The 71,315-nt window shown below is 34.3% G+C and overlaps 7 protein-coding genes and 1 long non-coding RNA gene across 13 annotated transcripts in view; 7 read left to right on the forward strand and 1 right to left on the reverse strand.

Moving 5' to 3' along the window:
- Positions 1-3,639: 3,639 nt before the first annotated feature.
- LOC120332994 (uncharacterized) lies at positions 3,640-4,500 on the forward strand. The gene has a single exon (XM_039400340.2). The coding sequence runs from the start codon at positions 3,640-3,642 to the stop codon at positions 4,498-4,500; it is 861 nt and encodes a 286-aa protein (XP_039256274.2).
- Positions 4,501-5,851: 1,351 nt separating this feature from the next.
- On the forward strand, positions 5,852-6,930 carry LOC120332636 (uncharacterized). Its single transcript, XR_005568125.2, has 2 exons — positions 5,852-5,925; positions 6,321-6,930. It is a non-coding gene; the product is annotated as an uncharacterized LOC120332636 (long non-coding RNA).
- Positions 6,931-13,931: 7,001 nt separating this feature from the next.
- LOC120332611 (growth hormone secretagogue receptor type 1-like) lies at positions 13,932-18,161 on the forward strand. 2 transcript variants are annotated; one of them, XM_078119291.1, is made up of 9 exons: positions 13,932-14,738; positions 15,051-15,182; positions 15,271-15,400; positions 15,492-15,620; positions 15,714-15,850; positions 15,953-16,098; positions 16,622-16,750; positions 16,847-17,013; positions 17,389-18,161. In XM_078119291.1, the coding sequence occupies exons 1-9, from the start codon at positions 14,695-14,697 to the stop codon at positions 17,473-17,475; spliced, it is 1,101 nt and encodes a 366-aa protein (XP_077975417.1). In that variant the 5' UTR covers positions 13,932-14,694; the 3' UTR covers positions 17,476-18,161. The 2 variants fall into 2 exon arrangements, with proteins under 2 accessions (XP_077975417.1, XP_039255825.2); XM_039399891.2 differs by having other exon boundaries at positions 13,935-14,738; positions 16,875-17,013; positions 17,389-18,159.
- A 2,693-nt stretch (positions 18,162-20,854) lies between these two features.
- Positions 20,855-29,028, forward strand: LOC120333215 (growth hormone secretagogue receptor type 1-like). The gene is made up of 10 exons (XM_078119573.1): positions 20,855-20,869; positions 22,801-22,894; positions 23,475-23,609; positions 23,686-23,815; positions 24,247-24,375; positions 24,677-24,816; positions 25,072-25,217; positions 25,314-25,442; positions 25,527-25,665; positions 26,066-29,028. Exons 2-10 carry the CDS (start codon positions 22,854-22,856, stop codon positions 26,205-26,207), a joined length of 1,131 nt encoding a protein of 376 aa, XP_077975699.1. The 5' UTR covers positions 20,855-20,869; positions 22,801-22,853; the 3' UTR covers positions 26,208-29,028.
- A 2,019-nt stretch (positions 29,029-31,047) lies between these two features.
- On the forward strand, positions 31,048-37,604 carry LOC120333253 (growth hormone secretagogue receptor type 1-like). 2 transcript variants are annotated; one of them, XM_039400623.2, is made up of 9 exons: positions 31,053-31,397; positions 33,490-33,621; positions 33,686-33,815; positions 34,213-34,341; positions 34,824-34,963; positions 35,133-35,278; positions 35,404-35,532; positions 35,634-35,772; positions 36,147-37,604. In XM_039400623.2, exons 1-9 carry the CDS (start codon positions 31,378-31,380, stop codon positions 36,301-36,303), a joined length of 1,122 nt encoding a protein of 373 aa, XP_039256557.2. In that variant the 5' UTR covers positions 31,053-31,377; the 3' UTR covers positions 36,304-37,604. The 2 variants fall into 2 exon arrangements, with proteins under 2 accessions (XP_077975410.1, XP_039256557.2); XM_078119284.1 differs by lacking the exon at positions 35,404-35,532 and having other exon boundaries at positions 31,048-31,397.
- Positions 37,605-43,124: 5,520 nt separating this feature from the next.
- LOC120332938 (alpha-1A adrenergic receptor-like) lies at positions 43,125-48,387 on the forward strand. Its single transcript, XM_039400288.2, has 9 exons — positions 43,125-43,612; positions 43,814-43,945; positions 44,682-44,811; positions 45,435-45,563; positions 45,770-45,909; positions 45,992-46,137; positions 46,490-46,606; positions 46,683-46,821; positions 47,239-48,387. The coding sequence occupies exons 1-9, from the start codon at positions 43,575-43,577 to the stop codon at positions 47,366-47,368; spliced, it is 1,101 nt and encodes a 366-aa protein (XP_039256222.2). The 5' UTR covers positions 43,125-43,574; the 3' UTR covers positions 47,369-48,387.
- A 5,714-nt stretch (positions 48,388-54,101) lies between these two features.
- Positions 54,102-59,271, forward strand: LOC120332863 (growth hormone secretagogue receptor type 1-like). Of its 3 annotated transcripts, none has more exons than XM_039400189.2 (9): positions 54,102-54,298; positions 54,581-54,712; positions 55,202-55,331; positions 55,995-56,123; positions 56,329-56,468; positions 56,551-56,696; positions 57,029-57,145; positions 57,213-57,351; positions 58,630-59,271. In XM_039400189.2, the coding sequence occupies exons 1-9, from the start codon at positions 54,261-54,263 to the stop codon at positions 58,757-58,759; spliced, it is 1,101 nt and encodes a 366-aa protein (XP_039256123.2). In that variant the 5' UTR covers positions 54,102-54,260; the 3' UTR covers positions 58,760-59,271. The 3 variants fall into 3 exon arrangements, with proteins under 3 accessions (XP_039256123.2, XP_039256124.2, XP_039256125.2); XM_039400190.2 differs by having other exon boundaries at positions 54,584-54,712; XM_039400191.2 differs by having other exon boundaries at positions 57,245-57,351; positions 58,630-58,761.
- Positions 59,272-65,848: 6,577 nt separating this feature from the next.
- The window catches only part of LOC120332929 (cilia- and flagella-associated protein 337-like), a 17,840-nt gene continuing 12,373 nt past the window's right edge, over positions 65,849-71,315 (reverse strand). The window contains exons 18-24 of one of the 2 annotated variants that reach the window (XM_078119321.1): positions 70,495-70,712; positions 69,827-69,888; positions 69,621-69,716; positions 68,953-69,188; positions 68,595-68,744; positions 68,298-68,358; positions 65,849-66,563 (exon numbers count right to left, since the gene is read on the reverse strand). In XM_078119321.1, coding sequence (XP_077975447.1) covers positions 66,301-66,563; positions 68,298-68,358; positions 68,595-68,744; positions 68,953-69,188; positions 69,621-69,716; positions 69,827-69,888; positions 70,495-70,712 — 1,086 coding nt within the window. In that variant the 3' untranslated portion in view covers positions 65,849-66,300. The remainder of the gene's footprint in view (positions 66,564-68,297; positions 68,359-68,594; positions 68,745-68,952; positions 69,189-69,620; positions 69,717-69,826; positions 69,889-70,494; positions 70,713-71,315) is intronic. The other variant, XM_039400273.2, reaches the window with a different exon arrangement.

The following is a 71,315-nucleotide window of genomic DNA, read 5'->3' on the forward strand; positions in this document are numbered from 1 at the left end:
ACAACAGGAACAACCATTATGATTCATCCAGAATATATAGCTTATCAGCGACATTTGGTGGTTCATATACGCATCACTGAATACAAAACAACAACAAAACAGTACGCAGCGTGCCAAGCAACGGAGTAGTTACCGGTACCTAGAAATAAGTTTTTACTAAAGTAGACGACTTCACCGGCACAAAAACGGAGTACCGTTAGGCAGTATGCAAATTACAAGTGAAAAGTGGGACATGACATGACATGTCATGATAAGTGATCATGTTAGGTCAAAGGTCAAAGATGACCTTCACGCTAGTGATGTTCTCTGTAGACATGCCGTGTACTGGTGTATTCTGTGTTTGTGTTGGGCTGTGTTGGTTGTATGTTAATCTGACTGTTTCTGTTGACTGAGGAGTCATCCGTAATAAATGCTTGCTGAATAATATATGAAGCCTCTTATATATGCCTTATGTGTTTGGCTAGACAACACATGACATGGTGTCAGAAGTGAAAAGTTCTCAGAAAGCCGAGAAAATCTAACGTTGCACAGCGTCAGATTTGACAGGACATTTTTACATTCACGTTTATTGTGCTTCGCCAACACAAGATTGTGTTATTGAGATGAAGTAAAAAGCTTCCCTGATAAATAACTGTTCAACATGGATCATTTCAATGCACCTGGTAATCTTGATATTCACCAAGGTAATTTAGCTGAAAACAGGCGACGATTTAAGCAGAGTTTTGACATATATTTGATTGCTGCAGAGAAGGACAACAAACCTGATGCTGCTAAAGTTGCCATGTTATTAAATTTTGCTGGTGAAGATGCTTTGGAACTATATGAAAATTTTACCTATGCTGAAGATGATGATAAACAGAACCTGAATAAAGTGGTTGAACAATTTGAAAACTATTTAAATCCACAAAAAAATATATTGTTTGAAAGATTTGAATTCTGGGAATACAAGCAAGAAAAGACTGAAACTGTTGATGAATATGCAAAAAGATTGAGAACACAAGTCAAACAATGCTAATTTGTAGCACCACAGAATATGGTGAGAGATAAATTTGTGCTTGGTTTAAGTGACAATTCTGTCAAAGAAAGATTGTTGAGAGAAAAAGATCCAACAATCACGAAAGCTCTTGAAATAGCACGCACAATAGTAACTTCAAGAAAGCAAATCGATCCAATGAAAAATACTTCGAATGCATGCGATACAAATATGTTCAAGAAAGAAGAAAATTCAGAGATCAACAATCTGCAGAAATCAAGAAATATAAAAAAGCAGACACAGAAGTCATGATCTTATGGAACATGTCAGTACTGTGGAAGATTTCATGCTCCAAGATCATGTCCAGCATTTGGCAAAAGATGCAACTATTGCAAGAAAATAGGACATTTTGAGTCTGTATGCAGACTCAAGTCAAGGAGGCCTGGTCGAAATAAAGATGTTGGTACCTTACAAAGACATGCAAAGGCTGACAGAGATGATAATAGTGAAGACAGAACACCAACATTGTACTGCCTGAATGATGTAAATTCATTAAATAATAAAGATAGTTGGCATGTTGATGTCAAAATTCTAGACAAATCAGTCAATTTCAAAATTGACACTGGTGCTGATTGCAATGTTATATCTGAGAAAATTTTTTATGAGTTGAAAGTCAAAAATTTGAAAATACATCCTACAAGCATAATATTGAAAATGTTTGATGGCAGAAAAATCAAACCTAAATGTAAAATATGTGTACCTTGTGAACACAAAGGCTTCACAAAACATATTGATATAATGATAGTCAAACATGATGTACCATCAGTACTTGGTTTGAATGCATGTATAAGTTCGAATCTTATAAAGAGAATTGATAATTTACAAAATTGTAATAAGGTTGAAGATGCATTCTCTGATATTTTGATGGCCTGGGAGTCATTGACAATTTTGTTCATAAAATTCAGCTTAAAACTGATGTAAAACCCATAATAAATCCACCTCGCAGAGTACCTGTTGCTCTAAGAGAGTTGCTCAAAGCTGAATTGAATCGTTTGGAAGATTTGAATGTTATTGAAAAAATTACTGAACCTACAGAATGGGTCAATAGTCTAGTAATTGTAAAAAAGAAGAATAATGCTTTACGAATTTGCCTTGATCCTTTGCATTTGATTCGTGCTATAAAACGGGAACATTTTCCAATGCAAACTATTGAAGATATTATGACTAGAATGTCTAATGCCAAATATTTTTCTGTACTTGATGCTAATCATGGTTTCTGGCAAATTAAGTTAGATGATGACAGTGCAAAATTATGCACATTTAACACAATTTTTGGGAGATATTTTTTCAAACGACTACCCATGGGTATTTCTAGTTCTAGTGAAGTTTTTCAGAGAATTATGACCCAAATATTTGCAAATATTGAAGGTGTTGAAGTAATTATTGATGATATACTAGTGTGGGGCAGTACACTAGAGGAACATGACCAACGGTTGTCTATTGTTCTTGAAAATTTCAGACAAAGCAATTTGAAATTGAATCGTGATAAATGTAAATTTCGTTTGACTGAAGTTAGTTACAATGGTCATTTACTTACTTCTGAGGGTATAAAGCCAGATCCCAAAAAACTGAAAGCTATTTCTGCCATGCCTATCCCTTGTAATGTGAAAGAATTGCAATGTTTTTTGGGTAAGTGTACTTATTTGTCGAAATTTATGAAAAATCTGTCCAATGGTGCTTCACCTTTAAGACAATTGTTAGAAAAAGATATTGAATGGTTCTGGGGTCCTGAGAAAAACAGTGCTTTTGAGAAATTGAAATATGCTATTTCTAATGCTCCTGTGCTAAAATATTTCAATGTTAATGAACCTGTGATTTTATCTGTTGATGCGGGCTCAAAAGGAGTTGGCGCATGTTTAATTCAAAATGGTCGACCAGTGGCATATGCGTCTAAATCGCTTACAGAATGTCAGCAAAATTACGCGCAAATCGAAAAAGAAATGTATGCAATTGTTTTTGGATGTGAACGCTTTCATGACTATCTGTTTGGCCAAGTTCACATCACTGTTCAATCAGACCATAAGCCACTTGAGACAATATTGAAAAAACCATTACATTGTGCTCCGATGCGTTTACAACGCATGATTCTAAGAATACAATCTTACCCGCTGGATGTTAAATATAAAGCTGGTAAAGAACTTTATATTGCTGATGCTTTAAGTCGAGCATATGATTCCTCAGAGTATTCATCTGAGAAGGAAGAAGAACTATATGATGTCAATCTTCTTGAATATGAAGATATGAAAGAATGATTCACAAATGCAATCATTGTATAAAACTGTCCAAAAAGGCTGGCCAGTGAAAAGGTCACAAGTATCTCAAGACGTAGTCGAATATTGGAATTATCGAGATGAGATAACGGTCTGTGAGAATTTACTTCTCAAGGAGAGCGTATAATAATTCTAACAAAACTGAGACCGAATATATTGAAGAGAGTTCATATTGCTCATTTTGGAATCGAAAAGGCAAAGTCACGAGCAAGAGAATCTGTCTTTTGGCCAAATATCAATGCTGATATAGAAGATTATGTTTCCAAGTGTAAAACATGCTTGAAACATAGAAGAAGTAATCAAAAAGAACCTTTGATTCCACATGAGATTCCAAACATGCCTTGGTCTACAGTTGCCTCAGAAATATTTTACTACAAAGGAAAAGATTATCTGTTGGTTGTTGACTACTTTTCAAAATATCCAGAAATTGCGAGATTGCAGAACAAGACAAGTTATTCTGTAATGTCAGCTATGAAAGAAATCTTTGCTCGTCATGGCATACCTGAAAAAATTGTAGCTGACAATATGCCATTTAACAGTTCAAATTTTTTGAAATTCTGCAGAGATTGGGAAATACAAATTGTAACTTCAAGTCCAAATTATCCAAGAAGCAATGGTCTTGCTGAGAGATTTGTACAGTCTAACAAGAATTTGCTGAAAAAGGCTGATGATTCTAATAGAGATATTTATCTGTCGTTACTTGAATTTCGTAATACTCCAATTTCTGATATGTCATATTCACCGTCTGAATTACTGATGAGCAGGAAGCTAAGGTCGAAAATACCTGTTTCAAAGAAACTTTTGAATCCGAAAGTTGCAAAGAATGTTCACTCTCATTTGCATCAAAGACGGATGAAACAGAAGAAATTTCATGATAGATCTGCTAGGCAGATGAAAGAATTACAAAATCAAGATGTTGTAAGAATCAGACGTGATGGTGAATGGATTTCTGCAATTGTGGTTGGTAAACATAATACACCCAGATCATATTATGTTGAGACTCCTGATGGTTCAAGATATAGAAGGAATCGATATCATCTTTTGAAAACAAGAGAAGATATACCTACATATACTGGTCCGATGATTGACTCAACTTATGATTATGAAGAAAATGAGAATGTTCAAGTACCACAAAGACAATTAAGAAGATCTAGGAGGAATAGAAGAAGACCTCGTCGTTTTATTGAAGAATATTAATATGCTTATTATTTGATGATTGTCCCTTTAAAACGCTTTCTGTCATGCTTCATTCTCAACTTTGAATCTAGTTCTGAGTGATGCATGATATGTCTTTAATTTTCATTAACAAGGGGGATGTCATGATAAGTGATCCTGTTAGGTCAAAGGTCACTGAAGATGACCTTCACGCTAGTGATGTTCTCTGTAGACATGCCGTGTACTGGTGTATTCTGTGTTTGTGTTGGGCTGTGTTGGTTGTATGTTAATCTGACTGTTTCTGTTGACTGAGGAGTCATCCGTAATAAATGCTTGCTGAATAATATATAAAGCCTCTTATATATGCCTTATGTGTTTGGCTAGACAACACATGACATGACAAGTGAAGAAAATAATAAACAATGAAATATTCACAAGAGAGATATGCGTATGGGAATTAAAATGGATACAGCTGAGCTGTAGAATAACATGGATCGATGCAGGAGGCAATTTATATTGGAAGCTATGCTAGACACTTCACAGATAACAGTCAAGCTACTGGAAACTATAAGCCTCCAGGTATTGGTTTTTCAATGAATATTTAAAATATTTATAATTTCTGGTCCGAATACTGCCAGGGAGTGAGTTCCATAACTTTACCCCAATAAACTTGATTGAGTGTTGAGTTAGTTTGGTAGAAAAACGGTTCACAAAATACGAGCACTTGCTAGAGGAACGAGTTCCATATGAGTGAACATAACTCTGTTTCAAAAAATAGTTGGTGAATACAGGGGGAAGTTTTTTGTTATGATGTTGGTGCATTATTTTTAAGATTTCTATTTTGTGCAAATCGACCATTTTAATTATACGAAGACTGTAGTAAAAAAGAGTTAAATGGGTGCGAAAACCGACATTGGAAATAGTGCGAATTGCTCGATTCTGGATAATTTTAATGTGATGCAATAAATTTTTATCGGTCGACCCCCACGCAGCAATACCATACTGAATATGGGACTGAACTAAAGAGAAGTAAATCATGCGTAATGTTGTTAATGATACAAAATGCCGAAGTTTATATAATATCCCAACTGATTTAGATAGTTTAACAGCCAGGTTAGAAATTTGAACATCCCACCTCATTTTGTTGTCTAGATATACATCAAGATACTTATAGCTATGGACATTTTCAAGTTCTACATCATCAATTTGGACTACTAAACCCTGTTGAGCTTTATTTTTGTGTGGTGATATTAACATAGTCTTTGATTTATCAATGTTTATTGTGAGTTTTTGGCCTTCATCCAATTAGCTACTTTTGCAATTTCAGTGTTCACTTTAACTTGAAGGGCTGCTGGAGATTTGTTGCTGTCTTGGAAAATAATGAAGAAGAATGTGATATGTCATTGATGAATACTAAAAATAGAAATGGACCCAAACAGCTACCTTGTGGGACCCCGTGGGTCACTGGTAAGACTGGAGAATAATTTGTTCCCACTTGAACATACTGTAACCTTCCGCTTAAGTAACTAGAAATGAGTTTATTTGCAAGCCCTCTAACACCATAATGACTCAACTTGTAAATCAGGATATCATGGTTAACTGTGTCAAAAGCTTTCTTTAAATCTAAAAAAGTGGCACTAACAAACTCTTTTTTTTCTAGTTTATCATAGATAAATGATATAGTATCTAAAATGGCATGAGATGTAGAGTGACTGTTTTGGAAGCCGAATTGAGATTTATTTATGACATCGTATTTTGTAAAAAACTACTAAGTCTTTTATAAATCAAGCGTTCAAAAATTTTATCTATCGATAAAAGGATTGATATCGGTCTATAATTTGAAACGAGTTTTTTGTTTCCAGATTTAAAGAGAGGAATTACACGAGCAATTTTCAGAGATGAGGGGAATATGCCGAGTGACAACGAGAAATTGAAGAACTCTGACACGCATGGAGCAATGAGGTCAGCAACATTCTTTAGGAAACGTGCTGTATTGTCTGGCCCAACGGCTTTCCTCATCTTGAGGTTCCGAATTTCTACCAGCAATTCATTCGGCGTAGCCAAACTCATAAATATGGACTGACTCACACGGTTGCGAAGAAAATGTTTGAAGTTACCCGAATCGTTAGAAAACTTCTCTGAGAGGCTGGCCCCAATAGTTGAGAAGTACTCGTTAAATTCACTCGATATCAAAAAGCCACCCCTGGTGAATATAGGGCAGAGAATATAGGGCAGATTGTAGCGCATATTTCTTGTAGTGAAAGCGTATTTTTTGTAAAACGTGCAACTTTTGGAAATGATAACAATGTATTATTTGGTACTAAATTTCTTAGGAACATTTTAAAATTATTTCCAGGTAATCCTCAAGTGCGCTACGAAACTCATTTTCTAGGCGTTTTTCAGGGACTCGTCTGATGGCCTAAGTGGAATTCTTCACGATACACGTATTTTTAAAAAGTAAATTCTGCAGAAATCGTATGGTAATTAGTTTTGGTGCTAACGTTACGAGTGGTTTCGCGAGGTGGCGCCTAAAAACTGGTTTATATGTTTCAAGCCATCATTATGATTAAAAACAATCAACAACCTATCATAAGTACTATCAGAGGATCAACTGTAGAATCTCCCCTGGAACCGCCTGGGTAGGAAATTCTTCAGTTGGACTCACCTAGGGGGGAGGGGGATCTTCAGTTGGTCCTAGCTGGGGTGGAGATTCTTCAGTTAATCCCGTTTCCCAATTGAAGAATGTCCCTTCCCACAACCCACCTAAGCCGATAATACCAGTTGATCCTTTATTTGAACTAGTAAATACCAGTTGCTCCTTCATTTGACCTGGACTAATTATTTGGTAGGGTTAGAGTTGGTCTTAGTTGGGTGGAGATTCTACAGTTGGTCTTAGTTGGGGTGGAGATTCTACAGTTGGGTACCCTGGAGGGGAGATTTTTCAGTTGATGCACATTAGAAAAGTTCAGCCTAGTTCATCAGAGATATTTCCAGACTAATTCTCCTAACTAAAAACTGACGAATAGCATTCAAAAAACGCGAAAACGAAGTGATTTTTGGGCGCTCCAAAATTATGTGTACGAACATGGAGGTAACTAATTTTGTTCGCCTACTTTACATCAAGTTGTGTAAATGAACGTAAGACTATAGGCAGGGGGTGTAGTCACTTGGCGAACACAGACTATCCCCGAACTCGTGATAGAACTAAAATAAGGAAAATCGGAATAAAATTGTGGCCTAACGCCTAACCTGGTACACATACTACGCGACGGAGAACTAGAATTAAATGCCAAAGCCAGAGGTTAAAATGTGCGACGAATACAAGTTCTGGAACGAGTTCTCAGTCTACTACGCCATCAAAGGCCGTTTCCGAACTGCGGCCGAATTTCGTTGCAGCAGTTTTCAAAACAACCTTATTTCAATTTTTTTCAGTAGAACTAGTGTTATTTCCTAAATATGGCCCAAATATTTTAATCTCCTTTTTTGGACTTTAATACCTTTGTATTCTGGGACCCTATTCCGGTCTATTGCACTTCCGCACAATAAAAGTTTACACTTTTGTTTGTTAATTCTTATTCCTGTCCCCACTTCAAAGCGTTCTAACGATGTAGGATTTTCATCAATAGAGGCCAAATTTATTACTGTCAAAGTTGTGTTCTATGCGTAACCTTCATAAATCTCAATATCCTCACTACGATTCTGTATTCCTAAAATATTTTTATTAGATCCAATATTGGTTGCTAAAAGCTCAGCTTTGAACAGATGTAAATATGTTGTAATGGACATATTTGTCTCACTCCCCTTGTTAACAGAAGCTCCTTTAATAAGTATCCATTCGTGATAATTTTTGAATGGGTGGCAAAGTTTGAATCTGTTTTAAAATATATTTGCCGAAGCCTAATTTTTGCAAAAGCAGAATCACTACTTCGCGATCGACAGTGTTATACGCTTCCTCTTGGTAAATTGAAAATATAAGAAAAGGAATGTTTTGTTGGTTGGCCCAAAAAGACGTAATCTCGAAAACCTAATAAACTTTCATGAATTACCCTTTCAAAAATAAATTCAGTTTGGGCTTGCCCTATTAGTAGTTCAGGTAATACATTTCTCAACCTATTTGCTATAATATAATAATTTTGCTATAAGTTTATATACAAAGTTCAACAAGCAAGCCAGTTTATTAGCTCATTATTGTCTCCACTTTCATATAATGGAGATATGGCATCTAATACTTAACCACGTGGCATTTACCTGTATCACGAAAGCTTTATAAAGAATAAGTTGAATTGGTTTAAGTAACTTTCAAAACTTTTAATTTAAAAATGAATTTCTATTAGAGAGTAAACCAAAGTACCATTTTGCTTTCTCAGAACTGTAAACATACGTGCCTTTTCGTTTGACTTTTCTAATTTAGAATGCACTTGGTTGATTTTGCACCTTCTTCTGCCAACGATATTCGCGACCTTATAATTGTGCTATTGGATTTAGTTCTATAATGCTTTTAAGTTTGTTTCTTTAGATCCGGTACCTTTATCTTCAACCTGCCCTACATTTTATTGTATGCTACCCTTTATTTGGTTAACAGTTCATGCTCTAGTTCATTATTCTATTGGCGCCTCACTTTTGAACAGTGAATTTCCCGTGTTTTATTTTTATTTTTACAAAGATCCTGATAGGAGACTCTTTCTTATATAGTATTTTCCATTCAAATGCCACTTCTTTAAAATTGCTATAATCCTTTGAAAAATTTGTCAAGTTTGTTTAGTTCAAAAATATACTTTTTTCAATAACCAAGGCCATGTTGCATGTTAGTTAAGGCAATGAGCATATATAGAATGAGTGGAAACTTCCAAATATTTGCTCATTAATCCATTGTGACCTGCATTTTTTACGTCGTCCAGCTAAATGGTTCGTTGCATATGGAGAAAGTATATCGCTCGCTGCAATATTCCCTTGCTTCGGCCGCGCCAGTTGCGAAATTGGCCGTATTGAGGCTTTTAATTTTTCGATTCGTGTTCGGTTTTGGGTTTCGAAGTATGGTACGTTAAAAAGCATACTAAGTATAAGCATATGCTTATTGGGAATGCATATCTATTAGGTATAGCACAGAATATGAAGTCAAGTGCGGTTATTTCTGATTATAGCATGGGATTTTGGTACATGTTTATCCATGGGAAAGGAAAGTGATGAGAAGTCCCAAATATATGGCGAACCACAGCTTCTCGCAATCATAGTTTATAAGGCGCTCCATACGAAGCCCCAGGGCTCTCCGATTTCAAATCACTCTGGCAGTCTGGGATATCTTGACAATAAAAACGAAGACAAAAATTAGAAGAATAGCAGGGAATCGCCTTATCGGCTTTCCTCTCCACATGAGTGAATATGTTAACCCCATCCTATATCAATGAATACAAAGCCCCACGTCCCCCTTTACATGGGTCGTAACTCGTAACGAGTGGGGGAAATCAAATTTTTTGTCAGCTGGTTCCATCACAAAAGTCATAGTTTTCGGCCGGTTCTGTTACATGTCTTTTTAGTAATGCTGACCGATTCGCTGATCTCATTAAATTTCGTGAGACGGTTCTATAGATCGGGCTAAATCCCACCACTGGTCTTATCCATCCCCGTGGTTTGAGAAAAAAATTGCGAATTTTTTATTTTGTGTTATTTTTGCGCCATCATATTTTTCAATTTCTAATTTTGCGTAAATCGCGTCAACATCGTTTTTGTAAATTGAGAAACGTTGAAGCAGATAAGCAAGGCATGTGAATAATGTAGGCTATTCTATGCAAATTTTCCGAGATATTGCCAAGAAATAATAGTTTGACCACGTAGAAATGCCATTATTGCTGATTTATTCACGTGTTAAGTATCAGTGTTTTAAGCATCAGTATCTGCACAGACATGCTCATTAAAATAAATGTGTTACTTAATTTTATTGAAGGCACACAGTGTTAAAGAAGTATGGTAAAATTGCCTAACTTCGAGCAAATGACCTTATTCTGTTATAACTGTATCAATACTGTAATACATTTACAGACTCATGTCAGTATGTGGTATTTCTACTAGTTCTGTGTATGTTAAAACAATTTTACCATTACTGTGTACTGTATTATAAGGACAGGATTCACAATCTTGCCTTCGATCGATTTGCACATACTAACATAACACAGTATTAGCATTTGCAAAGTTAAACCGTATGATTTTCATCCTGTTCAAAATTTTGTCAGACAAGGATACCGGTATGCCAATTTTAGTTTTTGTCCGAAGCAGGCAAATCTGGTGAATGAAATTCATTTCACTACCACTACCAGGAATTCTAACATTTGATTCGGTATATTCCAGTGAAAAAAACACTGGTCTACAAGACATACCGGTACCCTACCACAGTCTACAAATATACTGACACCAAGCAAGCAGCCCATGCTTTCAAAAAACAATGACCGTACCGTAACTAAATACTCCCATACCGGTACCCGACATGGAATGGTAGGTGACCGGATGAGTAATATAATATAACACCAAGTACGGAACTATTCGCCATTCACTATTCCTCAAATCTTAGCAAAGCAGGGATTCCATTACGAACCACCGACGTTCGATGGCACGTGATCAGAAGAACAGAAGCGTCCACAGAACGTTCGGTGACGTCATAGCAAACAAAAACAAATCTCACAGAGAAAACAGAAAAATTTGAAATAAATAAAAGTAATAGCCTTCTGGAGAAAAATTTCATCTTTAACCACTAAAAATTTCAAAGCAATTGGTCCAGTAATCAAACAGAAAGGCGACTTTTTAGATTTTCCACTAGGTGTCCAAAAAGTGTCAAAGAACAACAACAACAACAACAAGAGAGCTATGCTCAAATATATGGACACGTAGAGTCACATAATTTTGATGACGTCATAGCGAAAAAAGAAGTGATAGCCTTCTGGAGAAAATTTTTATCTTTAACCACTAAAAATTTCAAAGCAATTGGTCCAGTATTCGAAGAGAAAAGCGACTTTTTAAAAACGTGTCGAGCGGTACTGAGTTAGCAGTCAGGCAGCATCTTACCTGTACACTGTAGGCCATATACGGTAATTGATCACAGAACAGTTGTTCTCTTGCAAATTTTATGTTGTTTACACTTTAGGACAGATAATTGATCACAGAACAATTCTTCCCTTTCAAATTTTATGTTGTTTCCAGTAGACTCTCATCAAAATAAACAAATATAGTAGGCTACAAGTGCTACAACGCTTGCATTACTGCACTGGTAGGACCGTGAAAGAATAAGTTACGGTAATTTCATTGTGGTAAGACACCGGTACCGGCACCAGTACCAGTATCGTACTTACGTACTGAGCTACCAGTACCGGTTAGCAGTCAGCCAGCATCTTACCTGTACACTGTAGGCCATATACGGTAATTGATCACAGAACAGTTGTTCCCTTGCAAATTTTATGTTATTTACACTTTAGGACAGATAATTGATCACAGAACAATTCTTCCCTTTCAAATTTTATGTTGTTTCCAGTAGACTCTCATCAAAATAAACAAATATAGTAGGCTACAAGTGCTACAACGCTTGCATTACTGCACTGGTAGGACCGTGAAAGAATAAGTTACGGTAATTTCATTGTGGTAAGACACCGGTACCGGCACCAGTACCAGTATCGTACTTACGTACTGAGCTACCAGTACCGGTACCGAACCTGTAGGTCTGATATTCCGTTCCGCATACGATAGGCTATAAAACTTGCATTGCAGCATTAGTAATACCGCGGAAGGAATAAGTCAATTTCACTGCGTTACGGCACCGGTATGGCAACTTACCAGTACCGACCTACAGTAGCTGTAGTACTGAGCAAGACAATCGATCGCGAAACCGCTTGAAATAAGTGTAAAACAGTGTTCCCATGAGTAAAAATAAATACCGCGAAATTTTGTATGAAATATCATATCTCATAGGATTCATATAAAATTTAAGAATAAACAAAAGTAATAGCCTTCTAGCGAAAAAATTAATCTTCAACCACTGAAAATTTCAAAGCAATTGGTCCAGTATTCGAAGAGAAAAGCGACTTTTTAAAAACGTGTCAAAGAACAAGAACAACAACAAGAACAAGAACAAGAACAACAACAACATAATATTGAAACGATCGTTATGTCCACTACGTGTCCAACAACATAATATTGAAACGATCGTTATGTCCACTACCGTGTCCAATAACATGATAAAGAACAACAACAACATATTAACAAAACTATCAATAGGTCCACTACGTGTCTAATAATGAGTATCAAAATAAATATGCCGCACATTCGTGTTTTAGGCCAGTATGGTATTGTGCATACATCCCGTCTTCAGTATTTATAATTACTAATTCATTTATATTGCTTTTACGAGACGAATAAACATACATACAAATCAGTTAAATGTTCAAACCAGTGACTATGTCTTGAGCATCGGTCTTTTCTGATACAATAACCAATCAGCAATAAGTCAATAATGACACAATATTTGCAATTGTGGAACCGCTCATGCGGATATCCAAGCATAAGTGCAACCCAAACATTGTTGTTTTTAGTTATGTTTCCAAAAATTAGTTCCATGAAAGAACTAAATTATCAATATGTTTTTCGAGGTGCTTTAGTAAAATTTGGTCTCGAAAGAGCTACGATAGACTAAGCTAAAAATAACCATCAATACCTGTGGGCGAGCAGCACATGGTTGAATACGTTTTATTTTACAAAAAAAAAAAAAACGATGGTGTGAACCGATAAATGAGACAGATTAAGGATCCAACGCAGAATGACAATATACCTTATTATTTATCGAAATTTGTGAAATACATTCAAAAGCATTTTTTTGAATACATAAAATGTACATAAATGCTTTTAGTACGCAGGATTAGCAAATGTCGTAAAGAAAGTCACTCGAAAGTTACTCTTTTACAAAATTCTTTAATATCGATTGCTCGTAATATGACAATTACAAATTTTGGATCTTTATACATTTTATATGCACTTATAGATTTAGAATGAATTTGATTCATTTGACATAAAAATGTGATTAAACATTTTGTGGCACGGCATTTACTGATGAACGACAATTATTCACCCAATTATCAATATTTTTAATTGAGATTGATTATCAAATAAGAACCTTATGGATAAGGTAGTACAAGTGGCCACTTGAATTATTAATTTCTAATTACTCCATTTGATATTACGCAAAATTGAGCGTACGATTGGTATACTTACGAATGAAAAATCACAGTAGTCTTCGGGCCTACAAGTGCTTAACAATTTGTGTTCAAATTTGACATAGCTTTCAATAGTATTGACAAAATGTTCTATATTTTCATTAGTCGACTATCAAATGATCTTCTGCATAATTATGGTTGAGTACCATCAATTAGAATCGGAGTATAAAACATAGGGACAGTTTTCAAAGAAAAATCAGAAGATATAATTCGAATCATAGAACTACTAGTAAGAACAAAGGTATGGCTAAATTAGGTTCAGCGAAAAAATAGTAAATCTCCGAACTAGCTTGAGATTTTATATGAGAATCGTATACGAGTGCTTATTAAATCTACCGAAAATATGCTCATTGCTCACTTTGTAAAATGATTTTTACAAACTTAATAATAAAGAATACACATGAATACTTATATGGATTCTTTTCAATTTGATTATTGCTTCGGTTTTCACTCTATAAAACGATACGACTTATTTCCAATTCAAATATTCAACAAATTTACAATGCGCAACCGTTAAAAAGCCAATTCGTTAATTTTGTCGGTTTTTACTTTTCTATTATACGATAGGACCTATTATACGATCCGACTTATTTTCAATCCTAATATTAAACAAATTTACAAATCCTCCGAAAAAGCGTTTCAGGTATTATAGAAACATCGCAGAAATATTGCTATTTTGAATAAATCTTGTGGAATACTAACACACCGTAGATGAGAGCAGAGAATCCCGTATTGATGAAAATTCTTGCCCCTACTCCGACTTTCGCACACATGAAATCTCGAATTCTATACTATATAGTTCAGAATATTGCTCCAGTTTATGCGTCAACTTCAATAACGATTTTAAACTAAAATATAGTAAATTTAACTGATAAGCGTTTAATACATTTTCACCTAATACGTTTAAAAACGAAATTTAGAAAATTGTGTAATTTGATGCGAAAATTATTGCACTAAGTTCCGCACTAGTTTTTAAGTCTTCAGAAAAATGACGGAATTAGTCACAATAGCACACTTGAACACAAATATCACGTAAGTATTATTTATTTTACAATGATTAATTATGAAATGATTATTAAACCAAGAATATAATCAATGAAATTCAAATTAATTCAAAGAATCTGAATATAAATAGAACAATTGAACACGTGAAATATTATAGATTGAGAAATAATACTAAAAGTCATTTTTATAAGATACCGGTAAGTGATTTTGGCCAAAGGAATTTATGTGCATCGCGGAATGTAAAAGCTGTCCCGCGTGACTTATGTAATGTATTTCTGTCGAACAATATTTTAATATTTTCGTCAGTGTAGTAAGCTAATCTGACTTTTATGTTTTCAGAGACCGAATTAGACCATTCAGCAAAAATGGAGCAATTGCTGCTGCTATATTCATTTTACCAATGGCATTGTTTGGTATTTTTGCAAACGTTGTTACCATTATCGTCATCGTAAGATCGAATAAACTCTCCAAGTAAGACTTATCTTGCTCATTCGTTATTAAAAAAATGTTGTGAATAGGAACTATGATGATACATAATATCGTGATTTATATTTTTTAGATCGGTATTTAATTTCATGATCGTCAGTCTCTGCGTTTCTGATTTATTCTCTGCAATCATCAGCCCTTTGTCTCTTCATCGACGTACATTGGGATATGACGACTGGATGATGCCGGAATTTTTTTGCAAGGTGCACATCGCTGTAAATTTGAAATGATTATCAATTTTCTTCGTGCTCCATAATTGTATTTTCATGAATATTTTCTTTTGTAATTTTTAAGGTATTTTGGTCTTTTGATAATTGGACATCGATCGTAACATCATTCCATATTTTGCTGTTCTCTGGCGTAAGGATGTTTTCCATAAGCGCTCCAACATATTATCAAAGAATGACTCTTTACCACGTGAAAGTAAGTAACATACATTTTTTGGCTTCGAGCCAAATATACATAGAATTTCAAACACTTACTGCAGCTTCTAGTTTTTCCATTTTTTCGTTATAGATCATGGTCTGTATTACATGGTTTATAGCTTTCGGATCTGGATTCATTCCATATTGGTTATGGTTTGGACTCAAAGATGAGGATCGATCCGAAGGAATAGGTTCAAACTGGCCTGACTGTACGTTGAAATACCAATGGTATGTTACTCCAATTATATCTTTGAGCATGAGATAATCTGAGTGCTGTTGTGGCCTTATTTTATTGTGTATGTTGTTCACTTAAATAATTTACTATTCCAGGCTGCAAAGTTTCAAGCTGTATACCAAAGTAGCTTACGGTATATTTTTCTACATGCCCATGATTGTTGTTTCAATTATATCTCCGATAATAGCCAAACTTATTTTGAAGAAAAGAAAAGAAAGGATCCAGAGGAAAAACAATGAAGGTAGGCTTACAAGTTGTGAGAAATAATTTTGGTCCAAAGTTTGTTGTAGAAGAATGAGATTTGTTGATTTATTAAAATATCTAGAAAATATAAAGGTTTACTGTATTAAATTTGATCACTGATTGTTTTATTCCTCATTTAAATATAATCTAACGCTTTGTATATTACTTCACAAAGCACTCAATTTTAATGTTATTCCCGTTTCAATCTCATAATACTGAAATACTGTTTAAACTGTACCTTAACTTAAAAAAGATATTCGCTCATAGCAGACATAAAACGCAGGGTGAGCAAATGAAACAATTATGGATTCAAAAATCTTGCATAAAAACGGTAATCTTCTATTTGATTACATTTAGTGATAAAACAACATCCAATTACTAAATGTACGAGAACTTACTATAACCTATCAATGAAAATCATTTTCAACTCCATAAATCACCTAAACATCCGGGAGTTTGGTAGCAGTGGTCGTCACACTAAATTCTCATCATGCTATCAATTTTAACGGCGACAATTGTAGTTTCAGCAGCAACTGGACAAAATACTTTGAGTGATTTTGAACGAAAACATCAGCGAAGAGAAAATAGTGCTATTTTACAACTCTTCGTAATTGTTGGATCTTTTATGCTGGGATACGTGCCGAGTTCGGGTTTGTAACATTTTAACATGACATAGAATAAATAATTATGGTTGCAAGAATTACTTATTAAAAACCTAAGCTTTTTATTTCTTGCACGGATTACAGTTGGGCTTATTTGTGCATTCATTTGCAGCATATTTTTTGTACTCTCTGGCTGTGCCTCAGACCACATTAGCGGAAGAAATTACTCACTGGAACTTTGGAATGATATCCTACATTCTTCTCCGAGTGTCGGAATGTGTCAACCCAATATTCTACAATATTGCATCAAGGTATATTGAATAAGAAACTTACATTTTAAAAAATGAGCCCCTCGTAAACGAATACCCAATTTATTGGGCACGAAGTATACCTAGGACCGTTTTGTCAAATTTTTGTTGTTGATGGAATTTTTTTTTTCGTTATTGTTTTTGTGAAAAATCGTTTTTCTCTTCAATTACTGAGCCTATTGCTTTTCTGGACCAATTCGGGGGTGAAAGATTGTTGGTGTCACTAGAAAGCTAATTTTTTGCATGACCACACCGTTTTCATTCCTTCGTTTTGATTTTGCGAACAGCTTTATATTCCAATTCCAACATATTTTTGCATTATAATGTACACTAAAATAAGTGTTACTACAATAAATACTTTTTTATTTGAAAATTTAGCAAAATGCGGAAAGAAACAATACTATTCTTCAAAAGTGTACTGCTAAAGTGTTGTCCGTCCCGGTACTCCGAAACCATCGTGAGTGAGGTTCCGACCAGCGCAACAGGTTATACATCACGGGATGGTAACCAGAAAATTGATCTATAGATTGCACATGGTGGAGTTTGTTCTTATCATTCAGAAATAAATCAGAGTTATTTACGTGTTCTACAGCAGGTCGAATTTCGGAATAGGTCCAACTCGACAAATAATTTATGAGATAACATCTGAGAATATAATTTATTTATGGCATTGTATTTAATTAGATTTATAAACAAAACCTGATTTAAAAATTCATGTTCTCAACTGCCAGTGAAGCAGTATTCGATTTACAAATCCGGCTGTGTCCAACAATGAGTGGGATAGTTAAAGTACGGTACTCCGGAAAATAAACAGTTTGTTGTACTAACGTGTGTTTAGCTGTATTTTACCGTTTTTTCATTTATTCTATAGATGTGACAATGTATGGAAAAATTTGACAAAAGGGAAGCAGAATTCAAAATATTTTTGTTATTGATGTAATAAACGATTGCGTAATTATTGCTATGCTCTTTCCAATTCATTAATAAACTGACAGGTATACTGTAAATGTGCCATTACTATATATAACATATACTCTCAGACTTTCGAGTATTGGAATTTATAATCCACGTTGTGATTTATCTTTCCGGCTGTGATTTCCAATAAACGATTGCGTAATTATTGCTATGCTCTTTCCAATTCATTAATAAACTGACAGGTATACTGTAAATGTGCCCATTACTATATATAAAATATACTATCAGACTTTCGAGTATTGGAATTTATAATCCACGTTGTGATTTATCTTTCCGGCTGTGATTTCATTTCCATTGTTTGACGATCTTCCAAAACAACTCAGGTTCTTTCGACTGATTCAACTTAGACGAATTAAGAGTAGCAATAACAGTGACAAGCCGGTAAGCGGCCAGGATCTCCGCTGATACCTAGGCCCGCGGCATACAGTATATCGCGAGGATCCAATTCATTATCCAGCGTTTAGGTGAACCACCCACTAACAGCGAGAAGTACATCAAATCCCAAGCAAATAACACTTCCGTATATCAAGAATACCTGCAACAGCTGCTATCCAGTGGTGAGATTCAAATTTCTTGTCAGCCGGTTCCTTCACAAAAGTCATATTTTTCAGTCGGTTCTGTTACAAACAGAACATTGACAGTAACCAGTAATGGCAACCGGTTCGCTGATCTCATAAAATTCTGCAAGACGGTTTTATAGAACCGGTGCGAACCGGCTGAATCCCACCGCGGCTCCTATCCAATCCTCCCTAAATACTTGATGTGCGATCTGAACTGGCAACTCTCCGTAAATGTTTTGACGGGCAACTTCTTGAAGTTACTGAATAATGTCGGATTACACCCCAGCAATCTTTCACCATCCAAGAAAAATTGTTGACCTTTAACGACAGCGTGCCGCAGTGTCCTCTAACGACATGCAATAACCAGTTACCAGTCCCGCACTCAAGCAACCGGTTACCGCCGGTTTGGCTCGGCGGTGTGGCTCAACGGGCTAAGCGTTAGGAATACGCTCGCCACCGCACTTCTAATTACCCTGCGTGGGTTCGCAGTTTCGAATCCCATGCAGGGATGGTTGTGTGCGAGAGGATTGCTGGACTCCTCGCCGTCGTTGGGTGGTTCACGTAACCGCTGGTCGGTTAGGGCTTCCTCCACCACCAAGTCCATGCTTCCGAAAACAAATAATATTACCTGATCCCATACCCGACTTGAAATGGTAACCGGACGAGAGGCCGTGGTTCGCCATATGGATAAGCCGTCCTATCGGCTTTACTCTCCCCCGGGATAAATATGTAAATCTTATCCTATCCTACCATGCGATTAAGAAAAAGAGCTGGTTACCAAAAATGCTAGTTCATTTAGACTCGTTCCGTTAGCGTGTTCCGTTGAGTTCATTTCAAACGCTGCGCGTTCCGTTGACATACTCGCTTGACTGATATACTATGACTGAAAATAAGGAAAATAATGTTCACTAAAATCCCTAAGGCTTCTCCAGTTTATGGAGTATCGAGACCAAAGACAACTTATTGGAAAGAGTACTTTGCCATGCGGAAGGTAGCGCTCTTGGAATTTTAATTTTCGACTTGGTTGGCGAGCAAACCGCGATAAATTGTGAAAAAAATAGAAATTTCAAAACGATAGCTTTTCATGTGCGATATAGAGATAGTAATAAGACTTTTGCTGGCCTAATACAGATCGCAGAATAACAAATTATAGTGACATTTTTTATGCAGTACAATGTAACGCAAGAAAAAGTATTAGCGATCGAAACTAAAATGCCAAAAGCCCGCAAAACGAGAACATTTTAGATGAGCGTTGGAAGCACTTTCTTCAAGAAGCATTTGTGTCCATTGAATCAGCTTTGCAAAATTGTTGTTATTTTCGAAGAGAAAATCGTAGTCAAGAAAAAATCCTTATTTTTCTGCTACTAATGGACCAATACTTTTTAATTTTTCAACACTCAATTATGGGAGAAGTCGCTAGAAGGCTATCATTTTTATGTTCTTCATATTTTTGAAATTTAATCTGAATCCGATATTTCATAATCAATTTTGCTGCTTTATTCAAACAAAATCTCAGTGCGCTGAGTCCTTACGCAAGTCATCATTATGCAAATGAAAAAGGCCCGTAAATGGTTTCGTTAAAATTTCTCAAAATTAGGCTTACCATATATATATATGTGAAACAAAAAAAACCGGACAGTGTGAAATAGACAACTCACATGTATATCAGTAATATTCGAATCATTGGGAAACGTGCATTTTTTTTCTGCATATTGAATAAGTTAGGACAGTACAGATAACGTATGATGGTAAATTTACGTATATATTAAATCATATAATAATTATGATGGTAATTTAATCTCTCTCTCACCGAACAGTCAGTGCAAACGGGCTGCCTCCGTTAAAAAAATTTGCATTTATAGTAAATAAAAAAGTGTATATGACTGTCAAACTGCATGACGGGGAAAATCAAGTCTAGCGGGCGGGACAACTTGTCGAAATCGGGAATGTCCCGGTTAAACCGTGACGTATTGTAAACCTATAGATAAAATACAAATTTTTCGGTAAATTTAATTGTTGCTTGCATATAAGCGAAATATAATAATATGATGTCACGTCGGCCCACGTTTATGATGCATTCTTTGCATGCGGAAGTGTGGGAGTTGAAGGAATATGACTGTTTGTTATTAAGTGATAGACTCAATTGTAGGTTCCTGTAGATGTGTAGGTTCCAAGCACCAGTGAAAATTTGCTGCTCAAGCTGTATATATTTGAAAGGAAACTACTTCGATGTAAGAAAATTTCTCCGAGACGTCGATAATGAGATGCCAAATAGACGTAAGGGGTGATGGGATGCAAAGTAGCGACACTAACCTCTAAAGCTGGTTAGGTGTGTGTGTATGAGTGTGAGTGTTGAGAGTAAGATGTTATCGAGTTCATAACTCTAGGTTAGATGGTAACCGCGACCATCCTGAGCACAAAATCAACTGTTGTCAACAGCTTTCAGCGCATTTTATGGAATAATCATTATTTAATATTTGGATGAATCGTTTTGGTATTATTATAATTAGACACAAAATGAACCCATGATTCGTTTTGTTAATATGTTGTTGTTAATCCTCTTCTTCCTGTTAGGAAAAAAGGTTCTTTAATTTTCTAGGAATCGTATGAGATCTTATTCATGGATACACCAGTCTAAGAACTAAAAAAAAAAAATACTGCATAATGATCAACAACAACAAAATAACAAAACGATCCATAATTCCATTTCGTGTCCAATAAGTCATCTCATTCAGCAAACTTCGAAATATCTGATAATATACCGCTTATCAGATATGAGAGTGAGTAAAAGAGTGCGGTAGATATAGTTTAGCTCACGTAACAGGTAGATGTTGTACAAAGACAAAAACAAGGTTCAGTTGTATAGAAACTCAATTGTGTTCAGATGAACATCGATGAAGCCGTAGTTAATGTTCAACATATACATGGGAATGGGTACAGGGTCATTATTTTATTTTACGTTATGGCTATGTTGTGTTTTATGAATAGGCTTGTCCATGGGACATATTTTTCTGTTCTATCCCATAGCAATTTATTTATGGCTATCCCATCCCGTGGGATTCCCATTGGAATACAATTTAATTTAAATCATTAAACGTATGAATTTTTAGGTTTAGTGTCTAATAAATATGACTACATGTACAAAACGACAAAATTTATTGGCTTTGTTAACTTTAAAATTCAGAAGTATTGTTAAACTATGACAACTCAGTATCATCCTCGCACTCTTATTTAATTTCTGGGTCACTCTGCTCATTCAGCAAATTATCAATTTCCTGCTCATCGACTGTTTCTAATAATTTGGTTGATCCGGGTAATTCCTGAACTATTTCCTTAATTACTTATCGATCTTTATCTACGTCGTCGCGATGCGCAAGTTTCCTTCGTGAAATTTTCCACGCTATTGAGTCAGATCGAAGGATACACGCCGCGAGATCGTATCTCATTACTTATATTTACTCTTTAAAGTTTAAGCAATGTCCATATCCCTCTATCAGGTTCGGGGTTGCAGAATTTCTCACCAAAATATCGCTAGGCTGTGTCTGAATAGCCGTTGCAACCCGGGTTAGCGCCGTTGTATTTGACACAAAATATAGGATTGCAGAATTCTTCATAAAAGTATTTCCTCGAGTAGTATTTCGACAACGACATGGGTAGTTGGCTATTGTTTCCTACATTTTTCATATTGGCTGAAAACTATTCAAAATAATCCAGTTCGGGTTTGCAGAATTTTTTCGAATCAAAACCGCAGTTTCTGTTTTGGGGGATCCCCTAACTTTCGATCGATAAGCCTTCGGTCTCTCCCCGATATTCTCGTTTTCATGTTACATGCAAATCTGATGAACGAATAAGTATCACCTCTTCTGTGGCCCGATCGCAACGAAAAAGCGATTCTCGACTCTGTGTGTATACGCACTGTTGTGCTACCACGTTACCTCACTATCATGTTAACCGCGCCGATAAGGACATAATGTTAATTTTGTTGACGCACAAAAGGTAATCCTATATAAAATTCTCTCAATTGTCCCACTTGTCCCATGAGTGCGCTTGTCCCACGTGTCCCGCTTGTCGCATGAGTACACTTGTCCCACGTGTCCAATGGGAAATACAAATGTTTGCTGTCCCAACACATGGGACGTTTACCATGACAATCACATTCCCACGGACAAGCCTGTGAATTTGTCTATTTTTACTGTTTTAAAAATCATCTCCTGTCCTTCGTATAAGAGTTATACAGAGTAGTTTAATTTTCAAGGCATCTACTACAAAAAAACGGTTAAACGGTTGGAAGCTGCACATCAGTTTACAATGACTGGGGTAACGACCACAATCAATAATAATATAACAGAGTGAGTATCTAAAAGTGGTAAGATATTAAGGCTATAGAACCTGGGTCAACTGGCAAAACTATTCAACTATACGTGTATCATGTATACGAGTACTATTTTCCACGTCACCCAACGAAGAAATGCAAGCATGTTTTTGCCGGAGACAAAAATCAAACTTTAAAAATAGGCACAAATAACATCGAATGTGAGAATAAAACTGACTAATTCTTAATTGTTCAGTGCTAAAATAAACTTATATGATTGGTCATGGTTTTATTTACACAGACACCAAAATTACAGTTTGTTATACGACAAACCATGATGTCAACTGAGCGCGAGGTCAGATTAAGCAGTAAATAAAATTCTATCTGATTTGTAATTGAGTTTATGAATTTATTGTGCAAGAAATGGATCGTTTTGAGAAATTGTTGCTGAAGTATTTTTTTGAGAAGACATCACTGTTATCCGATGCTAATGGACCAATTGATATTAAACATTCAACGATATTGAACAAAAGCATTTTTTCATTCCAATTTTTCTGATGTGTATGAGTCTTTTCAAGAACAATATAAGTTTAAGCTGAATATATTTGATTATACAGCAGAGAGGTGGTTCACCCATTCAGTAGAAATGGAGCAATCACATTAGCAGTATTCCTAATACCAATGGCAGTTTTCGGAATATTTGCAAACCTCGTCACCATAATCGTTATCACAAGATCGAAGAAACTTTCAGGGTGAGCTGAAAACTAATGAAATGTGTTAGTGAAACTTAATGACCTGTGTATATCACAATGCATTTTTCTGTTTTAGTTCTGTGTTCAACCGTCTGATCGTCAGTCTTTGCGTTTCCGATTTATTGTCCGCAATCATCAGTCCTTTATCTTTGCATCGACGAGCATCAGGATACGATGACTGGATTATTCCAGAATTTTTTTGCAAAGTAAATGTTATAATTTTAACTGCAGTGTCAAAGATTGCTAGACAAGTTTATTTTATCCAGCCAGTAGTAAAAATGATAGCAAACAAAATCACGAAAAATAATTGAACACACAGTAAGGCATCCTAATTATTCAGTTAACAGATTTTCGAAAATACGACTACTTTTTACCCCGATTTGACTCGGGATCCTGATTTCAGGATGAAGTAAAATTGGCATTGTCTCCATTTTCAACATAACCAATTTGTATAGAAAAAACGTTCACGTTTGAAAGCAATTATAATGTTTTGTTTTTCAACCATTGGCTCCTACTGGAAACTCTAGAAGTCTGAAATTGGAGAATTTTGAAAATACGAGTCGGGTTATGACTTGCATTAGTGCATATGCTTAATACTTTTATATATACTCGCTAATCACTTGTTTTCATGTTCCAGGTATTTTGGTCTGTAGACAACTGGACATCTTTTGTGACCTCTCTGCATATCCTAATATTTGCTGGCATTCGGATGGCATCAATAAAATCTCCAACGTATTATCAAAAAATTAAAATCAAACACGTTAAGGCAAGTTAGTGTATCATGAACACAACACATGTATTCTGCGTTTTGTGGTCCATATCTCTTTTTCGCATAACTTGAACGGACTGGCTGATAAAGCAGTTTTGACGGAATGAATTTAAAAAAATGAAAGCAAACCCTGCAAATAAAAGTACAATTATATAGACGCGTAGTATGACAACTTTACCTTATATTTGTGACCATATTTATGTAGAGATTGATTCTTTTATTTGAAATTCCGTAATGTACACCCGTTCTGAAACAATTTCATAGAATAAAATATGCTAAGTTTTTTATTATTATTTAGATTGGAGTGGCGATTATATGGTTTATTACTTTTGGATGTGGATTCATTCCGATGTGGCTTTGGTTCGGAGTGAAAGCTGCTGATCGACCAGTCAATGGTCACGGTACAAATTGGCCTGACTGTACACTATATTTTGTCAGGTACGTTTCATATTTTATGCGGCGTTGACCTTACTTTTTTGAACCACATTTATGTGAAATAGAATATCTATTTCCGTTTTTTTATTTACCTTTCGCCCTTTCCCATCTCCATGAGACCGATTTTTGGATCAGAGATTCGTACTCATCACTTTCTTGTATTGTGCAATGTCTGAGTTTTAAAATTAGGAAAATTAGGTCAGTTTTTATTTTTTTATTTACATTCCACAAAATAATTAATTCTATGATTATTTACAGTATCGATGATTTCAAATTATACACTAAAATAGCGTACACAGTGTTTTACTATATTCCGATGGTGGCAATTTCTATACTATCTCCAGCCATTGCGATATTCATTATAAATAAAAGAAGAGAAAGAGCCGAACGAAGAAATTCTGAAGGTCAGTAATAGTTATAAAATATTGCAGTTATTGTAATAATATAATAATATATTCACAGATGAATCGAAAATGGTTAAATTATATCATACATTATAGGCCCCGCGCCTGATTCAAAAAGAACTACAAGCGAATATGAGAAAAAAAGTCAACGGAAAGAAAACAGTGCCATTCTTCAGCTTGGAGTAATTGTGGGATCTTTCATGCTCGGGTATATACCTAGCTCAGGTATGAAAACTCCCAGTAGAGTGAACCTCGCCATATCTTTTTATTCATTTCAAGTCCGTTTCTATTTTTTTTTTAATATTTTAGCTTACTATTTATACGCGACTGCTGCGCCTCAATCAACACTGCAAGAACAAATCTTTCATTGGAATTTTGGGTCTGTTTCTTACATATTACTCAGATTATCGGAATGTCTCAACCCAATATTTTACAATGCTGCATCCAGGTAATTGCGACAATCATATCATATATCATGCTATTGCAATATAGATATCTACCTGATTAATATCTAGTAAGTTCATGCATGATATCCATTACTATGGGCTCATAGATTAAAAAGTGAAATTTTCATTTGGAACATTAGCCATTGCCTTCAAATGGTAAATGTCAGCAATCGATTCGTATGTTTGGATTACGGGAACTGCTTGTTAGTAATTTTTTTCATCCGAAAATCAAGTCATGACAGAAATCCCTTTTCAAAAATGTGAAAATAATCGTTAAGATAATAATAATGAAATATCCCATTTTTGTGATGTAAAAAGCATTGTACACGTGAACACGCGATGTTTTTAAAAATTAGACGTACATGTTTATGAATTTAATAAAATTAAAAACTTCAAATTCAGTAAAATGAGGAAAGAAACAATAACATTCCTGAAGACGTTGTTGAAATGCTGTATGCCAGGAGGTTGCAGACCAAGAACGTCAGCTACAGTTGACGTAACATCAAGTACATCCAACATCAGAACCCAGGAAATTGAACTTTAACCCTATGCCACACTGCATGTTGCTTAACAAATGTGTGCTAATACACTTTTAGAAATAATTCATGCACGAACACTATTAACTGACAATTGTTTCCAATTTCTTATTACATAGTTAGTATGCAGTTAAAAGAGGAGCTATACTGCTTCATAACCTATTTTGGTTTAAAAACTTCAGATAGACCATAAGTAATGGCAATTTAACTGAGACACACAAAAGAATAGAAATATTTCATAAATCTATATTTCGGAACTTGAAATTTTGAAAGCCAAGTCAAAAGTTTAAGTCATAACTTTCCTGGCTAATTTCATTTCAGAGTTTTATAAACCGACCTCAGTTTGCCATAAAGACTGTTTGAAAAAGCTTTGACAGTGATATCTAATGCATAAAAGTCATTGAAACAGATCCTTTATTCAGTACAAAAAATTGAAGCCTATTGTGAGATGATAATATGCGAAGCTGCACAAAATTATATTTGACCTTTCTTATACTAGCCACTTTGTGTGCATTTATAAGCGTATCAACAGCTTGGCTCAAAGAATGTTATAATTATGCAAATAAATAAAACTGTCGCCATTGTTGAAAATGAACATTGTATTAACGTAAATATGATAAATATTTTGTGTTATATTATTTTAAACGCGCATATACGGCTGCATACAAAAAAATTTGTACTTATGTAACGAAACTTATAACCTATGTTGTAGATGATAATTGAATCTTATTCATCACGCGTTGCAGTTCCCAACATTGTGTCCAAAAAATCTCATCGATTTAGTTTGTTGCAAACAAAGACAGACGAAATGTCTTGAAGATTTGGATTCTGAGAAGTCTCCCTGTATACATTGCATATATAAAGCAATTCCGGCTGTATATTTTCATCTTCAACTCTTAGTTTCTGAACTGGGTATAATATTGTTGTTGTTTCATGTTTTTTGTATGACACAACGGAGTGACAATAGATGCCATACCTATGTAAACAAAAGACCAATGCTCAAATATATGACTAACCGCAATACATCGGTATCCTATGCGGCCCACACGGAAATCTGTTATTTGAGGTGAAATGTATACATGGATGGTTTTACTGGGTTGTTGTTATTGGTAATAAAACGCCTTTCCCGACACTTATGGACGCACATTTTCAAATTTTCAGTACTTATGGATGATTGAAACCTCCAGAAGGCTATTAGCTACACAATCTAACCGAAATTGCGCCACCGCGTGGCATACGTCAGACCAGCCGTCGCGAATGACTGCGTCGGTGAGACTTGGCCAGTGTGAGTCACATAGGCTCCCGGTGCTGCAGTTGAAACCTTATGAACATATATCTGTGCATTGCTCTCTTCTCTGCTATATTACTATATATGCGTTCGAACTTTTATACGAGTATACGTGTGTTGAGTATTACCTGTGAATACTATTATTTTTGTGTATATGGTATTTGTCTCTTTGTGGTTACTATGTTTAGGGTATCATTGAAAATTCCTCTGTTTACAATTTTCGCTACATTTACTAAAAAGTTATTTATTGTGTATCGTACTATTCACTATATATATACTATACCAAATTGTTTTATTAAATTCCAAATTCGGTATTTGTCCTGTAAATTATATTCCATTGATATCACATAAACACTTTATTTCCTATATATATGTATATTGAAGAAACACCATGGCCAAATATTATTGTGTATTACTGTTACCTCTTCACAGTTACCTCGTAGATGGCTCTCATTGGCGTAAATAGAGATTTCAACAATAATAGGCATGGGAATTTACTATTTTCTAACGTTTATAAATTCTCAAATGAGAATTGTATATGTTGATATAAAATGCTACATCCTATTTTCTATGTTGAAACCAAACTTGCATTTGTATTGTCAATCCAATACAAAGAAATTAGATGGCTTTAATTAGCCCGAATAGAGATTCAATTTTTGAAATTCAGTGAACAAATCATTATGTATAGTGATTTGCATTTGAATTTCTATTTAAGTATTGTTTCTAAATGTATATCAGTGCTTCAAATCATTCTATATATACTGTTTATAGCTTCGTTATTTCACGGTATTCATTAAACGTGTAGTTCTTTCTGAATTTTGTTAAATTTGAAAACTTTTGTTTTCATGTCTATTTTAAAACTGTAACTGATATAAATAAAACGAAACAAAAACGATAAAAATATCACCTTCTGGCAAAGCTGTTCCGTCCTATCAAAAATAGAATTCGGAAGTGGCAAAAATAGTTCAGTGGCATTAGTCTTTTTACGGGTTGTTAAACTTATCCTTCAACTAAGCGAAACAAAACCCGGGAAGTCTAAAAACGTAATGGCCTACATGTAAAATTAATGTACGTGTTAACATTCCTACACCACCTAAGTAAAATTAATTCAATTTTTACCTGTTTGCGTTGGCACACATATTTCACATAAAATATATCTAAAATGAATGAATTTCGAATAATCGTATCGGTTTAAACAAATGTCTTTCCTAAAATAAGAAGCTCAGAAGATATCATAACTTTAACTAGTGCTGTTGGTAAATTCAAGCCGTCGTGAATTCAACGTTCGTGAACTTCAGCATCTGATATTTACGACTGTAGGAAGGTAGAAAAGACAAGTAGGCATTCCAAAGACCACTGGCGCGATATTCATTACTTCAACGTGTATGCATATGCAGGGTGACCTCCTAAAAATGAGCTCTTTAATCAAATTTTCAAACTATGCCTATACTAACGTCTGTTTTCGTATGATTTTATCCAAAAAAGGGAATCTAGGACGTTTTGCACAGAAGTTAGGTTCTCTCTAGAATATGTTCCAAATGCCCTCCTAGGCGTTGGAAAGGGACTTACCAAAGGGACTATCAGTTACGCAATAATTTCCAATCACTCGCACACCATCCTCTGTGACTTTCTCTGATAATTGCTGCCTTGAGTTTACCAATTGTTTGAAGATTGTTCTGATACACATCGTGTTTTGAATGCACTTACAGATAAAAATGTGAAGGTTCAAGTCCAATGAATAAGGTGCCCGCTCGAAGTTACTACTGACTGCTAATCATTCTTTCCTGAAATCGCTCTCTCAGTCATGCAGTCAAGGCTGTGATTTGATGTGTGGAGGGTTGCCTCTACATGTCGGAACCCATGGTCATCTATATCACTCCCTCTACATCGTCGAATACTGTAGATATCCAGAACTTCCTCAGGACTTCGTTTATTCATCGTTTGCGCTCTTTCATTTTTGTCTTCAAACCAATACTTATGTCTACCCTTTCATTATGCAATGTTTGCCTACGTTAAGTAAAATAAACAATTTTCGACCGCCTTCCTATTTGGATTTCTTGCATATTACTTGATGATCCACGACCATTTATTTTCAATTTTTGACAGCCCTAGTTATAATATTAGACTCAAAAAGCTTAATAATATTTGTACATCTAATACAGATAGCTTACATCGAAGATTTTTCGGGCAACTATCGCAGGAGAATTAAATCAAGTGATATTACTCTTGTTAATATAATTTTACACAGTACAAAATATTGCCAAAAGGCGCAGGAAAACAAGCATAATCTTAATTCATGAATAAATCTCTCGCGTCATTTACTCAGAGTTCAATACTCCTGTTTATTGAAATAAAAGTCATACACCTCGAAATCATTATGCAAATACTAAATAGCAGGAAGTGTGTCTAATTAAACCAACGATTCATTCAAACGTGCAGTCTATTATCAAACGCACGCATAAAATCCTCACGTTATGAATATCAACTCCTGTATACGATACTTCATTTGAATACGGAAGTATGGGAGTACAAATAGAACTGCTTAAATTAACTGAAGTAAGATAAGACGTAAATAACGGTTTGATTCGTGGGTTTTCAGCGTTAGGGTAAATTTACTAAGGTAACTAATTGTTGTAATGAATATATCCCGTATGTCTTCACTTGAACGCCAATGCATTATATGTGACTATATTTCATCCCAAACCATACTTTGACGAAGTTATCAATTATACGTGAAGGCTACTGTATAGGTTTCCTAGAGCAAATTTCCGGGCAATTTTTTGATAATCTTCACGATCAAATATCCGCAATCAAACCATAAAATGAAGATTGCTGCGGGTATCATTATATAACCGATGGTGGCCTGAAAACGAGGTACAACTGTCGTTCAGCTCAGGTAAACGAGAATATACTGCAATACACACAAAAAATAGCAAAAACAATGTATTATACTTAGATTGATATATTTAAACGGAATATTCAATCCGTATTGGAGATGCCAAATATGTATGAAACTCGATCAAAAGTTTTAATCGTGTACAACAGCGGTTCCCAAACTTTTTGTTCGAGCGGTGCCACATTATCATGTAAAACCTCCCGGCGGACTTTATAAATATGACTCAATTTTGGGCTCGTTAATATGTACAATATGCCTTTTGAAGTTTGTACAAATGTAGACCTAAAGAATAAAGGCAAAAATCTGCTACCTTGTCTCTACCTGATTTTTGTTTGAAATGCTAAAAAAATCACTCGTGTTCGCTCAACTCGGTTCAGCAGATAAATAAACCGCAGCTCGCGAAATTGCAGCAAGTAACACCACGTAACAAAAAGTAAATGACATAGAAGGGTAAAATGAATTTATTGTTTCATATACACAGCATTTAAAATAAGAAATCATAAAACATTCATAATGATTACAATGTGCAAAATATTCAATCATATATTAGTTATGTTTAACACAATTCTTATAATTTTTGCGGCGCACTTGGTTGAGGCGCCCACTTTGAGAGCCGATGGTGTACAACATATACATGGAAATGATGACACGTCGTGGTCATGTCGTTGTTATTATTGTTAAGACAAAGCTTCGCTTTTTTTTGCGACTAATCCACCAGTCAATTTTAATTTTTACAAATGGAAGTAGTTGTTCGAAAGCTATTACTTTATCTATATAATAGCGTTATTGTCTTGATTTCTATGGTACGCTATGTCCTGACTCATGAATTTGTTTGGTTACATCTCATTGTTTCAGAAATCATCTTCTGCCATTTGTAGGAAAATTATATGATGTAGTCGTTGTGACGAACATTTCATATATTCAAGCCATCAGTCATAGGAAGTGGTGATGCTTGGAAGCTTGTTATCAGAATAATACAATTGGAGAAACCCCAATGGATAATATTACAACAAAGTGAGTATCGAGTATTTTGAGCTATATAAATTGGTAGTGCTTTACTAAGTGAGCCTGGAGTAGCCTACATTCGTACTTGCTGTTTGTAAACGATATTTTGTCTACGTTCACGTATCAATGCTTGCAAACAAGTTTTTTCAATCCCACTCTGTGAGCGCCTATTCTTAAATGTGGGTTAATAACGCAAAATTGTTGTGGCCGATTTGATGCTATATAATTTTTAAGATTTTTGGTGTTTATCACTTACATTAAGTGGACTTCGTTTGCAAGACTCGAACTTTTATAAGTCCACACTGCAAAAATCGACTGATACTTATTATCTGTACATCAGGCTAGCTTATTTTGAACCGTATGCTAGTTTTTTGGCGATTATTTGACCAACGCTGCAGTATGTTTAAACATATATACTCGTATATATACCAATATCTTCAAATAATATTGTTGCATCATTAGAAATGACTGTAATCTTAGTAATCTGGGTACTCTCGTAGTATGTGAACCAAGGTGGCAGACACCGGAACGTAGTGTACCAGGTCGGGCCATAATTTTATTCCGATTTTCCTTATTTTATTTCTATTACGAGTTCGGGGACTAGCCAAGTGACGCCCGTAGTATTTGTACCTGAAATTATGGCCTAACCTGGTACATATACTACGTTCCGGTGTCCGCCATCTTAGTTCACATACTACGGGAGTACCACAATCTGAGGTTAAACTACACCCAATCAATGGGTTGACCTTTTTGCTTTATCATATTTTCAGTGAAATATCGCATGCTAGATTAGTCCCTTTTTCTCAAGTTATTTAGATTTTATACTTTTTGTGTCTTTGCCCATTTTTTTGGTTCTGTAATCAGTCCTTTTGCCTCATTGCCGATGTATAGACTATATTAAAATCAGCATATATATGTGCTGTGGTAATCATATTCCAATGCCTGGTTGATGTGTAGTTTGTGGTTACCATAAAATCCACACGCATGGTTTGTCCTTACAGGAATTCCCTAAACATGACTCAAGAAGTAAACTGTGGATAAAATTTTTACTACTAACCCGTTCTGATTTACCCATGGAACTCGCAGAAGAACTCTATCTTGAAAGGATCATTTCAACCTAACAAATCACATTGAAGTCCGTACATACGCATAGTAGGCCCATACTGCTTTAAACAACAATACTTGACGCAATTCACCAAATCGATTTTTTTTTATAAATTTTCCATGTTCTGGTTCATGACGATTTATCAAGCGATTTTTGTTTTATTCTATATGTTCGATGCCTCGTGTTATAAATATTACATTGGGCTTAAAATGACTCCATTTGGGCTTAAAATTCACTCCAAACAAAGCTCTATATATATGAGATATGAGTTCTCAGTACTACGGCATTAATGGCCGTTTCCGAACTGCGGTCGATTTATGTTGATGCCGTTGTTATAAATTCACATGTTTAAAGTCGACTCTATGTAAATAGTAATCTTCAAAAATTCTGGAAAAAAATATATATAGAATCAAATTCATCAAAATAAATAAACCCACTTTTAAACCGAACTCCTGCGTGTGCAATAATTCATGTGTACGTCAAGTCATACAACCTACATTTGACGATAAGATAATATCGAACAATTTAGACTTTAGAACGTCTGTTGCAGTGCTATACATAACCGAAAAAAAAAATAAACTTATAACATAGTCATGAATAACATTAAATTTGACAAAACAAATTGACGGGCACTATATCATTGGTTGTGATGTCTATGGTTTAGAAACTTCAACTAAAAGAATAAACACATACAATTTGGAAAAAATATTTATGACGTATGGATCATAACTTGATACTCAATGTATGAATAATAAATACACAACAATGGTCCTAAAATGACAGGTTTCAATTTTACATTGGTTTTTGAAATAGGTGAATTCAACATAAACACAATTTGAAAAAACATTTCTGTCATGATTAGCACGGACGACAATCTTTTGTTCCGCCGCGAACGATTTTTTTGATTTTTAACAGCTGAATTGTGTTGCGATTAGGAAGCGTTTTCGAATTCTACTTTATTCTGAAGGACAATAAAGCAGATTTTGTCTCTTGCAGAGATGTGGTTCACCCATTTAGCAGAATTGGAGCAATCGTATCAGCTGTATTCCTAATACCAATGGCAGTTTTTGGGATAATTGCAAACCTCGTCACCATAATCGTAATCACAAAGTCAAAGAAACTTTCACGGTGAGATTCAAACTAAGAAAATTTATTAATGAAACATAAGGCCAAATGCATTTTTATGCTTTAGTTCCGTGTTCAATCGTCTGATCGTCAGTCTCTGCGTTTCTGATTTATTCTCTGCAATCATCAGTCCTCTATCTCTGCATCGCCGAACATCTGGATACGACAACTGGATTCTCCCTGAATTCTTCTGCAAAGTAAATATTATAATTGCAACACTTGTGTCAAACTGTTTTGTTGTTTCTCGTGTATTTAGGAATACGGGGAGACAACAGACGCTTTTGTTTAACTGTTTCTTAAATTTAACACGATATTATTTATCAATAAATCGACATAAATTCACTTTTATATTGGAGCTTGATATTTCTTCTTTTTAAAAATCTTCCGTCTCTTCTTGAAATCACGACTGCATAGTCGGTCTCTAGCTTCGAATCAGCAAAATTCTACACTGAGAAATAAAAACACTTTTATTTTTTTTTTCAATTTAGACTGATTTCAGACGTTTGAAAAGTTTGTATTAGTGCATATATATAAGATATTAATATTAGATTTCAATATTTGTGAATTGCACGATTTCTTATTTTTATTTTTTAGGTATTTTGGTCTGTAGATAATTGGACATCTTTTGTTACCTCCCTGCATATACTAATATTTGCTGGCATTCGGATGGCATCCATAAAATCTTCAACGTATTATCAAAAAATTACAATCAAACACGTTAAGGCAAGTCATTCTATCATGTACATAGCACATGCATTTTAATTGTTCGTATAGCGATCATCACCCTGTTTTGGGAAAAACCTTAGCAGAAATTTATATACACTTCAAGTTACCTACCCCAAAGAAAGGTGATATTAATTAGACAAAACAGTGTTGTAGATAGGTCCACTTGCAAGGTGTACTTGTCAGGGGATTAATGTGGTGCGCTCAAACGACAAGTATCAATTTTTTTTTCAAAATTTCATGTGCCCGCTTTCCTTTTCCAATAGGTTTTAAAACTTGTTTTTCTTTTTTCTTTCCATGAGCCTGTCTTTACTTCTGTATAAACGTTTCAGAATTTTTTAAAACGGCGAAATCGGATGGCGCCTAAATGCCGGTGTCCTAGAGGCGAAAGAGAAAACGAAGTGCCCAATGGTCCCATTCCGCGGAAAATGCTTAATGATAATAATGTAATTAAATAAATGTTTGTTTTTGTTGTATTTCAGATTATGGTGACTGTTATTTGGCTTAGTACTTTTGGAAGTGGATTTATTCCCTTGTGGCTTTGGTTTGGAGTGAAATATCCTGATCGACCAGCTAACGCACACGGTACGAATTGGCCAGACTGTACACTGCATTTTGTCAAGTACGTTTTAGTGTTTTCTGCGTCCTTGGCCCCGCCATTTTGCACTACATTTCATGTGAAGTATGAACTCATTTTTCCCGATGTTTGTTTGGTTGGGTGTGAAAACTGCTGATCGTGAACATTGCTGAAAATTTTCGAAAAAAAAGGTTAAATTAATGTTCATTTACAGTATTGGCGAATTCAAGTTATACGTCAAAATAGCGTTCACAGTGTTTTATTATATTCCTATGGTGGCAATTTCTATTCTATCTCCGGCTATTGCAATATTCATTATAAGGAAAAGGAGACAAAGAGCCCAAAGAAGGAACCCTCAAGGTTGGTTATTACAGTTATTGTAACAGTTCTCGGAAAAAAGTAAATTAATAATCCACGAGTTTGCTATGAAAAATATTCGATTTAGATATGAATCAAAAATGATAATAATGATAATTCAACTCCAGGTACAATACCAAATTCAAGAAGAAACGCTAGCGAATATGAGAGAAAAAAACGCCGAAAGGAAAACAGTGCGATTATTCAGCTTGGTGTAATTGTGGGTTCTTTCATGCTTGGTTATATACCCAACTCAGGTATGGAAGTTGAATCATTAAAATTGTTTTAGAGATCTCTGACCCACACCATATTTAGATTGGTGTATCATTCTTTCTCCAATTGTTTCTCGTTATTTCAGTTTACTCATTATACGCGACTGCTGCACCACAATCAACACTGCAAGAACAAATCTTCCATTGGCATTTTGGGTCTGTTTCTTATATTTTACTTCGATTATCGGAATGTCTCAACCCAATATTTTACAATGTTGCATCCAGGTAATTGTCTCTAAGATGTATTCAGTATAACTTCCATATTTGAAATCATATTAAATATTATAATGGTTATAGAAAAATAGATGATAGCGAATTGTTAGGCAAATATATTCGGGCTTCATAGTATCAGTTTCATTGTATGCCGAAACTAATCAAGTAAAATGTGAGAAGAAATGGATTTTGAAATGGTTATGCTGGAAACTACTATTCGTTAGCTTGCTACATCAAAAATGCTGTCAATAATATTGATTTGGGGCAAAATATTCTCTGTTGATAATTGTTAAGATAATATTGAAATATCATATTGTGATGCAAACAAAGCATCATACACAATCGTTCATTAATTAAGTTATTCTGAATACAATTTCCAAATTCAGTAAAATGAGAAAGGAAACAATATTGTTCCTGAAGACGTTGATGATATGCTGTTTACCAAGATGTTGCAAACCAATAACGATAGATACGGTTGGCATAACAACAAACTCATCTACATCAAACGCATCAAGGAACAGAACCCGAGATATTGAACTATAAATACGCCAATGAGAGTACTAAATAACAATAGGACTGAATGGAAATAAATAAAAACTTTATGCACAAGACTGCTTATTGAAGGTCTATTAATGCGATATCATAAAATGTTATATTGAGCATCAGACTGAGATTTGACCAGGAAATTTGTTGTGTATGGCGTAACTTAATGTACGTATCATTTTTAAAATAGAAGTTTTCTGATTGTGTAATAAAGGCCAATGCCTTAAGCAGAAAAGGCTTAAATATAAAATGAAAATTTGGGGCACGATTCTTTCCTCAAGTACATACACAAGTACAGTTATAAAGTACAAAGTACTTCGGAATGTTAATCATATATACTATATTGTTATGGGGGTTTAAGTTCAGTTTTAAACCAAAGATGCTCAAGCTGAAAATGGCAATTTTTTACCTCCATTAATCATTTATCAGTTAATCAGTTATTCGTACTCTATTTATGCGATGGTTCAAAAATCTTGAACCGATAGTAAAGTTTCGACTCTTGCTGTTCCTCTGGTCATGACTCGTTGCTTGAAATAACATCGTCTCTCAATTCTTTTGACACACCAACCGAAACAAAAATACTTTACTCGATTCGTTTTTTCACGGATTTAATTACGTGATTGGTTTCACTTGGTCCTTCCATATATTCGAATATTACTTCACTTTCAATGTATATTTTAAGATTGTAGCGTTTATATGAACTGCGATATAAATAACATATCATTTTCTGTCATGCTGTTCCATCTGGAACGTACTAAAATAGAATTCATAACTAACATTATTTCCACGGGTCATCCAGATCTCGGGAAAAATCGCAATACAAACCTGCGAAGTAAAAAAATTCGATTTAAAAATGATCACTTATTAGAAGAAACTTTACCACTGAACTCCCTTAGATTCAATTGATCATTATCTTCTTAACATAAACGCAAAAAAAATTGTTGGTATTGTAACATTTTACTGAAGACTCTTTTAATGTAGAAAATGCGACTAATTCACAAAATCTTTCACTTTCATGTGCTGTGGTATAAAGTTGCACTGTGAGCGCTATTAATCTAATCTGACCCAATCAGACCGAGCATTTAATTTTCTTGAGTGGGTTATCTTGGACACTTTTAATGCGACATTAATATAGATTTTCTGTTTACAATATAGTGCGCATTAAATTAATGGTATATATGGTTTTCCCAAACATTTTGTAGTTGCTTCAACAATCCTTTTCAAGTTTGAGAAAGTCTTTCGAGACAGAATTGTAAGCGAGCACACATTAGGTAGTTGAATACTTCCTGTACCCTATACAAAGAAACCCAAAACTTAATTTATATTCATTTGAAACTCCAAGACAGACCAGCTGAAGCGCAGAAATGGAACGGCGATATTTAACTTGTTACTGTTATCACAGGAGTGGCGAACTTCACTAGAAACCTGTTCAGATAGCATATGGTATAGAAATATAATGTAAACATGAATATAAATGAAATAATAGACATGAAAATCATCATAAGTTTTGGAATCACATATTCAAAGTAATTAATCAGGTCGTGTATAGAACCTATTTGATGATGAATGAATAAATTCAACACCCATACAGCACGAACTGCCTCTGAGTCATGTTATGGAAGAGATATAAGATCGAGGTGGAGCCAAAAAAGTTGCAGTTTCAATCAGAATCGTTTTCACTGCTCTGGAATGAAAATTGGTTGAAATAAAGACAACCGAATCTGACAGCGCATGTAAATATACAATTTTCGTTGAAATAGGATCCGACATAGTTGGGCACGTTGGTGCGATTCAGGCTCGAAGCTACGAACGAGGAACCGGGAGTGGGGTATCGATTACAACATTTTAAGATTTAAACCTTGAAGTCTTGAAAGTATTTCGAAGGCTATCAGTAATTTAAATGTTTATGTACTTTGAAACTACATAAAAAATATTTAATTTAAAATTACCGACAATAGTCAATTGCTAATGAAATAATATTGATACGCTTTATATTAAACATATTGCCAAACTACGGTTTTGATATGTGCCTTGCTTATGTGCATAGATAAAGACAATATGCGCAAAATTATTAGATTAAGTTAGGGCATTGAGAATAAAATCAATTGTGAGGTCAGGAATCAAGCTTTCCAAACTCTATCTTTAGTACAAATGTGATACATTACATTATTCTTGTGAAGTATTAGACTTGGATGATGCGATTATTTGGTGTCTAGGCCTTTCCTACAAAAACATTTGGGTGAACAACCGATTTCATGCAAACTTATTGTAGGTTTATTCGCGATTCATTGCTGTTATCTGTGTCAGAATATATTACAAATATGGTATAATTAGTTATTTAATGATATATTGCAGCATAAAATAAAATAAAAAAGGAACAATCAATGAATTTTTGCTTAGTGAAATTTTTGGAACCTTTTTTGCTTTACTAAGCGCTTTATATGAGGACGAAATAGCGGTTTGGAAACTCTCAACTGCAATCTAAATTTTTTGTCTGTCAGTCTTGACTTGTATCGATTTCGGGGGTCGTCATTTCACTCGGCGCGAGCTCCGCTCGGCTCGGGTGTTCGAGATCCGAATTTCCGTTCGAATACCGCACCATTTTTGACAAGAGTTTTTTGGTCGACTACCGGGGTATCACTGCTGTACAATCAATTTTTATCATATTTATATACTAAAATAAATTGTATTCTTCGCTATTTTATCCCAGATCTAGGGAGTTTTCTAACGGTGATGTCTTAAAAAGAATCTTGGGTGGTAGCATTGAGATAGAAGCGAAGTCAGTATTGCAAAAAAAAAACAGATTAAATTTGTATAATTCGTAAAATCGCCAAATACGTATCGAAACTAAATATAATCCGGAAGTTTGAAACGCTTTTTTATGGCCGTGGATTGCCGTGATATTTATTAGTAATGTTTCTATTTTGTCGACGCAACCGCAGGTTACATTGAACACACAATTAAATTAATAAAGAAGGACATTATGAATAGACTCCTACAATGTTCCCTCTAATTTCTTGTAGTATGTGTGCGCAGAAATTTTGATGTGTGCGCACTTTTTTGGAAATGGCTAATATTTGTGCAAAAACCAATGAAGAGATTTTGGCATTCTAACCGGGTAATGGGTGGGCCAACAACAAACTTTCTCAACCTGCCAACCGAGAAAATTGTTACATTACATCGAAATACGTCTGTGTGCAGTAAATCTATGCGTGTGCGCAGCCTCTGAAAGCTGTGTGCGCGCGCACACGCGCACACCTTAGTGGGAACACTGGACTCCTATTAGTCGTCAATTGAATACTTTATTACCCAACAACATGACATAACAGAAAAAAAACGTTACTCGGCGAAAACGAGACCCGACCTGCCCAATTGCGGCGAAAGTTGCATGGCGATTCCTGGATTCCGGATTATGGCATTTTGTGTCGGGTTAATATGCAAAATTCTTGTCAATAATGCTTCAGATAAGTATTTCGGGATTCTTTGTACAATGCCCCCGCCATGAAAAAAACACCACCGTCTTTAGAAATTCTAAATAATCCAGTTACGGTTTTAGGGTGAGGGCTAGGAATGCAGATTGCGTCGGGAATTCAAATTCTTAAATTATTTCGAACCCGAACCGCAACTGGATAATTACCAATTTGTTATTTCGGAATATGATGCTTTTCTCAAATTTCACATTTTTGCATTAGTGACGGGGGCGTTGTACAATAGATCCGTATTTCGAAAGCCTTCGAATATATGAATTGATAAACAAGTCCATACTGCGACAATTGACCGATTTTCAAAAAGTGATCATTTTTTTCGAAATCTTCCATTGTTTTAATCATTGAGCTGAAGTTATAAACTTTTTGTTACTTTCAAAAATACCGTGTATCGTGCCACAAATCATTACAATTTCACAAACTAAGGTTACCCCTTCTCCATTAATTTTTACGCGTTTGCCGTTACTCCCGTAGCGTGTGTACCAGGGAAAATCCCCTCATATTTTATTGAGTCATAAGATTATTTTACGTCACGTCATGAGTGTGGTTTAGTCCATGAGTCATTAGGACTAGTAAGCTGTTATTTCCCTTTTCATAAATTTCCCTTTCCTTAGTTTAGTAATTTTACCATTTCCCTGGGTATCGGTTCTTCACATAATGTAATATTTTGGTTTTTGAGCGCCCGTTTGCCGACAACACAGCGTAACTATGCTAAAACAATGGTCATTTTGATTCATTGTTGAAAGTATCGATGATCCAACAGAAATAGATGTTGATTGGAAATAGCGTTGCCAGTAATATTAATAAAACTGACACTCCCATTTTCTCTGTACAGTCGCTAAAAGTTTATGACTTCAAACCAAACAACACTAAATACACTAAATCGCTAAATGCATCGGGAGCCGCACGAAATTCTTGGGCGTGCCGCAGGTTCGTCACCTCTGCTTTAAATGGAAGTGGTCCCTCTCCTACAAAAAGATCTGTGAGAACAACTGATTTGATGCACACTTTTTGTAGGTCACTACGACTAATTGCCGTTTCCAGAATATAAAATAGGTATAGAATATACTCTACTCTGTTACGAATACCAATCGTATTTTATTATTTATTCGACACCGCATTCGACACAGTGGCAATCACGAGTGATATCGGCTTAACCTATCCATCCGCAAAATTTTTTCTCACAAACGGCATCAAATATTTTTCGACATATCATTATTCATTCATTACGGAGTGATTGTAGTTTGAAGAATCTGCGCTTGATTACAGAAAAGTATTTTTAATCTTTACTTAAAATAGGAAAATAAATTTATTCTGTTTCAAGTATTTCTATTCTCGGGCTATCAAGCTGCATAAAGAAGCAATGTTTGACCCTTATTTGACAGGCTTCTAGTTGCGAGTCATTGTCTTCTGAGTCGCTCCTGCTTTGCTTGACGTGACGTTTTTCCGACAAAAAGGTGGAAACAGGGTCATTTTACCTATGAACTCAAATAGTATTGTTAAAATTGAAACAAAATAGAAAAAATATATAGAAAAAGTAAAGTATAAAATCTAAAAAATATTGCCAGTTTCAATCTAATCATTGTCATCATGTGTAGCATTTTCTTGTTCCTGAAATAGTTTTTAAACAGCGCCCGGTTCATAACGTATTCAGCGTAGAGCGCTGTTCAATAGTTCTCCACGCAGCTCCCGAACGTAATTTATATATGTCCCATGTTTGTCCCAACTTCGCTTATATTACACGTTATATTAGAGTCTACATCCGTTTCTACCTATTACCTTATCTTTCCATTCATTGTATCGACTTTCTAAGCATGTCATTTTTGCGAAACTTGTTGCTACTAATTTGACTATAAAGAGTCAGCAATGTAAGAATAATAACTCACATCAGGAAAATTACAATACCCAATCCCATATTTATCCGTGGGAACGTTGTTATGTTTGCTTAATCACATAGTTAAAACTGTACCTAGGGTATTTTCGTGCAGGTTTTCTCAAAGCACAAGCAAATAGATTATGATTGAGGAATTGCAAGTGAACTCTGTCAGCCTATAATCTCTGAGAATACATTGATGCTAGATTATGAAATTATGGAAAGTCGCAGAAATACCAGCTCCTATGCTACAATCAAGGAATAAATGTTTAGGTAAAGTATAGCTGACTGTTTTTTATTTGCATTTTTAGCGACTGGCATACTATATATACCAATTTCATGGATATTTGTATATGTTGAAACAAATCACAAAAAATTGGATCTGATAGATCGCCACAAGCTATATTTTACCGGATGTATCCTTATTCTTGAAGATTTATAAATGGCAGTTGTTGATTTAAGTGAGTCTTGTAACGAATAAAAAGCGACAGCAATTGATTTTTCGAAATTTAGCCATATTGAAGTGCGATATTTTGGATTTTGTGCCGAACAATGAGTATAGTACAAACTTGCCTCGCAGTATATGTAAGAATACTACAAAAAGACTACCCGGAAGGTCATATAAGAGTAGTATAGAGTATAAATTCGAGTGCTGAGAAAGTTCAGAGGAAATGGCGCAAATTTGAGAGTACTGGTTATCGAGATCAATTTTATCGATATTGGGATTCGAGAGAAATGATCCTAGGATTTGAATATTTATAATGAGATAGGGTGTTGCAGAAGAAGCCATTAATAAAATTTTACTGAATGCTCCTGGTTCAACAAACAAAATAATGGGCTGTTTAATTATTTTGGCGCAAGCTAATATTGTTCGTGGGTTAAGAGATTTGATGATTCCTGGTGAGTTGTAATATTTGCGTTGAAGATAACAATAATTTCAAAAATTTGATGAAGATCAACAGAGAAATATTTACCGAGGCTTGAAGATATACATGACATGACAGGATCATTGAAAGGTTTCAACATAATATTGCACAAAACGTTTTCAATATATTTGCAAGAAATTTGTTCATAACCCAATCTTACCAAGAAAGTACTCATTTATATTTGGCGATTAATTGTTAACAAACACCTCAGCAAACAACAACTCTTTTTTTTTGTCTGATGTTGTGAAATGAGACGGGACGGCGTAACGTACTAAATCAATAAATATGGTTCATGATCTTTCAACTTTCTGGTCATAAAAAAGTATAGACGCGGGACTGGAACTATTGGAACTATTTTATTTGAAAAATTCAAAAACTTTTGGCGAGAGTCGGTCATCTGTTGTGCAGTGGTCACCTGTTAATTCGATGTAAAGTTTGAAACGTTTCGTAGTCGACAACTTGTTGTAGCTCTTTATTTTAATGCTTATAGCTCGTATATAGATAATGTAGAAAGGAACTTGTTGAAGAAGAAGTGGCGAATATATGCAGACAAGAAAGCGGAGAACAATAGTTTTAAATAATTACACTGCGTCATTTTTTATTATATTAAATTTATACTCAATGCTGTGTTTCTAAGTATAGAATCATGTTCTGCGTTACTGAGATTCACGCGAAATATCTCACATACATGACATGAGTCACATTTACCTTGCGAAGGATTTCCCCTACGCGATTTGATGATCCGAAGGTCAATATTGAAGAGGAAACTTACAGAAATGTCCGAATCAAATGTTAATAAACGAATTTATCAACATTTAAACTTATTCTGTTTAAAATATTATCTTAAAAATTAAATAAATATACAAATTCATTAACTAAAAACATTATTAAAAATAAAATAGTATTTAGCTCAAATTTGATAGTTGCTGTATAGTCTTAACTTGTTGTAAATCTCCAAAAGTAGTAATCAAAGAAAACAATTTGAAGATGGATGAAAGTACCAATAAATACAATACGACAAACGCGTAAGTATTCTTTTTATTTCATTTTATTCATTTTTTTCATATATTAGTAATGGGTAATTAGTAATAAAATCATACATTGGTAATAATATACGAAAGTAAAGTATGTTTGCCATTTTCTACGTAGGTCTTCGTTTGATAATTATATTGGTATTTCTATAAACTTTTGAGTAAATAAATAACATTTTGTTTTGATTTCTTAAGAAACCATGTACGACCCTTCGGCAAAAATGGAGCAATTGCATCGGCCGTTTTTCTTTTGCCCATGTCAGTTTTTGGATTGTTCGCGAACCTCATCACTATAATCGTGATTACAAGATCAAAAAAGCTCTCAAAGTAAGAAAAATGTCGTGGAATATGTTTCTTGTAATTTTTTTTATTAAATAATGAATAGGTATAATCTAGCGCTTTCATTAAAAAAGAGATATCTGCAAAGCGAAAGTTTGTTACGGACAGTTATAGGACACGAAACAGACATATGCATTGTTATTTAAAATTGATGTTGTTATTGTTCGTGTTGGGGCTGCTGTTGATGTTCAACAAAAAAATCGTTTTTCTGCGAAACTGATAGAGCAATTGATTTAAAAAAAAATAGAGGAACGCTACTATGTCATTTTTTATACCTTCTGTGACCATTTTTTCAGTTCGAGGAACACTGTTGTATGACATTTGGTACTCACCTTTATATGACAGCTGACGCAAATTTTTCAGCATATCGCAGAATTTCTGCAAACATTGCATTTTGTTATTTGACGTTTGTGTCCATATTTGGTACATACCTTTACATGACATCTGGCGCGAAACTTTCAACATCTTGCAGATTTTTTGCTAACATTACATTTGTCATTCGACGTTTGTGTCCATATTTGGTAAACACCTTTACATGACATCTGGCGCAAATCTCTCAATATATCGCATGGTTTTTGCTAACATTACATTTGACGTTTGTTTTCTTATTTGGTATACACCTTTATATGACATCTGACACGAATCTTACAACATATCGGAGAATTTTTTCTAACAATGCAGTAGTCATTTGACCTTCGTGACAGCATTTAAGATTTACTTTCAGATCTGTGTTCAATCTCATGATCGTCAGTCTCTGCGTTTCTGATTTAATCTCTGCAATTATCAGCCCTTTATCTCTTCATAGACGAACATTGGGATATGACCATTGGTTATTGCCAGAATTTTTTTGCAAGGTAATATATTTTAGAGGGTAATATGGGTGACTTTACATGGTTTGACGTGGATTAAGATTACTGTTCTAAAATGACAAGCAATGAACAATTAAAGCTAAAGAAGACATCCCGATTGAAAGAAAGCATTTATGTGGACAAACTCATACATTATGCATGTTTAGCAAAAATATACTGCGCACTTTCTCAACAATATAATTTGAAAATGGACTTTGTGGAAATATTTTGTTTAAGATTTTAGTTGTGAAAATGCCATTCTGTTACGCATTGTGTTGTTTTGATCTGCGGGGATAAATATTTTTGAATAATCTTGAATATATATATAATAATATATTCAATAACAAATGATTATTTAAGATATATGGTAGAATACAAAAATCCGATCATATAAAATTACTTGAAATATTTTGTTAGTGCAAAACGCTGTTGCGTATACGTTTTTGCAAAAATGACATTGACAAGAAGTAAACCTCACAAAGTGAAAGTGAACTGAAACTGATCTTGACTGATGATCAAGAACTTACCTACATGATTCCTCAGGTCTAATACGATTGTAAACCCTGGTTTCTAGTAACTTGATTACACGCGACTCCGCAGTGCTTGGGGTAAAATATTACATTTTGCAGTTGTTCTGGGCAGCTGACCATTGGACATCTTACGTAACGTCATTGCACATTTTATTATTTGCTTGTATTCGATTGGCCTCTGTAAAATCACCAACAAAATATGAACGAATGAAGAATAAATACGTCAAGGTGAGTTGAAATTGTTACTCAATTATCAGCATCTCCCGAACTTAACTAGTCAAAATTATTACAACACGCCGCCCACCGAGTGAATATGTCGCTGTAGTGGATATTGCCTGAAAAATTATTTTCAAAAGGTATTCTGTTCCTTTACAACCTTTTATTGAATGTAATAAAATAATACTTATTTTTTTTCCTGATTGTATGACAAACAGGCTATTGTTGGCGTAATATGGTCCGTAGCTTTTGGATGTGGATTCATTCCAATGTGGATTTGGTTCGGCGTAAAAGCATCAGATCGACCTATTGATGGCCACGGTACAAATTGGCCTGACTGCACATTATATTATGAAAGGTGCTCGAGGGTTTTCTCATTTTCTGAGTAAATCAATGATATGACTATATTATCTTTCTTCAAATATTATTTTTATTTTCAGAATTGAGCAGTTTCAAGTGTATGTAAAAATTGCGTACACAACTTTCTTTTATATCCCCATGGTTGCAATCCTGATTATTTCTCCATCTATTGCTATAATCATAATGAAACGAAGGAAAAATAGATTACAAAGAAGAAATATTGACGGTAATGTTCTAGTTTTGTTTGAATTAAGACTGTAACACTACGTAAACATATCAGCCATAGTTGCAAATAAATGTTCATATATCTGTAAAGTTAAACAGCTATCTGTATCCGTTCGCAAACCGCCCCAGTAAATATAAATTTTTATATGATTTAACTTTTCTATTCATCTTGATGAATATATATAAAAACTTACATACACGACCATCTACATATTTCAATACTTGCACACTGCAAACATGTACATTTGCATACTTGCAATCTTGTACACTGACACACGAACTTGAATACATACATTGCAATTACGCATTATATCGGATCTTTGAATTTTAAAACGAATGATTACAACTTTCAGGTGTAAATGCATGTCCAAGTGAATTTGAGGTGAAAAGTCAAAAAAAGGAAAACAGTGCAATTGTACAACTGGCTGTGATTGTGGGTTCTTATATGCTTGGATATATACCTAGTTCAGGTATAATGAACCGCTGTATAAATTACATATCAAATATTAAAAACGAAAATATAATCATGATTGCAATCTCATTTAGCTTACTTATTGTACGCAACTGCTGCACCTCAGTCAACATTACAAGAACAGATATTTCATTGGAATTTTGGGACTATTTCTTATATTCTTTTACGGTTATCAGAATGTTTGAATCCAATATTCTACAATGTTGCATCGAGGTATTATTTTTCAATATATTGAACAAAGTAAAAATTGTTGAACGCAGTTTGCCCAGGTTTAAACACAAATTGGTATTTTCTTAAAATTATAGTGATTACATTTTGACAGACAATTCGAATATCTTCGAATTAATAATTCAGCTTGGCAAATTTTTGTTATCATCCCCGGAACGTGTAGAGACATAACATTATAATTATGTATTACTCATTCTAAACTATATTGGTCGTTTCGGTGATTACCGTCGTTATGATTATGCTACACTGACTGTTCCTACATTGTCCATTTATTCATATAATAAAATACGTATATGAACGCATTATGCTACGAGGTGAAACTGGTTTATATACGGAGTGATGTTTATCACGTGACAAATGTTTATCACGTTGCCCTATTGTTAATGCAAATGAATTTTTCAGCAAAATGAGAAAAGAGACGAAATCGTTTCTACGAAGTCCGGCTAAGAAGTGTTGTTCAAGAAGCACAAATGTTCATTCAGTGTCGAGCTCGTCTGTTGTGAATTCACCAAGTAGAGGAATCAAGCTGTAAAATATTTATTTTTCAAGAATTGACCCTGATAAAATTTTACATAAATCACGATTAGTAGCAGAGCAATACCGTACACATACAGAATATTTGCGTTATTTCTTCAGTAATTCTCAGGTAGTAGTATTAAGAGGTTATGTTTAATTTTTCTAAAAATTATTTACAGTTCGGATATTTCCCCCTTCGTTATCAATAATTCTTCTATTTTTATTTGAGAGTCTAACTGGAAAAAAACCGACAGTTCTATTGATATTTTTTACCAGTACTATAGTATATAAATCAGAGGACATATGTAAATATATATACATAAAACTTAACAATAGTTAATTAGAGAAATATAGGCACATTAACACAGAAAGGTGTCGTTATTTTTTCGCGTTTTCGAATTTTCATGCTTTTGGAGCTATTTAATAGTGTTAGATTGAAACGGTTTACTTGATGTATTCCTGGTTGCAATTTTGTTCATTGAGCTGAATTATTTAGCCTATGCTGAAAAATGTATATTCAAATAAACTAATAAAGAATTCATTCTGAATTAGATAAACTTGAGCGCACAACTATTTAGCAATCAATACCAGAAGTGCGAGAATTTATACACATGCAACTACCCCATAAATTTGAACGTGGAATGCATGTTACTAATTTCTTTTATATAATGTTTGGAAACAGAACAAATGCCATCATTCCAAAGAGCACATTTTGCACCATTCATATCTATAGTTAAATTGGATTTAGCTACCAATAAAATTGCAGCATGATATAATAAAAATTTCACAGTAAAAAATACTGTGCGTGGGAACAAGACGGTACTTCCGAAGTATGGGAACCAAGATTGCGGACATCGGAAGGTAGTATGTGTACCTGGTTAGAGTTGGGCCATAATTCCAGGTACAAATACTACGGGACTCACTTGGCTAGTCACCGAACTCGTAATGGAACTAAAATAAGGAAAATTGAAATAAAATTATGACCTGACCCTAACCTAGTACGCATACTACGTTCCGGTGTCCGCATCTTGGTTAAAATACTTCGGGAGAACCAACATGACTATCGCACATTTATTTCTATTTTGGACGTGGAATTCTACAAATAAAGCGAGATACAGAGACTTGATACATTTACAAGTAATTTCCAGATCCAAAAGCAAACAAACTTTATTCCATTTAGTTAGAGATTTGACACTTTCAAATGAGTTCTCGTGACATTGACAGGATATTGGTATCTCGAGTTATCCTGTCTTTGAAAAATATTTTAATACAACTGATTACGTGGAAATATATTAGTCACCTGAACGTTAATTAAAATTAATGATTTGGTATAGGAAGAATTGCTCCGACAATGAGGAAGTGCTATTGACTAAGTCCCTCAGTTACGCCCCTGGTTAAGAGAAGTGACTTCTGGTAATCTTTACCAAATTATTATTTCATCACCTGATATGTTAAAATAGAGATTTACATTTCACTACAAACAAACAATTGTATGCGCGCTAAATTCAGAAATGAGTATATATCACGAGTATAGTACAAACTTGCCTCTGAAGTATATATGAGTAAACCACAGAAAATACCACCCGGAAGGTCTTTTATGAAAAATATAAAGTATAGATTTGAGTACAAATAAGTTTATAGGATATAAGATACAAAAGGGCGGAAATTTGAGCAAACTGGTCATTTGGAATGGGATTCGAGAAAAAAGATTTCGCGCCTGCAAAAATGTGAATATATATGAGATCAGATGTTGTGGAACAATCCACCAACAAAATTTTTGCCGAATTCTTTTGACACACCAGGGGTGGCCAGCACGTAGATCGCGATCGATTGATCGATCGTCACGTCTTGAGTAGTCGATTGTCTTGAACCAGTTTCGTACAGCGCCTATCGTGCGTTTTTAAAACAGAACGAATGTAGTACTGTATATGTGCAAAATACGATATACACATGCAGCAATTGGGTATGGACAAGCTCGATAGAGCATATTATTTATTACGTAACAAATCGTCACGCTAATAACCGGATTGCGTAAGTCATTTTAGCAGTTTTAAGAAAAACGTAAAAAACTTCCTATGATACTGTTATGTCATTGGGAGTCAATAATTTTAATCAATAATTTACGACGTCTAATCTAAAAAATAGCTAATCTGTTTCAATTACATTATTTTTTTATGTTTAAAACTCGCTCTGCACACTCACCGAATTAAGACTAAGATTAAATATAAAGAATGAAACAGCAATGCATCCAATATAAAAGCCACCCAAGGTGAATTGGTTTAGGACGGTGAATATCACAAGTGCACGTCTTCCTATACTGTAGTATAAATTCAAATTTATAAGCGCTAAGCTAGAATCCGAGATGCAAAAACTCGAAAATACTTCGCCGATGTTACTTTGCCTTTGTGACGTCACAATAGTCCTGTGATATCAATGATAATTCATTATGACGAAACAATTGCACAAATGTCCAATACAATACAAAATTTCCATTTTTATGAGTTTCAGAATTCTTAAAATAAAATCGGAGTTAACAGACAGGTGCGCAGCATTACATAAATACCTATTTTATAGAAAACTTGAAATCGCCAAAAATGACTTACGCAATTTAGTTATTAGCCTGACGAAATGCAAGTTTGACTACTGCAAAGTTTTAGGAATGAACTTGCAGAATATCGTATGTCTTGACTGGCAAACGATCCTACAACAATTTCTGCACTGTGCGAAAGTTATTGTCTCACTCGAAGAGAAGTGTGATATATTTTGGAATGCCCAATTTGGACTTGAATAAAATTGTAAATTATATACTGAAGTTTGAACATTCATGTAACATTTACGGTTTGAGAATATTCATTATTCGCTATTCAGATAATACAAGGATACTTTTCAAGGTTTTTTGAGGAAGTGAAAACACTTATGACTAGAAATTAGACAGGCCGTAGATCTGAATTGTATGATTCAAATAAATCTAAAATAAATGATGAAGCATTTACTCCGGGCACAATCACATAGTCAAATTAACAAATTAAATAGAATATAAAAAATGCAAATTGTGTGGCAATTTCATTGAGAATGTGCCCGCAGAGCCGAGCTTTAGTATGCTTGTGTGCAGTTGTACCGAACAGTCGACCGCGAGCTATTTTGAAGATTCTGGTCGAACGCGGTCGAAAGCAAGGCCGTCTAATATTTTTGACGGTTGAAGGCATTCGTGATTCTTGTTGAGTTGTAATATTCGCGTTGATGCAATAATTAGATGAATATCAAAGGAGTTATATTCACCGGGACTTGAAGATTTGACAAAGCCTGGGCAACAACAAAATTTTTCTATCATCCTGGTAGAGAGGGCATGAGCATTTGAATAAGCATTCGTTAAAAAGTTTGAAATAATATTGCATGCAACGGAAAAGTACATTTTCAATAAATTTTCAAAAGGGATGTTTATAATCCTATCTTACCATAAAAGGTACTCAGTTATAATTGGCGAATAATTGTTCACCATCACGTTAGTAATCAACATACTAATTCAAGTAAGTCAGGTTCGCAATCTTACAAATTTCTGGTCATAAAAACTTATAGACGCAATTAGAACAATTTTATTGAAAAATTCAAAGATTTATTGCGAGAGTTGGTCCTCTGTTGTTCAGTAGTCACATATTAATTCGATGTAAAGTTTGAAACATTTCGTAGTCGACAATTTGTTGTAGCTCTTTATTTGTTGAAGGACTAGTCGGTAGTATATGCAGACGAAGCGGCGAACACTAGTTTTAATTATTTGCACCTGCGTCAATTTTGTTTAATAATAAATTTGAACTTAATTCTGTGCTTCTGAGCATAGAATCACGATCTGCGTGAATGAGATCCTCGCGAAACAACTCATATTCATGTCATAACGCAGAGACAAAATTCAGAAACAAAATCTTTTCTACGAATTCCGATTGAGAAGTGTTGTTCCAGAGGCGCAAATGCCAATTCAGTGTAAAGCTCGTCTTAATGTATTCACCGCGTAGCGGAATACCGTTATAAGATATTAATTTTTAAAGTATTGGCCTTGATAAAATTTATATTAAACCACAATTAGTAGTAGAGCTGTACTGTACCCATGCATCATATTTGTGTTATTTCTTCAATAATCCTTAGTTATTTTATTCTTGATTTTTTTTCATAAAAGGTAGTAGTATTTTAAGGAGTTGTTTAATTTTTCCGAAAATCAGTTGTTCCATGATATTGTGCTATACAATAGAAATATAAGACACTTATTTTAGAATTAATATTGAGTATAAATCATGCTGTCGTTCAGCATTCCTGTAACTTTTCATTTTTTTACTGTGGAGAGTTCTATCAAGATTTTGTTATCAGTTGTATAGATGTATAAATCAGATGACATGTGTAAATATCTATACATAGAATTTGTATCAACAATAGTTATTCAGTTTCATCAATTTTTGCGCTTATGATTGATCACTTTGAGTGATTTTAAGATCGTTGAAAATATATGTTACATTATACAAATAATAACATTTGTTTAAAACGGTTCATACCCAGAGTACTGGATGTATTCCTGGTTGTAATTTTGTTCATCGAAGTGAATAATTTAGCCTATACTGAAAACTGTATCAGAAATCATTTTAAATAGGACAATTTTAATCGCGATATTTGTTATCAATTAAATTAATAAATTGACTTTTGCTATGAATTACAATATATCGAAATCTGAAAAAATATCGGTTTTGTTATTTTACATACATGTGTTGGAAACTGTAAAAGACTGGTTCAGCAAAATCCTATTTTTCAAAACGCACTTTGAAAAAATAATATTTGATGGAGTGCCATCGATCAAGTTGTTTATCGGAATGCGCGTAATTCTATTGCAATCAATACCAGAAGTGCGAGAATTTATAAACATACAACAGAAAATAGTGACATCATTTCAGGGGGCACATTTTGTTCCATTCATAGCTATTTTTAAATAAATTTAGCTTTTAATAAAAATGAAGCATGATAAAATAGGCTACGAACTTGACAATAAAAATCACTGTGCGTGTGAACATGACTATAGCACATTTACTGCTATTTTGGACTCGTAATTCTACAAATAAAGTGAAAAAAAGAGACCTCATACATTATCAAGTATTTTCCAGATCCGAAAGCAAACAAACTTTATTTCATTCAGTCATAGATTTGACAATTTAACGCGAGTCCTCATGACATTGGCATGATATTGATATCTAGAGTTATCAGTTATCCTGTCTTTGAAAAATATTTTAATACAACTGATTACGTGGAAATATATTAGTCACTTGAACGTCATTTCAAATCAATGATTTGATATAGGAAGAATTGCTTCGACAATGAGGAAGTTCTATTGACTAATTCCCACAATTACGTCGAACCCTGGTTAATAGACGTGACTTCCGGTAACCTTTAACAAATTATTATTTTATCACCTGATACTTTAAAATAGAGATTTAGATTTCGCTACAAACAAGCAATTGTATGCGCTAAACTCAAAGGATATATACCATGAATATAGTACAAACTTGCCTCTGAAGTATATATGAGTAAACTACAAACAATACTACCAGGAAAGTCGTTTATGGGTAATATAAAGTATAAATTTGAGTACTTAGTAAGTTTAGGAGGGAATGGCGCAAATTTGAGAATACTGGCTATCGAGATCTAATTTGGATTAGCATTCGAGAAAAAAGATTTCACGCTTACAAAAATTTGATGGACATGTATAATGAGATCAGATGTTGTGGAACAATCTACCAACAACATTTCTGCCGAATTCTTCTGATATACAAAACTAAACGTTGGCCGTCTAATCGGTTTGACGCAAGGGGCCTTCGCGATTCGTGTTGAGGTATAATATTGGCTGAAGAGGATTGCAATAATTGAAGGAATATCAAAGGAATTATATTTACCGAGACCTGAAGATTTGCCAAAGTTTTCACAAAGCCTGGGCAACGACAAAAAAATTTCGGGTAAAGAGAACTCTAACATTTAAATAAGTATTCGTTAAAAAGTTTGAACATAATATTGCATGCAACGGAAAAGTACATTTTCAAGAGGGATGTTTATATTTCCATCTTATCACAAAAAGTAATCATTTATATTTGGCGATTACTTGTTTACGGACACCTTAGTAATCAACAATCCCTTTATGTTTGAAGTGGTGAAATGAGATGGGACGGCGTAAAATACTAATTTATGGAAGTCAGGTTCACAGTTTTATAATTTTCTGGTCATAAAAATTTATAGACGCAATTGGAACTATTTTTATTGAAAAATTCAAAGATATTTGGCCTTCTGTTGTACAGTAGTCACCTATTAATTCAATGTAAAGTTAAAACATTTCGTAGTCGACAACTTGGTGTAGATCCTTATAATGACCCGTCCCGTATAGATAATGTTAAAAAGAACTTGTGGAATGGCCATTGGCGAATATATACAGACAAGAAAGCGGCAAACAATAATTTTCACTAATTATACTTGGGTAAATTTTATTTAATAATAAATTTGGACTTAATACTGTGTTTCTGAGCATAGAATTATGATCTGCGTGAATGGGATTAACCGAAATACTTCATATACATGTCATGAGTCAATTTACCTTCGCAGGCGAAAGATTTTGCTTACGCGATTTGATTATCTGAAAATCAATATTGAAGAAGAAACTTGCATCAATGCTGGAATCAAACCAAAAATAAACGAATCTATTAACATTTAAACTTTTTCTGTTCAGAATATTATCTTGAAAATAAAATTAATATACAGATTCATCAACTAGGACAATTATTATAAAATAATATTTAGCTCAAATTTGACAGTTGCTCTATAAACGTGACTTGTTGTAAAGCTGCAAAAGTAGGAATCAAAGAAAATAAAAACATTGAATCAATTTGAAGATGGATGAAAGTACAAATGAGTACAATATGACAAACGTGTGAGTATTTAATTTCATTGTATTTATTTATTTCCATGTAAAGTATAAGTTATAAAATCATATATAGGTAATAATATACTAAAGTAAAGTGTATTTGTCATTCTCTACGTAGGTCGTCATAGTTCTGATTTACATTTCTACTGGATAAGCATCAAATGTTTTTTTATTATAACTTTAACGCTGAGTTTTTTAAGCCGCTATTGGAGTGTTTTATTATTATATATGTATTTTTTCTTATAAACTATTGAGTAGTAAAATAGCATTTTGTTCTGATTTCTCAAGAAGCCATGTACATCCCTTCGGAAAAAATGGAGCAATTGCATCTGCCGTTTTTCTTTTGCCCATGTCAGTTTTTGGATTGTTCGCGAACCTCATCACTATAATCGTGATTACAAGATCAAAGAAGCTCTCAAAGTAAGACAAATGTCGAAAAGTATTTTTTTCTTGTAATTTTTTTCTAAACAAGAAATATCCATACATCCAGCTCTTTCATGCTACGGTATTAGGAAAGAGATATCTGCGAAGCCAAAGTTTGTTTGTTAAACGGACAGTTATAGCACACGAAATGGACATATGAATTGTTTTCCTGTATTGTCGTTGTTACTGTTCGTGTCGGGGCTGCTATTGATGTTGAACAAACAAATCGTTTTCCTGCGAAACTAACGCCATTGATTTGAAAATATATATATATATAGAGGAATGCTACTGCATCATTTTTCATCCCTTATGTGCCCATTTTTCTAGTTTGAGAAAACACAGTGGTAAGACATTCGGTACTCACCTTTTTTTGACGTTTGTGTCCATACTAGGTACAAACCTTTATGTGACATCTGACACAAATCTTACAACATATCGCAGAATTTTTCAAACAATGTACCTTGATCATTTGAGATTTACTTTCAGATCTGTCTTCAATCTCATGATCGTCAGTCTCTGCGTATCTGATTTAATCTCTGCAATCATCAGCCCTTTATCTCACCATAGACGCACATGGGGTTTTGACCATTGGATATTGCCAGAATTTTTTTGCAAGGTAATTTATTAAAACAAGCATGAAAAGTTCCGCATCACGTTAATATCTGTGGTAATATGGGTGACTATACATGGTGTGACGTATGTGGGTCATGATTAGTGTTCTAAAATGATGAGCAAGACACGATTAAACCTAGAGGAGGTACCCCAGTTGCAAGAAAGCATTACGGTGAACAAACTCATACAACATGCATTTTTAGTAAAAATATTGTCTGCATTTTCTCAAGAATGTAATTCAGCAGAAATGGAATTTATGGAAATATTTTGTTCAATAGTTGTGAAAATGGCATTCTATTACACATTACGTTGTTTTGATTTGTGGGTACAAAGAATTTTTGAATAATGTTGTGAATATATATATTAATATATATATTCATGAATGAATGATTATTTAAGATATATTGCAGAATACAAAAATCCGTTCATATAAAATTACTTGCAAAATTTTGTTTGTGCAAAAAGCTGTTGCGTATACGTTTTTGCAAGAGTGACATCGGCAAGAAGTAAACCTCACTAAGTGAAGATGAATCGCAGCTGATCTAGACTGATGATCCTGAATTTACCTACAGGATTATCAGGTCCAAAACAATCGTAAACTCTGATTTCTAGTAACTTGATTACACGTGACTCCGTAGTGCTTGTGGCAAAATATTACATTTTGCAGTTGTTCTGGGCAGCTGACCATTGGACATCTTACGTAACGTCATTGCACATTTTATTATTTGCTTGTATTCGATTGGCTTCTGTAAAATCACCAACAAAATATGAAAGATTGAAGAATAAATACGTCAAGGTTAGTTGAAATTGTTACTCAATTTATCAGCATCTCCCAAACTTGACTATTCAAAATTATTACAACACGTTGCCACCGAGTGAAGAAATCGCGATAGTGGACATTGCCTGAAAAATTATTTTTAAAAGTTATTCTGTTCCTTCACAACCTTTTATTGAAAGTAATAAAATAATATTTATATTTTCCATGATTGTATGACAAACAGGATATTGTTGCCGTAATATGGTTCGTAGCCTTTGGATGTGGATTCATTCCAATGTGGATTTGGTTTGGCATAAAAGCGTCAGATCGACCTGCTGGTGGCCACGGTACAAATTGGCCAGACTGCACATTATATTATGCAAGGTACTCGAACGTTTTTCTATTTTCTGAGTAAATCAATATTATGACTATATTATTTTTCTCAAAATATTATTTTTGTTTTCAGGATTGAGCAGTTTCAAGTGTATGTAAAAATTGCGTACACAACTTTTTTTTATATCCCCATGATTGCAATCCTGATTATTTCTCCATCGATCGCTATAATCATAATGAAACGAAGAAAAACTAGACTACAAAGAAGAAATATTGATGGTGATGTTCTAGTTTTTATTGAATTATACATCTGAGACGTTAAACAGCCTGCTGTATCCGTTGGCAAAGCTCCCGAGAAGAAATCGTTTTTATATGGTTCAATTTTCTGTTCACTTTGTTAAATATATATATATATATATATATATATATATATATATATATGTAAACTTGCACACCATAACCATCTACATACTTGAATTCTTTTTATACTTGCACTCTACAAATTTGTATATTTGCATCCTCGTACACTGACACGAGCATACCTGTATTTATATAAATTAAAGCATTATCTCGGATCCTTGAATTTCAAAACTTATGAATATAACTTTCAGGTGTAAATGCATGTCCTAGTGAATTTGAGGTGAAGCGTCAAAAAAAGGAAAACAGTGCAATGGTACAACTGGCTGTGATTGTGGGTTCTTATATGCTCGGATATATACCTAGTTCAGGTGAAATATACGTTGTATAAGGTACAACAAACATTAAAAATATAATCACGATTGCAATCTCATTTAGCTTACTTATTGTACGCAACTGCTGCACCTCAGTCAACATTACAAGAACAGATATTTCATTGGACTTCTGGGACTATTACTTATATTCTTTTACGGTTATCAGAATGTTTGAATCCAATACTCTACAATGTTGCATCGAGGTATTATATTTCAATATATTTAAACAAATTAGAATGTTAACGCAGTTTGCCCAGATTCAATCTAAAATTCATATTTTCTTAAAAATATAGTGATTACATTTTGATAGACGGCTTAAAAATCTTGGAACTAATATCGTGATTTGTTAGTTTTCAGTTACTTCAAGAATAAACTTTATTGCTAATTAATTTTGGACACGAAATGGACCGATAGATCGTTTTGTTATGTTGTTGTTGTTGATCAACAAATGCGTTGAAATTTTCAGTGGTAAAAGATTATATTTTTTGCTTGAAGGCTATTAAAAATATCTGTGGCCTCTACAGGATTCGTTTTCTATGTGCGATGAAGTCATTGAAACCAAAAATTACGCTTTTTGTGACGGTCCCAGTTTCGCATAAGTTAAAATATGTTTCTCAGCTGCGATACGGTACCAGTAGGCTACTGTGTTAGTTCGCATGCCCATATCATTTCGTATTCATATATTTGAATCATTTCAATATTATTTTGTTGGACACGTTAGTTGAAATAACGATAGTTTTGCATTTTATGTTGGCAATCTTCTTGTTCCTGTTCTTTGACACGATTTTAGAAAGTCGCGCTCTTCTTTGATTACTGGACCTATCTTTTTAAAATTTTCAGTGCTTGAAGATTAAATTTTTCTCTAGAGGGCTATTACTTTTATTTATTTCAAACATTCCGCTGAGCTGCATGGGATTCGTTTTTATGTGTGTAATATGAAGCTATCCGAATTTGCCACTAGGTAACGCTGCTTGTCCATATATTTGAGCGTAGCTCTCTTGTTGTTCTTGTTTTTCTTCTCCTTCGTAATGACAAAAACGCCTTTCTCTCCGAATACTGGACCAGTGGCTTTGAAATTTTAGTGGTTAAAGATTGATTTTCTTGCTAGAAGGCCATACTTTTACTTATTCAAATTCTGTGGACTCCAAGAGATTTGTTTTTCATGTGTCAGAACAAAAAATAGCTACATATTTCTCTGTGACGTGTCCATATATTTGAGGATAGCTCCCTTGTTATTATTATTATTATCCTTGGGGCGTATAGGAATATATAGGGTAGGGTATATATTATTTTCATGTATTTCTCATTCTAAACTATATTGGTCGTTTCGGCGATTAACCTATAGTCGGGGTATAGTCTGCTACACTGATTGTTGTGAATGTATATGTGTATATGGAGTACGTTTGAATAAAAGCAACAAAATTATCTAGCTGCGATTGTTTATCACGTTGCCCTAATGTTAATGCCAATCAATCTTTCAGTAAAATGAGAAACGAGACGAAATCTTTTCTACGAATTCCGGCTAAGAAGTGTTGTTCCATAGGCACAGATGTCAATTCAGTGTCGAGCTCATCTGTTATGAATTCACCACGTAGAGGAATAAAGCTATAAAATATTTATTTTTAAAGAATTGACCCTGATAAAATTTATATAAAATCACAATTAGTAGTAGAGCTGTACTGTACACATGCATCATATTTGTGGTATTTTTTCAATAATCCTTAAGTATTTTATTCTTGATTTATTTCATAAAAGGTACTAGTATTATTAAAAGGAGTTGTTTAGATTTTCCGAAAAACAATTATTTCAAGATAATGTACTATACAATAGAAATGCATGACACTTATTTTAGAATCAATATTGAATCTAAATCATGATGTCGTTCAGCATTCCTGTAGCTTTGCATTTTTTTTACTATGAACGGTCCTACCAAGATTTTGTTATCAGTCATATAGATGTATAAATAGGATGACATGTGTAAATATATATACATAAAATTTATATTAACAATAGTTATTCAGTTACATATTTTTTTCGCCTATGGTTGATTACTTTGAGTGATTTTAAGATCGTTGAAAATATATGTTACATTATACAAATCAATATTATTTGTTTAAAACGGTTCATATCCAAAGTACTAGGTGGTTGTACTTTTGTTCATCGAAGTGAATGTTTTAGCCTATACTAAAAACTGTATCAGAAATCATTCCAAATTGGATAATTTTGAGCGCGATAATTGTTATCAATTACCTTAATGAATTGACTTTTGCTATGAATTACAGTATATCGAAATCTGGAAAAATCGGTTTCGTTATTTTACATACATGTGTGGTAAATCTGTTTCTATGATGATTCAGCAAAATCTTAATTTTTCAAAACGCACTTTGAAAAAATAATATTTGATGCAGTGCCATCGACCAAGTTGTTTGTCGAAATGCGTGCAACTCTGTTGCAATCAATATCAGAAGTGCGATATTATATACACATACACAACTAACTACAGATTTGAAAGTGGAATGCTTGTTAATTAATTGCTTGCGTAGATTGTTCGAAGCCAGAAAATAGTGACATCATTTCGGGGGGCACATTTTATGCTAGTCATAGATATTTCTAATAAAATTTAGCTTCTAATAAAATTATTGCATGATAACATATAGGGATGGGCAATATAGAATACCGAATCCGGAGGATTCGAATCCCAAAGTATTCGAATCCAACGGGATCCGATAACAGGATTCGGTTTCCGCCTCTCTGGCGCCAAGCGACAATTTTTGTATTTCGGGTTTCTAATTTATCAATTATAGACGAGCGTTTTTCTCGCGTGGAAATCTCGTGAACCCGTGAATCGGTAAACATAAAACACTGTCATTTCAATCGGCATATTCAGGACAAGAAGTAGGTAATATAACCTCATGGCAAGGACTCGTTATTGCACCATTTTTGCGTTTTCCTTCTTTGCTATCTAGCTAGCGTTATTTGTGCCGACTTACTGGTGATATTCCGATAATCTGAATGCAACAATCTTTAATTGTTTACAGACGTGCCTTGCCTCATTTTAAATTAAATGATTTTTCGCGACCTACGAGTTTTTCCAAAAAAATGATGCACGTAAACCAAAAGCCAGGCGTTAAATGTTATAACATTACTCGCCATTAACTTAGATCAAATATAATTTACGAATAATTTTATTATACCATTTTCCGAAATACAAAGTTATATCGCAAAACGCGAACAACTGTCACATTTAAATTTCACTCTCAAAAGATTACATATTTTTCGGTCCGTTTCTATCGTTCAAGATAGACGCACGTTTGATCGTGTGTCTGTAGTATTTTAGTCGCAGATAAATTTTGAAAAAAGTTGCCGCATCTGGCGAAGATAGTGACGTTTTGAATTTGAGTAGGGCTAAGTCTGGGTAGATAATGATTAATGATAACATTTCTATCGTTCAAGATAGACGCACGTTTGATCGAGTGTCTGTAGTATTTTGTCGCCGATAAATTTAAAAAAAAGTTGCCGCATCTGGCGAAGATAGTGACGTATTGAATTTGAGTAGGGCCAAGTCTGGGTGAGTTCTGAAATGAGTTCGTCTTCAGATGTTATTACCTAATAAGTAAGTACGAAATCGCGTTTACGGGAACTTGGTTTTACGTGTCTTGCTCTCACAGAATAAAAGGTTGATTTTAATTGATAGTGGTTAAATTTAATATTTTACAAGGGCGCATAGGTTGCAGTGGCCACACGCTGGTTCAGCATCTAATTAATTCTCAGCGGGTATGTTTTAGTATACTCGGCAGACTTACATTAATAATGATTTACCGCCGTTTCATGTCTATTTTGTATTTAACCGCTTACTATTAAAGTGTGTAAAGCGTGTCTTAATTTAGCATATCAGTATTTAGGGATTACATACATTTGGAACAATTGAAGGCAGAAAATATTGTAAAATTCCTAAATTTTATTGTCCTGGGAACTGTCTGTTTAGTATCAAATGAAATTCAATGTTCAGGACATTTCCAAATAGATAACACATTTATAGTAAGTAATACATTTGCAACTTTTTACCATCTAAATCCAGCAATGTAGAAATTCCCACTATTTGAATAAGTATGAAAATAGAATAGGATTCGGTATTCTGGATTCGATTTAACTATTCTAGAATAGTAAATTATTCTACATTGCCCATCCCTAATAACATACCATCCTCACAATAAAAATCACTGTGCGTGTGAACAAGACTGTTCACATTTGCTCTGAATTCTACTAAGAAAACGAGAAACAGAGACTTCATACATTTACAAGTAATTACCAGATCCAAAAAGCCAACAAATTTTAATCAATTCAGTCAGAGATTTGACATTTTCAGTTGAGTCCTCGTGACATTGACAGGTATCCTGCCTTTGAAAAACATTTTAATTAATACAACTGATTACGTGGAAATAAATAAGTCACCTGAACGTTAATTCAAATCAATGATTTGATATAGGAAGATAATTGTTTTGACAATGAGGAAGTGCCATTGACTACCAGGGACTATTGTGGGAAGTCCCACAATTACGTCGTACCGTGGTTAAGAGACGTGACTTCCGGTAACTTTACCTCATTATCATTTGACACCTGATGTATTTAAAATAGATAATTCTACCCAAGTATTGATAAACGTAGTTCTCCCAGTATCAAACGTGTTGTATGGTCTGTTTATATTACATTTATAGCGACATCTACGTCTGTGTTGTGTCGGCCGTTGATTGATTGCGGGACGGATTGACGCGTTCAAATTTTTGCGCGCTCTCGAGATTCGACATTCTACATGTGACTATCCGATAAGATAAGTTTATTTCAACTCCATAATCAGCATTGAGGCCATTAAATGATTGATAAAATAAAATTAATAAAAACTGATTATGAAATCAGGGGAGCAAACAAAACCTTAGATAAGGTTTAAAACGTACAGAGTATAAGATGAAAGGTTTTGCCAAAAAGAAGTGGTACAGATATTTCATTTCACCACAAAAATTAAAGCACGAAAAACAGTCAAAAGTGTATAATGGCAATCATAAAAATGTAATCATCATACACATAGGAAATTAATACAACTGAGAGATTCGTAGCAATCAATAAGCGGTCGCGAAAAACTGTGACAGTCATCGGGTCACCGACACCTGTTGGCTGAAGTTCTAGAGGGAATGACGAAATAAATTATAGAAACTTATTCACTAAAAATTAACAGAAAAATAAAATCACAAAATATCACCAGAGTAATAGTAAACGCGGCAGTGCCGTCATGGAGTTCAACTGGTAACCCAGGTAAACCTTTTTCGATGCTTGTTTGTATGCATTATAATTCATGCTTTGAATATTATCAGCCAATGATTTCCATAATTCAACACCCAAATATTTTATGAAATTTTTCGTTAGTTTGGTTTGGTTTGGTGATACACATACTAAGAACCACCGGTAGAAGATCGTGTACTATATGAATGAATGCTTCTTTGCTTATAAAAGTAATCAGCAAATGTGACAGGGAGTTTATTTTTGTGATGTTGGTGCATCAGTTTCAGTAGTTCAATTCTATGAATATCTGTCAGTTTAATAATTTGACGTTTATGGTAGATTGGGTTGAGTTGTTCGTAACGACCACTACCAGAAACAGCACGTGTGGCTCTCTCTTCAATAATCTCAATTTGATGTAATAGAGTTTTATCGGCTGAGCCCCATGCAATAATGCCATATTGAATGTGGATTTGAAACAGAGAATGGTAAACCATAAGTAGAGTTGTTGCCTGTACAAAATGACTAATTTTGTATAGTGTTCCAACCGACCTAGATAGCTTAGTGGCCAAGTTCGGTATGTGAATATCTCATTTCAATTGACTATCTAAAAATATGCCCAGATATTTGTAAGAACTTACATTTTCTAATCTTGCCATTCTGAATTGACAATTTGATTTGAGTTTTATGTTTATTTGGTGAAATAAGCATAGATTTGGATCTGTCAATGTTCATAGATTAGCCTATTTATTAGCTTTCATCCAATAGGCCACTTTTACTATCTTAGAGTTATCACTTGAATGAAGAGCTGGGAGAGATTTGTCGCCATCAACGGATTAGTGTCATCCGCGAATAATTTTAAAAAGAACGATGGACAATGGGCGAGATCGTTGATGAAGATTAAAGATGATAAAGGCCCCAAATTAGACCCTTGCGGGACCCCATGGGTCACAGGTAAGATGCAGGAGCAGTATTTTCCTACTTGAACATATTGAGTTTCATCACTTGAGAAACTATAGGGGAGTTTATTAGGTAATCCCCTGACACCATAATGCCACAACTTGTAGGTTAGAATATTGTGATTGACGGTGTCAAAAGCCTTCTTCAAAAATTGCACTCACAAATTGTTTCCTTTCTAATTTGTCATAGATAGAAGAGATGGTATCTAAAATAGCGTGTGATGTGGACTGACTGTTTTGGAAGCCGAATTGGTGTTTGTTCATTACATTATGTTTTGTGTAGAAACGTGTTCACTCACCTAGAATTATTGAATCAATTCACACACACACACACACGACCATATGGCTGTAATAAAGTAAGAAAAGAGCTTTAGGTAAAAACAAAAAGAAAAAAAGATTTCGCCAAGCTGATTATAGTTTGAGTCAAATGCCAATCAAAGTTGCCAAAGTTATTGCATGAAGCGGTAGACTAAACCGTTTCACTCACCCACGAATAGCCTAAATATTGCCAAATTGTAGCTCAGGTTAACAGTTTGAGTAAAATTTAATTAAATTAGGGTATTGGTACTGAGGTAGGTATTAGAATATATATATTGGTTATTATGGGTGTTACGATATAACGTAATATATCCTATAGCGCCACCTGTGTTTGATGTCCTTGTAAAACGTGTCATAATGTTAATGTTCTACTGTGCGGTGCTTTCCATGTGTACTGATAACATAAGTTGGTGATGTTGAGTCATGTGTTGAGAACCCGTAAAGCTAGATAGAGAACGAAATAACGGGTGTGAGCAAGGATAAAGGAACACAGCTCAACACACAGTTAGTTCACAGCACACAGCTAACAAGCACACAGCTCAGCTTAACCGCAAGAACCAACCTCCTGCCTCAATCATACTTGGAGTTAAGTGTTTTACTGTTTATTGCTATTTTATATTGTTTTATCGTTGCCGCTTTTAACTAAAGAATATATTACACAATCAAGCAATCTCGTTATTATTAGAGACTTTGAAGCTGACAGTTAAACGAAACCCAGTTTCGGCACGCGCGGAGTCATGGGGAACAACAGCCACAACTCCTACACTACATATCAGGAATGAATGGGTAAACAATTCTATTTTTTTTTTCAATTATAATTAATTATCTTACAATTTTAAATAAGCTCGCCGCTATGACTGTGGGTCATAGATATGTATTCAACGTCTTCAACGGGGAGAAAGTAAGGCAATGACTAATAAAGTAAGACGAGATGAGGGAAAATGAAGTCCTCGGTGGCCCGGATTATTACATGGATAGTATTTAATATATTATCACATATTTATTCGCTAATGAAAGAAAGAAAATTATAAATCGCGTAAAGTAAAGTTAAAACTTTACGAAAAATAGAGCCAAAAACACATGATGAATTCGCTGTGTTTAGCAATGTTATATACGACCATAAAGCTGGCATGAGTGGAAGCTCTGGAAATTATCTGCCGTTCCACTGCTGATAAATTATTGCCATAGTTTCCATGTTTTGTCACATAATGACGACTAATGTTGTACTCGTTTAATACCGCAACACTTTGACCACACAGTAAACTTACTACTTTGTTGCCAAGTTTGTTAAAAAAATACCTCAGTATCCAATTGTTAATTGCTCGACACCTTTACGTTTCTTGGGATATTCCATGGGTAATAAAACTTAATATAAAATCTAATTTCTAAAATTTATTTATATTTAGAATATAACTGATAACAGTAGTGGAAAATGTTTGCAATGCTCTCTGCTTTGACCGTATATTGTTTGTTTTTATCACCAGCTCGCACTGACAGTGCGGTGAGAATAGAGCGATCGGCAACTTTCAGGAATGATGCGTCGGACAACATTACAAAGTGTGGTTGGATACAATCAGCGGGCCGGTGAAAGTCTCGTCGCGGAACGGACCCGGCCTTTACCAGAGTGTAGCTATATTGGGTAGGGCTATTTATCACTGGTTAGATTTCGGATAATAGGGTCACTGCCTTTCTGTAGGCCTAGTGTGTATGTATGGAACTTTTAATAAAACAAAATAGGTTTACCCTCATTTTCACTTTCAGTTCAAATGCAGTAATGGACCTATATATCAACTTCTAAGCATGTGTGAAAGCTACACATCTAGCTGGAATATATTCAGAAAGAAAAGGTAATTCCAGTAGTATATCTTTCTTTAATGCTACAATACTTATAATATAATAATTCCCAATATGGGAATCATTACTCTTGCTACATCAGATCAGGAAGCGTTTAGATTATGTTTTCAAATATTCCATATCTGATACAACAACATACAAACTATTTATCAAAGGTGTATATTGATTTTTTTTAACATCTAAGAAAAAACGAGTTTACTAATTATTGCGACATTCCGTATAAGGGTTGACACGAACCTTAGCTAACACCCTCAATTCTATCATTTATTTCAATCCACTTTGGATTCTCTGTTGACCACCCCTCCACAGTCCATAATTGAGATTGAACCATTTTTTGTGAAAACTTTGTTGACTTCACATTTTGTAAAATTACACAACATAGGTATGTTTTATCAAAATAGTAGATCATTTAAAATTGAAGTGCATTTATATATATTAAAATATATAGTCAAGAAAATATCGATAGCATGACTTGAACTTGGTAAAAATATAATTCTATTTCATTACAATATAAAAACGCGGCTTTGAACATTTAAAAAATAAAACTGTATTGTTATATAATGTGGGTATAATAGGTATAAGTCAAAAATTCTGTCGAAAATTTTTATAAGAGATGATGGAGATGCGACCGACATGTCGACTCGTAGATCAGAATCTTACATATAAATTTCTGATATAGAAAAAAAACAAAATATTCCACAAATATTTTTGCGTGAATAAATTGATTCTTTTACTTAGTCATTGCCTGAATTATCTACTTCCACATATTGATGAGGACGTCGATCTGCTTCCGGTAACCGGTCGATCGCTCGCAGAAGTCCTAGATGAAGCTCGAGAAGTTATTGGAGGAAGAAAAGTCCCTCTACGTGGTGATCCATGACGTAAATTCCGCCTGGATGAGAGTTTTCTTCCTTGTCGGTCTACCCCAACTGCCGATTCACTTTCGTCACCAACTTCCAATAAGTTACTCAAAGGTAGTTTCCCTAGGTCCTTTTCGGATAAGCATGCCATTCCTAAAAATATAACAATTTTGAATATCAATTTTGCGCAATCCAACATAAAAAATGATACAAAATCCTCCACAGAGACTGAAAGCTGTTCTTGGCCATCTGAATTTGGATCTAGCTGGGTTTAGATAGCTGAAATTAGTCTACTTTATTTTTCACTCCATAAATTAATGCTCCTTATTATATTAAGGCTTAGACTGGAGGCTGAGACGTTTGAAAAAAAAGGCCAGTGAACTATTTATTTATTATTGCTTGTTATTTTCCTTTTCAAGGGCTGAGTAAAAATTCTTAATTGTATTTTAACCTGTACCACCAAAAAGTGGAAGAATTATCAATCCCATAGGTTAGAACAGTGGTTCTCAAAATGGGCGAAAGAGATGAAACAGGCGACAAAAAATTTAAAGGGGGCGACAGGGGGCGATTGCGCATTCTCGAAAAATCAAATATGGTTAAAATCGCCGAAAGTTTTCTTCAGTATGACGAGGGTAATTAGGCCGTAAACATTAGCATTACCGTTATATTGGTAAACTATATTTCCGCGAATTTTCCCTATCTCACAAGCATTCATTCCCCTTGGACATGTGCCAGAGGAAGTCGATGAAGAGTTTTTTCTAGTTCGTAACTGAGCATAAACTGTGGAAAACTCGTTATTATGCGATCATCTAAAACGAGACGACAAATACAACCCCTAAGGATTCAATAAGCAAATCTCATTTTATCTGGAAAATTAGAAAAAAAGAATATTGAGAATAAAAAGCGGTGTCATATTCTATGTATATATATATGAAACATAAAAAAAGCATAAATTTTGTGTTTGAAGTGCCGCAACAGAATAAAAATTCTTTTTTAGACGTGGTTAAATCGAAAAATTTCGGAATTTTCGATCGGAAACTATACCGTAATCATCTGAAGTTGGTCCATTCCATTATGCATAATCCAATTACGAACGAGTCGCACGCATACAACTTCTTTCCTTATTGTGATAATGATATAAAACTAATAAATTTTATCGTCGACCTTGAAATTTTGCTAACGGCGATATTTTGAAAATAATCCTGAGCGGCTCAAATTTAACAAATTACTAAGATCGCAAAATGTGAATCAATTCTACTTATAATCCGGCAGTATACCACATATTTTTATGTGCGCAGATTGCAGTTAAGAGCAATAATACTTTTAAATTATTGTAAATAGGTGTAACGGCAAGTTATGTTGAAAATAATTAAATTATTATAACAAATCCTTGTTATTACTCGTATCGGCCATGAACCGTCTATTTTGCGCAACAGAAAAATCATCATTGGCAAAAAAAAAACGGCAATTATCGCCACTCTAACATCTTTTTTGGTAAGAACGCGGTCATCAACTCGAAGGATGATGAAAGTGATGATTTGACATTGCACCTGACTAAATGTCTTCAAATGAAAAACTATTTTGAAATTTGGAAATCCGTCTTATTAAAAACATCATGCACCATGATTAGTCTATTCGTTTCATAGATTTACAATAAATTTGCTTGTAACTTCATGTTTCGTTGTAATGCTGGGGGGGGGGGGGGGGGGGGCAATGATAACGTAAAAAGTACTGTGGGGGGGGGGGGGCGGACGACGGTGCAAAAAGGTTTTGAGAACCACTGGGTTAGAATACCGTTTCGTTTTTAAAATACTTTAAGCAAAACGCAATGAAGTTTTTCTGTCTCATATTATTGCTGATATTAACAGCAATATGAATATACATTACCTCGATCTTGCATACGTTGAGACATAGGTAGGCCCGACGAAAAGTCTATTTTCTTGGTGTCCTGTATGTTAAAAAGATTGAGTTTAAGAATTTTACAATATTGCATTTTTTGATAAGTATATATATATATACTAAACAATGGGATTACATACCAGAAGTGTCTCCATAGACATACAAATAGATAGGATATGAATTTCATATATATATATTCCGGGTAATTTTAGTAGGTTGAACAATATTGCAGAATCCGATATAGTTATGAAGTTTGAATATAGTGATGGATAAAAAATTTGATACCGGTATAGATAAAGCTTGGAATGGAGAACATAAATTTCCGAATCTAGAAGTTGTGTTTCGGTCGATATATCCAACTCTGTATCGTCTTTCTTGTCTGGTGACTGTCCGTCGAGCAAGATGTTTTTCTGCTTTTTCACCAAGTATTTTTTCCTTGAACATGAAAAAAAATTTTAGGTAAACTTACGTTTCGAAAAAGGTAATATATAAAATGGAAAAGTATGTGAACAAATTCGCCATTTTGTCGCAATTAGGATGTTTAAATTTTAAAAAATGTTGGCATCCTACTTATGTAAACACACTATTGCGCCGTGACTTTGTAAATGTACTTAAGGTCGTTTTCATTTTTAATTTTGAGTACCTTCGGAAGTTGAAATTGGCCAATAGTAGTAGATCTAGATTCTTTCCATTTCAGTCTTGTTTTTTCCACGTTTCTTGGATTCCCACTCACGTCAGGATGAGACGTCATACGTCTCTGATTAATTCTTGTAGAATCCTGTGGAGGAGCTGTCGCCATTTCGACTTGGTTGAGTTTGTCGTTGTCTTCGTCCACTTTTGGAAGTGTAAATTTAATCGGCGTGTTCTCCTGTTTCGTATCTAATAGAAATGAAGTAAAACAAACAATACCCTTGAATAACTTGCTTCGAAATGCCAAAAAAACGGGAAATATGGGATACATTTCAGGCATTTTGATTGGGGTTTTTCAACGAAGTGACGATTATGGTTTTGTGTTCGTATCGTTCGAATAGTCGACTTGAATCAGTAAGTGATCATTTTAATTAAAGCATGTATTATTTTATTTTTTTAACCTATAAAGCAACTTAAGTACGTAACTTTTCGTGATTGTATTCTTAGCCCCACAAACTCTGCATTTCTCATCGTAGACAACTTCTTTGATTCAAATATTTATCTTTTAAAGGCCAGCGCTAACTAGTTCAGACTCAAACAATAATGATGGTGCATTCCATGGAAGTGATCATCAAAAGTAATAAAACTGATTTTCATCGTATTTATTAAATCCAAGCCTACCCTCGGACTTTTCTTTGTTTTCTTCAATTTCTTTCTTCTCCTCAGCTGCACCAAGCTCATGTAAGTTTTGTTCGGACGATGATTTTGTTACTTCAGCTAAAATATTGAAACAAAATTCTTCATTACAATCGTGTTTTGCTTCACTTTTGAAGTAAGAGTTGAAATCCATAATTGAAAAATGGAAGATAAATATTTAAATAACTTACTCGCTAAATCAGGCAGTGGATCAATAATTGGGACATCTTCGACAAGTTCGCCCCATGGGTTTCTGCAAAAGATTTTGAACACTCAATAACTCTTTTTATAATGTGTACAAAGCATCAAACTTGTTGATCATATTTGTCAAAATCATGCCCAAAGAAACATAATTCTTCTTTTTATAAAATATTAGAAATAAATAAGAACAGTATACTTGCAATATAAAAGCATATAGTATATTTTAGTGACAGTTATGATAAAATTTCCAAATCTATTACTGGGATAGAAAAGAAATTATACGACTTATATTATTATGTGAAACCACAACTTATTGACTGGAAGCTTGTTCAGATTGGGTATATATATAGTAGTCTACATACGGTTAGACTCTTTATACTATATGTAGTTAGATATATAGTTTAAATCAGAACGTATGTCATTGTCAAATTATTAGGCACTGAAGTAAAACCATCTCCATTCGGAAACATACATATTTAAAATAAGGTCTTTTTGCAATCGATCACTTATGATGGGCCAGGAATTCATTAATGCGACTCCAAAAAATTTAAATTGTATAACTATACAATTAAGAAAACAGAGCAAATTGTGAAATTTTCGTAAAATATCAAGTTTCAACCCTTATTCTTTGATGTCAAAACGATTCTTTGAAAAGTACCTTGGGTGTTGAAAAGTAGCAGGACGTTTTAGGTCCCATTTTCTTGACTGTCCAAATGTACCAACAAACTTTCCTTCTAAAGTCCATAATCTTGCTGTTTTATCTGTTGATGACGTCACCAGCAATCCTTGGAGTTCATAGTCGATGTAATTAACGTTAACGATAGACTTGTCGTGTGCTTTCCAGCGATATTTTAGTGGAGGTTTTGTTGTCACGCACTGCACAAATTTTTTGGTTATATTAAACAATGATCCTATGTTTTATACTAACTCATATGTCAAACATATCCTAAGTTTCATTTGTAGCTATCAGTATTAGATTGTAGGCTACTTTGCAATCAAAGAATCGGACAGGATAGCGTAGAATTAACTCTTCTTATTTATCACGGAGAGAAGAAAGTGGTTAAGACGGATAAAGTGACGAACCAACTTCTCTTATATTAATGCCATTACCTGAACGGATTTAGGAACAGGTAATAAGTTGAACGTTCCGGATTATTCAGATTGTTTGTCGAAACTTATAAAAGACCGGCGGTTACTACTCTATTGAAGTATTGAATAGGAATGCATTGGTTCTTCCGTGTATCTTTTTCTTTTATTATTATTATTATTATTAGGAGGAGGAATACAAAGCACTTTGCAAAATAGCATTTCGTGCTGAACAATAAAAAATATGTCACACGAATGTGGTGAAAAAAAAACACTTTACATTATTTTATTGCAGTAAAATTCCACACACCAAACCACGTTATTTTATCAATTCTCTACAGCGATTTTTGCCATGCCGTGAACCGGTTTGTCAACAACTGTGTTGCTGTCAGT

The sequence above is a fragment of the Styela clava genome, chromosome 13 (genome assembly GCF_964204865.1).
Source record: "Styela clava chromosome 13, kaStyClav1.hap1.2, whole genome shotgun sequence".
NCBI lineage: Eukaryota > Metazoa > Chordata > Ascidiacea > Stolidobranchia > Styelidae > Styela > Styela clava.

Bases quoted from the DNA above. Each gene is read 5' to 3' on its own strand.
- LOC120332863 (XM_039400189.2), top strand. From the start codon at position 54,261: ATGGATGAAAGTACAAATGAGTACAATATGACAAACGT. The intron at 56,469-56,550 runs GTACTCGAACGT...TTTTGTTTTCAG, and splicing joins TGCACATTATATTATGCAAG to GATTGAGCAGTTTCAAGTGT. The intron at 57,352-58,629 runs GTATTATATTTC...TCAATCTTTCAG, and splicing joins CTCTACAATGTTGCATCGAG to TAAAATGAGAAACGAGACGA.
- LOC120332938 (XM_039400288.2), top strand. From the start codon at position 43,575: ATGGATGAAAGTACCAATAAATACAATACGACAAACGC. The intron at 43,613-43,813 runs GTAAGTATTCTT...TGATTTCTTAAG, and splicing joins AAATACAATACGACAAACGC to AAACCATGTACGACCCTTCG. The intron at 45,910-45,991 runs GTGCTCGAGGGT...TTTTATTTTCAG, and splicing joins TGCACATTATATTATGAAAG to AATTGAGCAGTTTCAAGTGT.
- LOC120333215 (XM_078119573.1), top strand. From the start codon at position 22,854: ATGACTGGGGTAACGACCACAATCAATAATAATATAACAGA. The intron at 22,895-23,474 runs GTGAGTATCTAA...TTGATTATACAG, and splicing joins ATCAATAATAATATAACAGA to CAGAGAGGTGGTTCACCCAT. The intron at 23,816-24,246 runs GTAAATGTTATA...TTCATGTTCCAG, and splicing joins TTCCAGAATTTTTTTGCAAA to GTATTTTGGTCTGTAGACAA.
- LOC120332994 (XM_039400340.2), top strand. From the start codon at position 3,640: ATGCCTTGGTCTACAGTTGCCTCAGAAATATTTTACTACAAAGGAAAA.
- LOC120333253 (XM_039400623.2), top strand. From the start codon at position 31,378: ATGGATAATATTACAACAAA. The intron at 31,398-33,489 runs GTGAGTATCGAG...TGTCTCTTGCAG, and splicing joins ATGGATAATATTACAACAAA to AGATGTGGTTCACCCATTTA. The intron at 35,773-36,146 runs GTAATTGTCTCT...TTCCAAATTCAG, and splicing joins TTTTACAATGTTGCATCCAG to TAAAATGAGAAAGGAAACAA.
- LOC120332611 (XM_039399891.2), top strand. From the start codon at position 14,695: ATGACGGAATTAGTCACAATAGCACACTTGAACACAAATATCAC. The intron at 15,183-15,270 runs GTAAGACTTATC...TATATTTTTTAG, and splicing joins AGATCGAATAAACTCTCCAA to ATCGGTATTTAATTTCATGA. The intron at 16,751-16,874 runs GTTTGTAACATT...ATTCATTTGCAG, and splicing joins GGGATACGTGCCGAGTTCGG to CATATTTTTTGTACTCTCTG.